The 71,849-nt window shown below is 38.9% G+C and overlaps 3 protein-coding genes and 2 long non-coding RNA genes across 7 annotated transcripts in view; 3 read left to right on the top strand and 2 right to left on the bottom strand.

Annotated features, from left to right (window-relative positions):
- Positions 1-1,715: 1,715 nt before the first annotated feature.
- Positions 1,716-9,915, top strand: LOC103476606 (protein NLRC3-like). The gene is made up of 9 exons (XM_008429079.3): positions 1,716-1,963; positions 2,618-2,713; positions 3,668-3,746; positions 3,897-4,119; positions 4,204-5,995; positions 6,241-6,414; positions 6,638-6,811; positions 8,753-8,799; positions 8,948-9,915. The coding sequence occupies exons 1-9, from the start codon at positions 1,884-1,886 to the stop codon at positions 9,460-9,462; spliced, it is 3,180 nt and encodes a 1,059-aa protein (XP_008427301.2). The 5' UTR covers positions 1,716-1,883; the 3' UTR covers positions 9,463-9,915.
- Positions 9,916-13,676: 3,761 nt separating this feature from the next.
- lnpk (lunapark, ER junction formation factor) lies at positions 13,677-26,884 on the top strand. Of its 3 annotated transcripts, none has more exons than XM_008429078.3 (15): positions 13,677-13,810; positions 14,882-14,959; positions 15,595-15,636; positions 15,816-15,866; positions 15,943-16,079; positions 16,303-16,361; positions 17,640-17,680; positions 17,876-17,959; positions 18,048-18,099; positions 19,252-19,350; positions 19,725-19,817; positions 20,047-20,152; positions 20,707-20,777; positions 20,864-21,034; positions 25,873-26,884. In XM_008429078.3, the coding sequence occupies exons 2-15, from the start codon at positions 14,933-14,935 to the stop codon at positions 26,022-26,024; spliced, it is 1,185 nt and encodes a 394-aa protein (XP_008427300.2). In that variant the 5' UTR covers positions 13,677-13,810; positions 14,882-14,932; the 3' UTR covers positions 26,025-26,884. The 3 variants fall into 3 exon arrangements, with proteins under 3 accessions (XP_008427300.2, XP_017164662.2, XP_008427299.2); XM_017309173.2 differs by having other exon boundaries at positions 19,249-19,350; XM_008429077.3 differs by lacking the exon at positions 13,677-13,810 and adding an exon at positions 13,819-13,949 and having other exon boundaries at positions 19,249-19,350.
- A 1,278-nt stretch (positions 26,885-28,162) lies between these two features.
- chrna1 (cholinergic receptor, nicotinic, alpha 1 (muscle)) lies at positions 28,163-44,544 on the bottom strand. Its single transcript, XM_008429076.3, has 10 exons — positions 44,306-44,544; positions 38,253-38,395; positions 36,811-36,855; positions 35,846-35,955; positions 35,537-35,732; positions 33,952-34,189; positions 32,229-32,452; positions 32,019-32,133; positions 29,802-29,926; positions 28,163-28,639 (listed from the first exon to the last, which is right to left on the bottom strand). Exons 1-10 carry the CDS (start codon positions 44,424-44,426, stop codon positions 28,511-28,513), a joined length of 1,446 nt encoding a protein of 481 aa, XP_008427298.1. The 5' UTR covers positions 44,427-44,544; the 3' UTR covers positions 28,163-28,510.
- A 2,073-nt stretch (positions 44,545-46,617) lies between these two features.
- Positions 46,618-49,573, top strand: LOC145555214 (uncharacterized). The gene is made up of 2 exons (XR_014091308.1): positions 46,618-47,842; positions 47,972-49,573. It is a non-coding gene; the product is annotated as an uncharacterized LOC145555214 (long non-coding RNA).
- Positions 49,574-71,226: 21,653 nt separating this feature from the next.
- LOC103476602 (uncharacterized) overlaps positions 71,227-71,849 on the bottom strand; it is a 1,967-nt gene continuing 1,344 nt past the window's right edge. The window contains exon 2 of the long non-coding RNA XR_535504.3: positions 71,227-71,373. This is a non-coding gene — a long non-coding RNA (uncharacterized LOC103476602). The remainder of the gene's footprint in view (positions 71,374-71,849) is intronic.

The raw sequence follows: 71,849 nt of genomic DNA, 5'->3' as shown, positions 1-71,849 counted from the left end.
TGAACGCTAGTCATATTCTATGCAGCACACTCAGCACATACAAATCAAGAGGTAGTGCCCTGGAACACACCGCATACACCATACACCAACCATAAAAGATAGTCCCTGGTGCTCAAGGTGGTTCCTGATCTCGAGTGAGAGTGCATACCCTTTGAGGTACCTAAATGCGGGCAGGGAACCAATCATGGTGGGCCCGCAGCCTCAAAGAGTGAACCCACAAAACCTAACTGAAGCATGTGATTGCCTGTGAATAAGATGTCAGGTTCACCACAAGAGTAAACGGTTCAGGGCCAAGGATGTTCCAGGTAGGGGGAGGAGGGGGAAGCAAAACAGTGCCTTCTTCAGACATAACAACCAGGGGAGGATAGCTGGTCAGCCAAGGCCAGCCCGGAGAGCCAGATTCTGATAGCAATAATTTGTTTAGGTCAGGCTGACATCAGTTTTCTTTCCTACCTTGAAAGTCTCGCTGGTGCTTCTCAGTGGCAAATCCAAACAGCCGAATTTAGGGTCTTCTGCCTGATCCGAGTGAACAACGTTCTCCAAGGTCACACCATATCGGGCCACGGTCCTGTTCCAGGATCGCACCCAGTCTGCGGCTCAGCTCCCGTATCATCTCAGTCTGAGTGTTAATCGCTCTGCAGATTCCATCAACCGTACCCAGCAGCCTCGAAGTTGCCAAAACTGCTGCCGGTATGTTCTGAAATTTCCGATAAGCCAGGTAGCCGCCAACTCCAATAAGCAGAAAACCTATTATCATGAATCCAATCATGTACACATCTTCAACATCCTCAACTGACAGAATCATCAGACACACGGTCTTTCACGTCCATGTAGAATCCATCGTATATCCAGCGAAGAATGTCCTGTCAGGACTCAAGGGTTCCCCTTTCCTTGGTTTCCCAGTGGAGAAAGTTGTATCAATTGCGTCGAGAGACCAGCTGACCAGATCCATAATTTGCAACTTCGGAAGTTATTCAAAAGGAAGACTCTGAAAACACAGGACACAGACACCGAGCAGGGAAGATAGGGAGGGCAGGGAGACAGAGAAAGTGCGTCCTCCTCCTTCAAAAGAAAGAGCAGAACGGGGTGCTGTGGTGGGACAGAGGCAAAGCACAACCCACATATTGAGACCTTGGTCCTCATGGCGGTGGTCGCAGGCTCGATTCCCGGCCTGGTGACATTTGCCGCATGTCTTCTCCCTCTCTCATTGCCCTCTTTCCTGTCAAACTACTTTCAAATAAAGGCCACTAGAGCCAACAAAACCTTTAAAAAAATAGAGCAGAACAAGGAACAAATACATTTTCATCAATTTAGATGAATTATTAACTTAAAAAAGGTGTAGGAGGATGAGGAAAGATAGATGTTCAAATGGAAGGAAAGAAGACCAGAAACAAGGACACAAGGAAGGAAAGAAAGAAAAACACTGTTTGTGTTTCTTTTAAAAGAAACAAATGTTTTTTTTCGACAATTCCCCAGATCAAAAATAAACTGAAATCAAATTAGCTCTTTTCGAGATTTCCAGGCTAAGGAGGAACTCTGTGTTCATGAAAGTTTGTGGATGTTGAGGAAATCTAGTAATCACATGTTAGTCTGGAGACATACAGGAACCCAGAGGACAGTGGAACTGCTGGGTTTTAGAAATTTTGAAAGAAAAGCAGAAAAAAACTGATCCAGATCAACATCCAGAGGATCACAGCCAGAGGTGATGAGGGTCTTTTCAAAGTCATTGACAGGAAAATGAGGCTTCAGGAGCAGCTGATCTTTTTCCTGCACTAATGATGTAAAGGATGATCAGAGTTGATGTGCAGATGAATTATTTGTGTTTCATCTACAGGTGAAAGTTGAAAGTGTGTGTGAGCTGATGTGGATGTGAATTCAGCAACATGAATGAGTATGAGCACAGAGACCCTCCCTCTAAAACCATTCTGTGTGGGGAAGATGAGAGCCAGAGCAAAGGTCAAAGGTGAGATCACCATCTCTAACTGTCCAGAACCCTTTTCACACACATTCACAATATATCAAACCAAAACAGTCATGATGATGAAGCTGCTGCTGTTCCTCTTTGGTGCTTCATCCAGACTGAACAGAGCAGCTCAGAATGGTATTGGTGTGTTTTTCCAAACATCAAGTCAGCAATGCAGAAGCAGCTGAGTGACACCAGGCTGTTGGTGAGAGCTCTATGTTCTAGCAGGACACATCTGGAAAAACTCACCAACTTCCAACATATATCCTGGATCTTGATGACCAACAACTTTGAACATTTTTCATCAGTGAAAGAATGATGAATGATCAGACATTTATGGAATATTTAAATTGATTTTCTGACTGAATACAACTCACTCTATGTAGGTACTCATAGGATCTTGTGAAAATCAATTAAATGTAGCAGAATCTCTGTTACCTATGTAGATCCCAGCTTTTACCCAGAGCTATCCTTCATCAAATCTGAAGAGGCAATTAACATGAAATCATTATTTAACTTGGAGACAATTTGTCCCATTGTTCAACCAGGTTCCTACTCTTATGGGTCTATAATGTAAATATTGGCTAGTATGTGGGCAGAACCTGGTGTGTTTTAATCCTAGTTTTTGATATTTTTTGTAATGATCTATCATAGCCTCAAACCAGAACCCAGCTGTGTGTCCTTCCAGAGTGATGGGTCAAAGGATGACTTCATTAACTTTAAATCTCCTGGAACTCCACCATCAGAGAGGTGAGCTGAATCTAACTGCTGTAACTCTGTGAACTCAGTAGGTCTGAAATGTTTCATTCTAACATGTGTTTAACCTGAGCTCAGCTCTTTTTTTCCACATTTCTGTGTGGAGAGTCCTGGAGGGTGCAAGGGAGTTTGCACAATCACTGCTTTGAGGACTTGGAGAAGGTGGTTGATCTTGTCCCTTGGGGACCCTGATGGTACTCTGGGAGTATGGGGTACCAGGCCCTTTGATATGGACTGTTAGGTCTCTGTGTAACCAGTGTAAGAGCTTGGTCCGCATTGCCGACAGTAAATCAGGCTAGTTTCCAGTGAGAGTTGAATTCTGCTAAAGTTGCCCTTTGTAACTGGGAGTAATTTCTGGGAGTTGCCAAGGTGTTGAGGTAACTCAACACCTTGGCAACGCTTCCTTTTGGGACTTTCACTGCATACCAATCAGAGACTCCTACAAGGTCTGCTGAAACAGACAGGATGCAGCCTTAGATTGCATCTTTGGTTTTTGCAAATGATGTGGTCCTATTGACTTCATCAGGTTCTTAAATTACTTAAGTAGCATTCAGAAATCCAGGATAATAAATAAAGCCAAACTTGCAATGGTGTTATCAGTTCATACTGGCTTTATTAGTTTCACAGAGACTAGACTATGGTCAGGAACCAAGAACAGAAATCCAGCTTCCTCCCAGTTAGCACTGAGATACTCACAATTATATTGTGAACATCAAAAATATATTGTGAATATCACCCAACAGATGTTTTTAAAACATCTGTTGGGGGATTCTGGTGAATCTGGTTTTCATCATTTCATTTCATCTTCTACTTCTTAACTTACTTGTAATGTGTTCATTTGATGCTCTTTTTTAATGAGTTTTACTGTGATGCTCTAGGAGATTTCATCTGTGAAAACGGTCAGATAAATATTTACGGACTTCCTAATTGTTCGTGATTCCTCCACAGAGTGGACCTGCAGAACTCAGAAGTTCCCAGTGGTCCATTTAGCCAGCAGCACCAAACACAGTTGGACTCCATATTTATGGTCTGCACATGTACAACTGCTGCTTTTCCATGGATTCTGTTCACAGTCATCTCCATGCTGCAACTTGTAGATAAATCTGTCTAACATGGATTTGATGTTTTGTTCCATGATTTCATTCTGATGTGTCCTTCATATGTTATTTTCTTTCAGCTGCTGGAGGACAATATTGTCATGTTTGTGAAGAAGGAGCTGAAGAAGATCAAGAATGTTTTGAGTCAAGATGACCCAGAATGCTCAGAAAGTCAGGGAAATGAGGAGGTGGAAGGTGAGGATGATGAGCAGAGGAAGAACAGCAGAGAAGCAGTGATGGGGATCACAGTGAACTTCCTGAGGATGATGAAGCAGGAGGTGCTGGCTGACTGTCTGCAAAGAAGTAAGAGGATTTCTGCAAAGATTGGACCTGATGGAAAAATCATTCTAAACTAAAATATATTAAAATGATTTATTCTTCATTCAGAAACAATTCCTGCATCTTGTCAACATGAACATAAATCTAGTCTGCAGAAGAAGTTCCAGTGTGTGTTTGAGGGGAATGCTAAAGCAGGAAGTCCAACCCTTCTGAACCAGATCTACACAGAGCTCTACATCACAGAGGGAGGAACTGGAGGGGTCAATGATGAACATGAGATCAGACAGATTGAAACAGCATCCAGGAAACCACACAGACTAGAAACAACAATCAGACAAGAAGACATCTTTAAAGTCCCACCTGGAAGAGATCAACCAATCAGAACAGTGATGACAAAGGGAGTGGCTGGCATTGGGAAAACAGTCTTAACACAGAAGTTCATTCTGGACTGGGCTGAAGACAAAGCCCACCAGAACATCCAGTTCATATTTCCATTCACCTTCAGAGAGCTGAATGTGCTGAAAGAGAAAAAGTTCAGCTTGGTGGAACTGGTTCATCACTTCTTTACTGAAACCAAAGAAATCTGCAGCTTTGGAAACTTCCAGATTCTGTTCATCTTTGATGGTCTGGATGAGAGTCGACTTCCTCTGGACTTCCACAACAAGGAGATCCTGACTGATGCTACAGAGTCCAGCTCAGTGGATGTTCTGCTGACAAACCTCATCAGGGGGAAACTGCTTCCCTCTGCTCTCCTCTGGATAACCACACGATCTGCAGCAGCCAGTCAGATCTCTTCTGAGTATGTTGGCATGGTGACAGAGATCCGAGGGTTCAGTGACTCACAGAAGGAGGAGTACTTCAGGAATAGATTCAGAAATAAGGAGCAGGCCAGCAGGATCATTTCCCACATAAAGACATCACGTAGCCTCCACATCATGTGCCACATCCCAGTCTTCTGCTGGATCACTGCTACAGTTCTGGAGGATGTGTTGGAGACCAAAGAGAGAAGAGAGCTGCCCAGCACCCTGACTGAGATGTACATCCACTTCCTGGTGGTTCAGACCAAAGTGAAGAAGGTGAAGTATGAGGGAGGAGCTGAAACAGATCCACACTGGAGTCCAGAGAGCAGGAAGATGATTGAGTCTCTGGGAAAACTGGCTTTTGATCAGCTGCAGAAAGGCAACCTGATCTTCTATGAATCAGACCTGACAGAGTGTGGCATTGATATCAGAGCAGCCTCAGTGTACTCAGGAGTGTTCACACAGATCTTTAGAGAGGAGAGAGGGCTGTACCAGGACAAGGTCTTCTGCTTCGTCCATCTGAGTGTTCAGGAGTTTCTGGCTGCTCTTCATGTTCATCTGACCTTCATCAACTCTGGTGTCAACCTGATGGAAGAAACACAAACATCTACAATGTCTTTGAAATTTAAGATTTCAGAAACAAAATATCTCCATCAGAGAGCTGTTGATCAGGCCTTGCAAAATCCAAATGGACACCTGGACTTATTCCTACGCTTCCTTTTGGGACTTTCACTGCATACCAATCAGAGACTCCTACAAGGTCTGCTGAAACAGACAGGAAGTAGCGCACAGACCAATGAGGAAACAGTTCAGTACATCAAGGAGAAGATCAGTGAGAATGTGTCTGCAGAGAAAAACATCAATCTGTTCCACTGTCTGAATGAACTGAATGATCGTTCCCTCGTGGAGGAGATACAACAGTCTCTGAGTTCAGGAAGTCTCTCCACAGATGAACTGTCTCCTGCTCAGTGGTCAGCTCTGGGTTTCATCTTAGTGTCATCAATAGAAGATCCGGATGTATTTGATCTGAAGAAATACTCTGCTTCGGATGAGGTTCTTCTTAGGCTGCTGCCAGTGGTTAAAGCCTCCAACAAAGCTTTGTAAGAATACAAATTGTTACTGTATTTGTTTTTGATAGTGAGAAATCTGCTAATGGAGTGGCAAATATTGATTTTTGTGGTTTCAATTCTTTTATAATTAACCAGTTCACAACAAAAGGCAACATAAAGATGTGTAAAATAAGGCAGTTCAATCAATCTTTCCAAAGATAACATTGGTGGCTGAAAGAAACAAACACATTTTTGATTAATTGTTTAATAACAGATTTTTCTCTATATCTCCTCAGACTGAGTGTCTGTAACCTCACAGAGAGAAGCTGTGAAGCTCTGTCCTCAATTCTCAGCTCCCAGTCCTCCAGTCTCAGAGAACTAGATCTGAGTAATAACAACCTGAAGGATTCAGGAGTGAAGCTTCTATCTGCTGGACTGAAGAGTCCAAACTGCAAACTGGAAACTCTCAGGTACAGTGTTCTCAGTTTCTGTCCATTATCAGCTATTGAGGATGATATCAATGTTATTTCCAATAGGAAAAATAAAATTTCCTATGAAAATACAGTGTGAATGTTTTAGCTGAATGTTTTCTCTGATATTTGCTAAAGTATTTTAAGTCAACAGCAGAAAACTTACAGACATATAATAAGCACAAGCAGCAAAAAATAGATACAAAACCTTTTGTTTCTGCAGCTTGTCAGGCTGCCTGATCTCAAATGAAGGCTGTGCTTCTCTGGACTCTGCTCTGACATCTAACCCCTCCCATCTGAAAGAGTTGGACCTGAGCTACAATCATCCAGGAGATTCAGGAGGGAAGCTGCTATCAGCTGGACTTAAGGATCCACTCTGGAAACTGGAAGCTCTCAGGTATGGAGGAACCTGTTGAAAGTCCCTCTGGTAGAGGAGGAAGAATTAATTTATAACTTTAAAGTGAATTTGATAATAACTAAACATGTTAAAAATAACTAACGAGATCACCATATCGTATCTCATTACTGTAGGGAGTTGGTTTAAACAGAAGACTGTGGTTAAATTTAGAGTTTAATCTGATTTAAAACCAGATGCAAGATTTCACAAAGTTATGGCCAGAAAGTGACGGCAAAGTAAAACAGAGCTAAATCTTCTGGACCCTCAACCTCAACAGTAAGAGCTTGCCTGTTGTGTAGGTCTAGCTAATTCAGCAGTTTAGAGTCTTAAATGCTTTAACCGTTCAATCACATATGTGAACCAGCCTAGACCTTGGTTCAGCTAAAAGCAAATATTGCTAGATCTAAAGAGATTTGGAAGTCAGATAAGGCTGCTGGGAGGTCAAAGATATACCCAGCAGTCTGTTCACGACTTTGAGATTATGTCAGAAGACAAACTGCAACATTCTGGATCACCTGCAATCAATCAAGGCATACCTGACTAACACCAACACAGAGAGTTACAATAATACTTTTGGGATGTAGTAAAAGCACCTGTTGCAAGCATTTAAAAGATAAGCATAATTCACCTCAGACAGAAACTTGAGTCTAAAAAAGGATCACCGAGCAACTGAACAAATCTGATTTAGTATGCCAAGCTGTGAATGCTCAGACTCAAATGCTAATGTGAGCTGAACCACAAACTGGAATTTGATTCTTGCTGAGAGTTGCAGGCCAGTTGTGGTTTCGGAAACTTGTTAGCAGGAAGGAACCCATCTTGGAAAACCACAAAGATCACAAATTTGGCTCTTTGAGAGTCGCCATATATATGGCGACTCTCATCCTCAGACCTGTGAGACTCTGAGGATGATGGAAAACTAACGGAGTTGGACTGTCCCAATATTGTCAATTGTTTAACTGACAACAAAAGATGCCTAGGATTACATGGGAAACGTGTAATTTTGCATGTCGGTTTCAAGATAAAAGTGTAATGAGCCGTGCTTCTTCATGGCTGTTTGTCTGTAATTTGATCAAGCATCAGAGCATCTGAGGAGAGTATTTGTCATCAGCAGTGGCCGAAATAAAAGACAAATTGACCAACACATTCGATGTGTATTGATAATTTTGATGATGGCAATCATCAAAATGTAATGTTTATTACTGATTTTCTCACTTGTTGATTATTGTGTTTTTTAATGACTATATTTTTGTGATTTTGTGAAGTAAAGCACTTTTAGCTGCGTTACTGTTGAAATATGCTACACAAATAAGCTTGATCGATTGCAAGAGGAACATTTTTGAAATCTGCAAATATTTTGAGTTGACCGCTCACAATAAGATTCTTCTTAAATAAAAATAATTAACCCTTTCACCTCCCAATTTCTCATCTCATGGAAATTTCCACTATTATTTATAGTTTAATCAGCAAAGATACACCAATCTTGCACAGCCAAAACACACTTAAAGTTGTTGGAAGAGTAAACTTCTGCACGTAGCTAAATATAAGGGATCACAGCCAATTAGAAATCCAAGAAAAGAGTACTTAGCAAAGCAAGTCAAAACACAAAGAATTCTGCCTGCCCCCACAAGCACTACATCCTAAGACACTAGGATGTAGGGGGGGAGGGGGGCGCCGATGTATGTGTTCGTATCCACCTGAATAATATGTAGTTGCGACCCTGTGTGTTTCCACAGGTTGTTACTGAGAGATTTCCTTTCTCCTCTCTATTGGAATTTTCCCTGTATTTGGATAAATAATTTGTGCTACAGTACAACTGTCCTTTCTACATCCAATGCAGTTTGAAATGTGGAGGTAGTAGGGCAATGTGTGTGTGAGAGACATGTAATGTCTATGTCTACATACTGAAAGAGACTGATTGTCTGATCTCCCTCTTCCTTTCAGGGTGGAGCCTGCTGGAGTCGAATGGTTGACACCAGGTCTGAGGAAGTGTAAGTGTTTGTTTCATTTGATTCATGACAACAAAGCAGCTCAAATTGAACCATCTTCAAACATCACATCACTCATTCTGGAGTCATTCTCAAAATGTCAATAAATGATCAATAATTGCAGCTGGATTGTGTTTGTTCTCTCCATCAGATTCCTGTGAACTCGCCATTGACACAAACACAGTGAACAGAAGCCTTAAACTGTCTGAAGACAACAGGGAGGTGACACGTATTAAGGAGCTTCAGTCATATCCTGATCATCCAGACAGATTTGATCCTGCTCAACTGCTGTGTAGAACTGATTTGACTGGTCGCTGTTACTGGGAGGTTGAGTGGAAAGGAAATGTTGACATATCGGTGAGTTACAGAGGAATAAAGAGGAAAGGAGACTGTTGGTTTGGATGGAATGATCAGTCTTGGTGTCTTAGATGCTTTAAAGGTGGTTATACTGCCTGTCACAATAACAAGGCAACAAACATTCCCTCCTCCTTGTCCTCTGTCTCTAACAGAGTAGCAGTGTATGTGGACTGTCCTGCTGGCATTCTGTCCTTCTACAGAGTTTTCTCTGACTCACTGATCCACCTCCACACCTTCAAAACCACATTCACTGAACCTCTGCTTCCTGGATTTTGGTTCAGTGTCTATTCCTCAGTGTTTCTGTGCTGAGTTGAGCCTAAAGAGTCAACTCCTGTCAGAGGAGTGTTGTCACTCTTGAACAAATAGTTCAGTCTCTATATTTCTCTTTCACTCAGAAACACATTTTTAAGATTCATGGTTTTAAACTCTTCTAATTCCTTGGAAACTTCTTCCTCTTCCAGTTGTTTAAAGATGGAAGCAAGGATTTTTCCAGGATTCACATGTTGTTATTCTGTTTCCAGTCAAAGCTTCACACTGAATGTCAGGATGTTGTGTTTCTCTCTTGGTGTTTTCCTTTCATTCATTGATCAGATTTAATTTAAATGTCGGACAGTTTTTCTCAATCGCTAGACAATGCCAGTTTCTGTTTTCATGTGTTGCAGAAATCAGCTTCAACTTTGACATAAAATGATTTCTTTGTAATTATTTCTGTCAAAGATGGTTATTTGTTGATCATATTAGATTTGTAAAAGAAATAAAAAATAAAATATCCAAGGCGGCTGTGAATGAATATATATATATATATATATATATATATATATATATATATATATATATATATATATATATATATATATATATATATATTAGAGAGGAATTCAATCATTTGAATTCCTCTCTCAGACCGCAACCCAACTTCCTCCATTATTATTATTGTTATTATTATTATAGTCACAGTTCTGATTACAGACGCTCTCAGTGAGTTCCAGCTGGAGACGTCCTCGAAGGAAGCGGAAAACCACTGGACCAACCCATATATATATATATATATATATATATATATATATATATATATATATATATATATATATATATATATATATATATATATATATATATATATATATATATATATAATGCAAACCGCCTCCAAACCCAGGCTTGATGTCTTGTGGTTTGTCTGATCACCACAGAACGCAGAAATCCACCGGTCACATTTGCATGCATAAAATTGTACCATGAGTGAGTTCTATGTTGATTTTCATGATCTCCCTGTTCTGCCGGAAGGGTAAGCAAAATTTACTAGCAAAAAAACTTGTTGTTAAAAGAAGTCTTCTTAATAATAAGTAAAATTAATGGAAACTTTTTCAAAGTGAAATTTATGAGGTGTATATGTACAGTATATATATATATATATATATATATATATATATATATATATATATATATATATATATATACTGCTCATAAAAATAAAGGGAACACTTAAGTGTTCACTTAAGTGTTTAAGTGTTCCCTTATATATATATATATATATATATATATATATATATATATATATATATATATATATATATATATATATATATATATATATATATATATATATAGATCCGTGCAATAAACACCGGAATAATTAGCTGGCCAATGGAAGAGATGAAGGCCACGGATGTTAAGACTAGGAAGCTACTAACCATGCATGGAGGATTCCACCCCAAATCCAGCACCCTGAGACTGTATACAAGCCGTAAGGAAGGAGGCAGAGGACTAGTGAGTGTGAGAGCCACTGTCCAGGATGAAACATCCAAGATCCATAAATACATCAAGGACAAAGCCTCAACGGACGATGTGCTCAGCGAATGTCTCAGGCAATGGGGAACAGAAGACAAGGTGCTGGAGGTACCATCATGGGAGGACAAGCCCCTACATGGGATGTACCACCGACAAATAACTGAAGTGGCTGATGTCAGGAAAACCTACCAATGGCTGGAGAAAGCTGGACTCAAGAACAACACAGAGGCTCTCATCCTGGCCGCCCAGGAACAGGCCCTAAACACCAGAGCAATAGAGGCTCAGATCTACCACACCAGACAAGACCCAAGGTGTAGGTTGTGCAAGGAGGCCCCTGAGACAGTCCAGCACATAATAGCAGGGTGCAAGATGCTGGCAGGGAAAGCGTACATGGAACGACATAACCAAGTGGCAGGCATAGTGTACAGGAACATCTGTGCAGAATATGGACTGGAAGCCCCGAGATCAAAGTGGGGAAAAACCCCCAAAAGTGGTGGAGAATGACCGAGCTAAGATCCTGTGGGACTTCCAGATCCAAACAGACAAGATGGTGATGGAGAACCAACCGGACATTGTGGTGGTGGATAAAGAACAGAAGAAAGCCGTTGTGGTGGATGTAGCAATACCAAGTGATTACAACATCAGGAAAAAGGAGAAATTGGAGAAATACCAGGGCCTCAGGGAGGAACTGGAAAAGACCTGGAAGGTGAAGACCACAGTGGTGCCTGTGGTCATCGGGGCCCTCGGGGCAGTCACCCCCAAACTGGAGCAGTGGCTCAAACAGATCCCAGGAACAACATCAGACATCTCAGTCCAGAAATGTGCAGTTCTAGGCACAGCCAAGATACTGCGCAGAACCCTCAAGCTCCCAGGCCTCTGGTAGAGGACCCGAGCTCAGAGGATGAAACAGACCACCCGCGGAGGGTGAGAAGGGAATTTTTATATATATATATATATATATATATATATATATATATATATATATATATATATATATATAGCAAGCAAACCAGTTTTGAGTTTAGATGGCAAAAAACGACCCTTTTTCTGGGCCGCAAAGACATAAAATTACTTTGCGGCCCATCAGATCTGATGGTTTTGTTTTCCCAGTTAATACTAGAGGAATAAAATGTTAAACTTCTTTGCTCGTTGTTTTTCCTCTTGTCTCCCGAATCCAAGGTTCCGCATGTACACAGTGGAAACCACACAGAGAACAACCAGTCGCCATTCAACTTCAGACATATCTAGTTTCATTCAGACAATTAAATGCATAGAAAAAAACAAATCAGCATCACACCCAAACATCAAGAAGTCCAAACCATAAAACAGACATTAATTACCTGAGAAAAGTAGAAAAATTAACAAAATGCAAAAATAGGAGAAAAGTAAAGGCAGGAGAAAAACAAAGGTGCCTTTGGAATTGCTCATGAAGCCGCAAAACGAAGCAATTCGGCTTGCTACTGTGAAGTGGAGACTTTTATTAATAGGTGTAGTCCTAATTTTAATATATGCATTGAAGGTGTGTCCTCTCCTTCTAAACCTCCAAGCAGTTTCAATTACTTAAATAGGGTGGTCTTACCTTCTTTAAGACCTATTCAAAACCAAAGAGAAAGAGAAAGAGAGAGCAAAGGTCAGGGAGCTGAGAGAGCAAAAAATATTTAATGTATATAACAAAGAATTTAGTTCAACAGTATTGTGGCCTTTGAGACCTACATGGACATGGAAATATATTAATGTAGACAGAACACTAACAAATATTAAGAAAAGAAATATAACAGATATTTGCCAAGAATTTTATAATCAAATACAGAATAAATATAATGACTACTTGCTAATTTATACTGATGGTTCGAAAGACCCAAAAATGAAGCAACCAGTATAGCAGTAGTGATTCCTAAACTAAAGATTAGTATTTCAAAAAGAACATCTGAGTATATATGCAGTAGAATTATGTGCTATATTATTAGCTTTAGAATGGGTGGAGAATACTAATATAAATAAAATAATAGTTTGTAGTGATTTATTATCTGCATTGTTGAGTATTGAAAAGAGAAGTACAAATAATCATCAAGATATATTATATGAGGTTATGGCTGTTCATCATAGAATATGTGAACAAAATAAAAATGTAATATTATTCTGGACTCGTGTTCATGTAGGTATTTTGGGTAATGAAAGAGCAGATAGGTTGGCTAAGGAGGCAATTAAAAAAGAAGATAATGACATGCCAGTAAAGTTATCTAAATCTGAAGGCAAAAGTATAGTTTGGAGAGAAAGCAAAAAGATATGGAAAATTAGGTGGGATAATGAAATAAATGGAAGACATTTATATAGGATACAAAATGCAGTTGATGTAGAAAGGATCAGAGGAATAAACAGGAGGGAGGATATAATTATAAACAGAATAAGAACCAGGCATAGTTTCCTAAATGGAACACTTTTTAAGATGGGAAACATCTTACTGGTTTATGTAGTTGGTGTGATGATGTAGAAACAGTGGAACATGTTTTTATTAGTTGTAGGAAATATGTAAATCAAAGAAGATGACTAAAAACGGAATTAGGTATTACTAGGGAATTGAAATTTCAGAATGTGGTTGATCAGTTAAATAGTATTGAGGGGGGAAAGAAGATTTGTCGTTTTTAAAAAAATAATGGGCTCATCATAAGAATTTGAGGTATAGATATTAGGATCCAACAGATGGCAGTAGTGCAACAATTATGGATGCAAGCTCCCGTTAAAATCTGAAGAAGAAGAAGAAGAAGAAGAAGAAGAAGAAGAAGAAGAAGAAGAAGAAGAAGAAGAAGAAGAAGAATGTTATATCGCGATATTTCGCCTGTTTGAGAACACTTCCACAAGGCTGAAGGTAAGTATGGCTCAGAAAGACCAGATAAAATGGCTAAGTGTTGTGTTGTGGCGGCGTTAGCATTCTGTTGGTTTAGCTAACCTACATCACCAGTCACCATTAATTCTTCTGTTATGATTTTGTTTCTCTGCTGCTGCAGGTGAAGTACCAATCACCAATATCCCTGCGAAAAGGGTTCCGTTACCATTATTACATTGTATTTTATGCGTAAAATGAAGAAACTACTGCTGCATTATGAATATCACGTTTATTTCCCTTTGGAAGTCAGAGAATATTGATACAAAGAGAGCAAATTAGTACAAGACACGGTTAGGTCACGAGGGAATATGTTTGGCTTATTAGAAAACATCTGTGGTTGTGTAGTAAACACTTTGTGGTTCTGATCCTGATGAAGCACATTATGTAGAACTTTTCCCTCAAGACTGATGAAAATAATAATTTTAGAATCGCTTAAACCTCAGTATGTCTGATATTCTAGATGGAGTTTAAAATTGGCAAAGGCTGCAATGAGATTCTCACAGTAAAACATAAAATATCTACGTAACACATAGATGATCAAAGATGGAACAATTTTAGCCATTTACTTAATATTTTAATTTCAATACGAAGGTGGAAAACATGGAATAAATACTCACTGAATTTACTTGTAGTTTCCCAGTACTGATTTGGGAATATTACATAGTTATGTGTCATAACAAACTGATATTTTCTGGTTAATTATTGAGGCTATTTTCACCTGTAGACCCTGCAGTTGGCACCTTGGCCGTTCTGCAATTTGAAATCATGTAACGACCTTTGTAAACACTTCCAGACGTCCAAATTTGTCTTTATGATAGCTCCCATACCCTGCTGTATGTTTGTCCAGGCCGTGTGTGTTGTATTTTCAAAACCTTGTAAAAGTAACTTTAGATAGTAGTTAAATACAGGAAGTCCTAAGGGAGGCTTTCTTAATCTTTTCGTCATGGAAGCTTACATGTGCAGTTTACCATTAGTTACATAAAATGCTACCATTGTAAAGATTGTGTTTTTTCCCTTTCAGAGCATAAAACCTGAAACCTTTCTGTTTTTCAGTGAACCTGAAACGTTGGTGAATCAGAGGAGGCCTCTGTCTCTGTCACAGTTATGGGGGCATTAATATCTCGATGGAAGGTATGTAAGCCTTTAAAACATTTTAGTCTAACTTGGAAGATTTTATTTCTCTGAACATAAACATCTTGTACCACTAAGAAGATGACAGCTGTGTCTCAGCAATATCATTATAAAACTGACAGTTATGATGATGATATAACTGTATCATCATATATCATGTATCATCATTGCCACATTGGATTGTTTATTGTAATGGATCCTGTATTTACCTTTGAATGTTAAGTTTTATACTTGAATTTTTTGGCAATGTTGAGAGGTTTTATTTTGACTTTTTACATTATTTAGCCTCTTCAGAGCCTCCATATGTTATCAGTTTGTTGAAGATAGTATTATTGATAGCAGTACAATTAGCACAATACCCGTTTTGTTTTTTTTCTTGGAAAAAGTTATTAAAAACAAGTTTTTGTCTAAATTAAGGTGAATTCATGGTTCCTTTTTCCACATAATGTAACTGGTAGTGCTTATGATTAAATAAAGAATTATTATGTGATCGGTATCGGTGATCGGCCCTCATGGGTGATCGGAATCGGCAGGAAAAAACCTGATCGGCACATCTCTAATTTGCTTTCTTTAAATGTTACTGAAAGACTCATAAACAAATGAATTAATGAAGCTGGCATTTATTCTCGTTCCAGACCAAACAAACCACAGTTGAGGAGCTGGAGAACCTGGAGAAGGTACCGATGAAATAGTTCTATTGGACTCAGTAAAAGTTGCATTTGTGATGAATTCTGGATTGTCTAGAACTTCACGCTTCAGATTCTACTCAGCATTCAATTTGGCTAACAATCTCTAGAAAATTAATCTTGTATTATTTTCCACCAAATTAAGTTTCTAATATAATTTTTTTCTATAGGAGATTAAGAAGTTGGAGGAGTTCAGAGGCAAAAATCAGCGATTACAAAAAGTAAAGTCAGAAAACCATCAAACATGAGTAACCCTTTGTTCTTTGACCTGAATGATGTGCTTCTATCTGTCTGCAGCTCTGGGTCGGTCGCTTGCTTCTTTACTCGTCTGTCCTTTACCTGTTCACTTCTTTCACCGTTTACTGTCTCTACCTACCTGATGAATGGCTACAGAGACTAGCCATGGCCCTGCCTTTCTTTATATACCCCATACTGTGAGTCTTGTTTTTCTTTACCAATCCAAACAGTCTTTTAAATAATACTGTGTCCAGTTGGTATTTTAGATTTCTCCTATACTGTGTTTTCTGAATTGATTTGATTGTGGTTTATGAATTTAGCAAGGCAATAAAAACTGAGGCAAGAGCCCCAACAGACGAGTTTGAAAATGTTGAGTGAAACACCAACCTCTGTCTTAATGCCTTTTTCCATCTTTTCCAGTGTGTGGTTCATCAGGAAGCTGCTGCTTTTCCTGTTTTCCAAACTTACTGAGAGAAATAGTAAGTTCTCAAGTCAGTTTTCTGAGGTTCTTTTCCTTCATAGTTTTTTTTGTATAAATCAGTAGCTGCATTTCCATTGACAATATAAATTGCGTAATTTCAAATTTTGAAAATAAATTTGCTTAATAAAAACACATCAATTAAAAAAACAACTTGTTTGATGAAAAGTTTTGGTAATAGGATGAGATGTTTTTTGGGCTGTATTGAAATTGGTTTATTTAGTAAAACAGCAATAGAAACCCTTTTTTCGCATCACACGAGTCACATGATCAATAACTTGACATTGCCACTAGGGGTGCGCCAATTTCTCGGCCAGCCGATTTCCTGCATTTTGGCCCACCAGGTCATGTCTGCATGTTTACAGTTAACAATAGTTACCCACTGTTGCCAACTCGGCAGCTTGAGCAATATTTCAGATGGAAAAAATTGGTATCAGCCAAAATCGGAATCGGCAGGTCAGGTTTTTTAAAGGATCGGTAATTGATGATTACAACAGGAAGTTGTTTAACGATGGTGACACGGTAAGTTTTTAAGTATTCAAGTGTTTTTTTTAAGTAAATATGTAATGGAAACACTGCAATTGTTTTTTCAATAGTTTCAAATGTAGACAAAGTTTTGTGCACATTTTTAATGAAAACGCAGCTAGTGAAGTAATATATTGTTTGCCTTGTTTTGTGTACAGTAGGGGAAAATAAGTATTCGATACGTTGCTAGTGTTTCATGTTTCCTCACTTCCAAAGAATGGAGAGTTCTGTTGTTTTCATTGTAGGTACACCTCAACTGTGAGAGAGATTTAAAAATAATCCAGAGAATGTCATCATCTGATTTTTAAGTAATTTGCATTTTATTGCATGACATCTGTATTTCACACAATGTGATTTTCTGGATTTTTTTAAGCTACTGTGTAAGTTGACAAAAATTCTAAACCTCTCCATTCTATGTAGTTGGAGAAAGTATTGCTTATTTTCTCCACTTCATATTGATGTAATTATTAATAGTATAATCATCGATTCATTTGTGACTTAGATGTACTATGATTAGTCAGTTTCATATTAAAGAGTGAAAAGAGCTTCTGGGAATAAATATTTTTAGACACAGACTTGGTAGTTTTATTTTTATTTTCATTAATGAGGCTGATCTGGATTTAACTTAATTCTGATTCTGTCCATGCATTGTGTGTAAACGTCAGTGGGACATTCACAGCCATTTCATTAAACATGGCAGATGTTCAGTCAGTGTTACAAACTTAACTGAAATTACTCTTGTTCTTTTTTTTAGATGATAAACTTGAAGATCTGAAAGCTTGCAGGAAAAAAATTGTAAGTTGTGTACGCTTCATGTTGATTAATGACATGATATTTTAATCATTGTTTTCAGTGAAAGTTGCCACGCCAATAGCTCTGACACTTGGTTGGTTTCATTTATTAAACCTTTTGGTTATTGAATGCTTTTATTCTGAATGTAATTTGTTTTCTGACCTACAACCAAAGTTTCCTCTGGTTTTCTGTGTTCAGCTGGAGGAAGTGATGGAAACAGAGACATACAAGACTGCGAAACTCATCCTCGAACGCTTTGATCCTGAAGCTAAAAACAGACATGTAAGTGAAGCGATCTTGGACTTTTTCACATTATCTATTTACCTTCTGCCATGTTTTTGTTTGTATTTGAATTGTGTTTGTGTTGCAGGGACTGGAGTTGACACCAGTGGGTCCTCAGCTAACTCCCAGACCTGGTCAAGGTACGCTAGTCAGCGCTACGCTGTTGGCTGTTTGTGGAAGAATGAGCTAGTTAATTATGCTAATTTATTATAGGTAGAACTGGATGGTTCTAGCTAGCTATAGCTAGAGCTAGCTAGAACTAGTTCCAACCTGTTCTAGCTATAATAAATTAGCATAATAACGTAGAATATCATTAAAGACAATTATAAAAGTGAAACTAATATATTCCATAGATGCATTTCACACAGGATTTTGTGTTTTAAACATTATATCTATTACTTTTGATGATTTTGGCTTATCGCTAATAGCGAGGGGAATTTTGTGTCTTTTCAGATCCCAAACGGTTCTTAATTTATTAGTACCTGCAGACTCGCATATTAACATTACTTGGCAAATAGAAATGTTTTATATGTTACAACATTCACTGTTTTCTTTTGCATTCAGTGTTTCCTATATGAGAAGCCTTATACTTACTTAAATGTATGTATTTGTTACGTTACAAGAAATTATTTCTTTTCTATAATATTTTAGTCAAACTTTTAATTTTTAACAAAAACAAACAAATAAAACACTTTTGTTTTATGGATCAAGAACTAAACTAAGCATCAGTTTTTCCAGAGTCAGAGTTGGTCTGGACTGGTGGAGAAAAAAAATCTTGTGACGCTGTCTGTTGTTCGGGAGAAACTTAACTAGGGGAATGGGACTTTTTTGGCTCCTGACCTGGATTCGTCTTCTTGAAGCACTGAGTCTTGCTGCAGTGCTCACCTTGTGGATCTTCTGGGATAGAATACTCTGAACACACACCTTCTTTAGTATTGAACTTTTCTTCTTGTGCAGGATGTCAAGTCAGAACTCTTCCACATAGTTTTGCTGGTCATTTCAAGGCGGCCATAATTTTTCTGGAACCAAAATCTTTTGTTGGTTTTGTGTGACGTTTGCATTATTTAACTGAATTTTTTACACTCTACATCAGTTGTAAGTCACAATTGTGAAATTAACAGAAATATTTGCTTGAAAAGCATCACTCTGTGTTATAGATCTACATACTGAGAATTGCTCTTTGAAATGTGGATTAAAGTTTATTTCAGTGACATAATTATTCAGATAACCTGGATTCCTGAATTGTGTGATTCGTTCAGCAAAGAAAGTGTAAAGTTGTGTCTTTTCAGCAGAAATTCGTCAAAGGGGTGCAGGTATGAGACCGATGGGCTCCTCGGATGTCATGGGAACACCTCTCTCTCCAGGAACACGGCCTCAGATGGGACCAGTGGGTAAGGTGACATTTTCCTATGTTTGCATATAAACCATCACACCACATTACCATAGCATTCATCTAGTGTACACTATAGCTCAGTAGGACGATCCACATATTGCTGCAGCATGGCCAGGTGCCTCACCTAGGCCTGGAAGATCAGAATTGTGGACGAGTCTGCTGAAATTCTTGATGCTGCTACCTTAGCTACTAATCATGTCAGCTGACCAACACCACACCCTGAAAGTTCTAGGAATTACAGATCGCATAAGAAAAGTTAAGTCAAGGGGTACTAGATATGAACAAGTTTAGCTTCTTGTAACTGAGTTCTTCTACATTTTGAGTGTCTTTTGTCAGCTTTTACTTTTCCATCAGATCTTGTTTCTCTGTCAGCTCCAGGAGGACCTCCAGAGAAATCCACCCCCAGCACTTCTATGCTCCAGGGAGGTGTGGAGAGGACACCCTGTACCCCGATTAGAGGTGTAGGTAGGTTTCAGTGAGCTGAAGAATATTGTATCTGCAATATTCTTCACTTCAGAAAGTGAAGTCATTTAGCTTCACTTTCTGAAGCTAAATGACCAAAAATGTAGATCATTCTGGGTTTTTCTTTTTCTTTTTTGGCTGTATGTGTTCTGTATCATTAATTTACATATAAAAGTTGTATGTTTGGATTTTTCTGTAATTATTTCCATGCATTTGGTCTGTTTGGTTGCAGGTATGTACTCCCCTGGTCCTCCATTACCAAGACCTATTCTACCCAGAGAAAGAGGAACAGTTGACCGAGTCATCGAGTATCTGGTGGGAGACGGACCAGAGAAAAGGTAGAAGATCTATTTTAGAAGTTTGTACTTGTACTCACCAACATAAACTACTTATTAAGCTCCACAATTTCTGTCTTAATCAAATTCAAACTGGAAAGTCACATAGAAATCCTACAAAAAAACAAGCTATGTTTTCTTGTGAAAACAGGAGATAGGAGACTGTTTTAAAATCTCAGAGCTTATTTGAAATGGTTGCAGTCCTAGGCTACATTCACACAGCAGGTGCTAATTCTCAATTCCCACTATTTTGCTGAAATCCAATTTTTATTTTATTTTTCATGGTTGCCCATTCTACGGCCGCAGCCTGACTTCTACGTGAACGGTTGACAACCCCAAAGCAACCTTAATGCACAGAAGAAAAACGTTGACTGTTTATGGAAGTAACAATGGATTAAGCCATCTATGGATTGATTTTAAAGCTTATTCACTAATGAGAGCCAACAGTACTGTCACAAAATCATAACGAGACAAAAGAAGCTAACAAAACGAAAGCCTAGCCTTTAGCTATGACTTTCTGTGGAGTATTGACTAAATCATCTGGGACATTGTTGCAGATATGCCTTGATCTGCCAGCAGTGTTTCTCTCATAACGGCATGGCTTTGAAAGAAGAATTTGAATATCTTGGTAAGATCAAAATCACCCACTGAATTGGTCACGTCTCATTTGCGGTTGTTAAATCTCTCTTGCCGTTTTCCGACGTCTCCCATCAGCATTCCGCTGCGCATACTGCTACTTCCTGAACCCGGCCAGGAAGACTCGACCTCAGGCTCCTAGACTCCCTGAGTTCAGCTATGAAAGGAGGCTGAGAGTGGATCCGTGCTCTCCTGGACCGTCGCTTTGCTTAGAGACGGACACGGAGGAGACCGCTGCCCCCAGTGGAGGTACCAAGAATAACAGACATTTGAACACAAACAGGAGAAGGCAAAGGGGCGACCCGAAGTATGAAAGATGAAAGTTTATGACCCAAACATGGGTCGGATGAATTGAAGACAGCTGTAGGTTTTACCTGAACCCATTCAAGCTTTAGTCCTATGTTTGTTTTAATCCTTTTTTACTTTCCTTTTGGGTTTAAAAGACACTTTGCATCTATTTAAATTGCTTTTTTTTTACACTGGTCACTATACCATTACTTAAAGCTTCAGCTTTTTACAAGACTGTGTCCTTTCTTTCCTTCCTTATTTTTCTTTGTTCCTTTCCTGTGTCCTTCTTGCTTTTTCTCACACTTTCCCATCTTCCTTTCTTCCTAATGTTCTTTCTTCTTTGTCATTCTCTTCTTTCCTTAAGTTTTTTCTACTTACTTTCTTAGGTAGAATAAAGTAATTTGTCCATATTTTGTGTCCCACCTAATTTCCTTCCATTCTTGCTTCCTCACTTTATCCTGTTTTTTTCTGTCACCCTTTTTCTTTCCTTGTTTCCTTCCTTACTTAATAATTCATTCTTTCTTTTCCTTCCTTTTGGCGTTTTACCTTCCTCCTTTTGTTATTGTTTCTGTAATCCTACTTTACATTTGTGTACTAACCATTGTTCTTTATTCTGTTCTCTTTACACCTTAAGTGCACAACAATACCAGTTTAGACTTTGAGCAACTTGGTAAAACTGTATTGTGTAACATTACAACATACCTGGCTGCAACTGTATCGATGACAGCTCTTCTATTTAGGCCCGAGCAGCGAAGCGTTGGCGAAGGTCTATTGTAATCGCAAGATTTCTTGATTTTTTGTTTTTTTTTGTTTTGTTTTTTCTCTCCCGTCACTTCGCACGGCTGCTTGGGGCCTTTAACATATTCAAAAACTCTCTAAACATGACCCAAAATTGTCACCCAACCAAATTTTTTGGGATTCCGATGGAATTGCAAGTGGTCGTGGCCAAACTACTCCACAGCGCCCCCTAACGTGAGTTGGGGAGGAAACCATAGGTCATAGAGATCTGAAACTCGGTACGGAGGTAGATCCCCCGATTCAAGAAAAAAAGTCTCTTGGAGGTACCCTCTAAAATGCACAGGAAGGCGGCCATTTTGGGTCAAAGGTCAAATTTTGGCCATTTTTCACTTTTACTCATGTCGAACTTTAACAAACTCCTCCTTGAGTTTTTGACCGATCGGCTTCATTCTTGGTCAGAATGCAGTAAAGGCATGGGGCTTTAAAAGTTATCAATAAAATTTACTTTTTGTATATGTTCAGGGGGCATGGCAGAGTGGCGAACTTGGTGTACTCGCCAAAACAAAGGAAACGCTATAACTTTCTCATAAAATGTTCAATTGGCACCAAACTTGGCATGAGGGATCCTGGTTGGATGCCTGACGATCCTATGTCATCATCGTCTGACCTCACCTAAGCCCCGCCCCCTCAGAACAGGAAGTGTCTTTTTTTACTTGGAAAGATCCAACTCTGGCTCTCTTGACCTAATCAAGATGATCTTGTGTCAGATGACTGATAACAAGTTGGTCTCACTTGCTTTAAAGTGCCAAGAGTTTTCAGTGGACGGTGTGGCCATGGCGGCGTGGCCATGGCGGCGTGGCCATGGCGGCGTGGCCATGGCAGCGCGGCGAAGTCAGAGGTCACGCCGCCGCCATACATTTTGCCCTAGATTCCACATGTTTCAGCCCAGCTTCACCAAACTCAGTGAGCTCGATTCTTGTCCACCCCCCGACAGGAATCCAGTGGAATCGTTGGTGGGTGTGGTCTAATTCCTCCACAGCGCCCCCTAGAATATTTTAAAAAATCAGCCCTAAGCCATGCTTTATCCCAGAATCCTGACAAGATACACATGTGTATCTTGTCAGGACCTACAGGATGTAGGTGTGTGTCGCCTGGCGGACGGGTGCAGAAACTGCGCAAGAGCGTCGGCAGTGGTGAGAGCATGGCGGTGCTGGAACCTCCGTGGTCGCCAATAGGCCTTCGGCGCGCTTCGCTGCGAGGGCCTCCAACACCGCTTGCGGCTTTAATCAGTGTTTGTAGCTTCTTGGTGCAGCTCCTCTCCTGCTACTGGTAGCTTCACCGCGTCAGTTCAGCGTTACATCGGCTGATGACGTTGCTGTGATTCACTTTGTCTGGTATTTTTGTACATATGTTTTAGCAGATCTGTGATCATGTCAAAGCAGCAACTTATATTAAAAGGTGTTTTATTTCCGTTTAAAAGCTGCCCACTTCCATGGAAGGACAACAGAAAATCGCTCTTATAATCATGTAATTACTAAAATCATGATACCCTCACTTTGTATCCCTCTGAAAAATGAACCCATTTAAATAAAGAAATCCCTCCATGGGTGATACCTCGATAGAGAGCGTTTATTTTATAGTGTTAACACGGTGCTGTAAGTGGTCCGGTATGAAACGGGGTGATAGAACAACACAGCAATTTTAAATTTCAATAATCAGAATGCAGAAATTGTTTCTGTTGTTTTAAAAGGTTTATGTCAGTCTGCCTTTTCCCCATCGATTCGCTTCCCGACCGCCCTGCACCTTAGGGGGTAAAAAAAAAAAAAAAAAACGACACACACATTGCGCAAAACTCTGAAACGGGAGAAGCGGGACATAAAACGGAGCGACGAACTAGATGTGAATTATGGCATAAAAACAGAGAATCCGACGCTGAACAGTGAAAAATCAACACATGATGTGAAACACATGACGATTAGGCGGCGCAGCAGGTGATGAGTGAAGATTACTGATGGTCAATAAATGATAAAATAAATGTAGCAACAGGAAAGAAACTAAAGTGGACATAGCAATAAACCAAGAGAGGATAAAACTAATCAAAGGAAACTAAATGGAAATGAATGAAGAACAAAATGCAAGAATAAACTAAGAAACTAAAGTAAATACAGAGGAATAAACTGGTATGGCAAGACCTTTCGAGCAATAATTAATACAGAGACTGTATGGCAAGAATAAACAGACACTATTTCCATATAAAAGGTAAAATAATATTGTTTTAGTGCCATGGGTTTGTTGAGACCACATCTAGTACTGAGAATAAATATATCTTACAGACCATAACAGTAAAGAACTGATCACTTATTTATGTTTTTAATTAGATTTGATATATTTATTTCTTCAATATTATTTTTCATGTCAGTGTTAATGTCATGAGGCTGATGACTCCATGACACTTTCAATTTGGCTCATTAGGATTTGATTAAGAACCAGATTTGTTCTTTGTCATTTCTGTCCAGTAAAACTATTTATCTATAATCAATAGACAGGTCTATATAAAGATATAATCCATGTTTCTGTCTCATATTTGTATGGCATTAAAAGGACCTGGAACTTTTGTTTTTCCACTGAAAAACAAATGGGGGGCGGTGGATATAAACCTGGATATAAAGGCTAGGGCAATGGTCCCCAAACTACAGCCCGCAGGCCGGATCCGGCCCGCCTCCACATTTGGTCCGGCCCCCTGAACAATACCAGAGAGCATTCAGATTGTTTTTCATTTACCGTATTTTCTGGACTATAAGTGGATTTTTCCAATGATTCACTTTACCAGGAAGTGAATCATTGGAAGTCAAAATTGGAAATAAAAGTAGAAAGCGCCCATTAAAATGGAATTAGGTTTTAATAGGGAATTGAAATTTGAGAATGTTGTTGATCAGTTAAATAGCATTGAAGGGAAATGCTATTTAACAGTTTTTTAAATAATACTGGGATCATTATGAGAATTTGAGGTATAGATATTAGGATCAAATAGATGGCAGTAGTGCAACAATAATGGATGCAAGCTGCCGTTGAAATCTAAAGAAGAAGAAGAAGCAGCAGCAGAAGAAGAAGAAGGCGCCCATTTTTATTTAGCACATGCTAGTAGCAACACGAAGGATCAGCACTTTTACTGTTACAGCTACCGTTCAGAAACTACCGTAATCAGTTTAGTTAAATCTAAACTTGGCAACTTTTCTTTTTCAACGTAATAAATGTGATATTCAATTGACCTGTTATGACTCAGATGTTGGGTCTCCGCCCCTCTGCTGCTGCTGCATCGCTGTGGAAAACCTGGAGCGGAAGAGATATCTGAGGCTTATATATGTATGTTTACTGGTTAAAAAAAATAAAATAAAAAAAACTTTGGGGTTGTGGTTTATAGTCCGGTTCGGCTCATAGTTAGGAAAATACGGACTATAATCCTTCCTGGATTTTTTCTGTGAAGAACCCAGAGAGGGTTATTTGATTGTGCTTTCTGGAAAACAGTAAATTTTTACATTTAGGCTCTCCTACAATCGTCTCACTTTTTCTGTTACAAACTGACTCCGGCCCCCAGCAGAGAAGGGAAAAGTTATGTGGCCCTCACAGGAAAAGGTTTGGGGACCCCTGGGCTAGGGGGTCGCTGGCCTGAAAAAGGTTGAGAAACACTGTTCTAATAGAGTTTTGCAAACCAAACCCCATCGCTTTTTTACTTTTTTCAGTACCAACAACATTTTGGTGTTTGATTTGTGAATCTTATTTTATGAAAATATTAATTATAGAACAATTCCTATGTCTTCATTTATCAAATGTGTAAAAGTAATGAAACGTTTCTGCTGTGCTGTGGCTGTGATACTTTTTTCTTTGCATTTTATTTAATCATTTTGGACAGAGAGCAGCTGGTTTGGATTGAGGGTGGTTTGGGTACGCTCTTCATCACTTCCTGTTCACCTTTTGCCAACAGGAAACAAAAAAAACATTCTCATAATTACTAAGGAAAACAATTAGTTTGTTTCATCTTACTCAGTACATCTTCTCCACAGCTGAGGAAGACGTGGGTCTGGATGACAGGGACTCTGAGGAAGAGAAGAAGAACGTACCGGAGGGGAATCGGCAGGAGAAGGATGATAAAGCAATTAAAGAAGAGGAGAAGGAGCTAGACCAGAGGCAGAATGAAGAACATCCGGCAACCTAAAGAGCGTCGAGATAAACCAGATGAAGAGCAGCCATGACAGATGGCTTCCATGGCAACACAACGCTGAAGAGCACTTTTTCTTCCAACAGGATTGGCTAAAATAACATGGGTTTGGTGGTAATGTGATTTTAGGTTTACTACATGGGTGAAAGGTGAAGATTCAGGCTCATTATTGATCCTGTCAGTGATGCTTTCTGGGAAATCAAACCTTCGTCTTTCATTTAGGATATTTGAAGATTTCCACAATAAAATCATTTTAGGTTTAAATTTGTAGAATACTGAAGAGTTGCTGATACAACTGATTCTGACCATTCAGTTTTAACGATCCACATAGGATTTGATCTCAAACCTGTTATGATGCAGTTATCATAACTCATTTAGTCTATTTAATGAAACTTTTATATTTAGTGAACTGCAGTGACTCCATGTGGAAAGTTAAGGCCATTAACATTAATACATCCACTATTTGGGATTATGTTTAAGACAAATGCATGCCTTTGATTTAATTCTGCTGAAATAACTTATTTTCTACATTATTTCATAATAAAATGAGCTATAGAATATTTTTTAAATGTTTCTCGACTTGGTTTAGGAGGGAACTTTTAGGGTCCTCTTACTTCACCGTGAGGGTCAAATGAATTTTTTTTATTGTTTTCGAGTCGACCTAAACATAATTTGGTATTTTATAGATGTATCTCAGAAAATTAGAACATTGTCAGGAAACTGGACGTTCATTTCAGAGACTTAAATTCTTATGGATTCATTAAACGTGGAGATACATTTTTTATGATAAAAACTCTTAAGTGCAGTGTCTCAAAGAGTTAGAATATCACATAAGATCAATTAAAAAAATATTTAAACAGGAATATCCGGATTCTGAAAAGTTCCCTTAAGGTCCCACCAGCTTTTCGATCTTGACTTTGACTGGACTGTTGGACCACATTGCTTCTCTTCTGTTTCATACTGCTGTGTTTTGTCGTGTTGACCCAGTTCAGGCCCTGTTCAGACTGGTTGTCTCACGTCTGAGTCCAAAACCCTTTGATATGAAGATGAGCTCCAAAATGAATCTAATACAGCTATTTCCTCTTAACAATTCTAAGGTAATTGCTGATTTGTCTCCTCATTGGCCTTGACACAAAGAAGAGAAAACACTCAAAATCCATATTCTTAAAGCAATTCTCCCGTTAATAATCAGTTAATCAATTAGGACGTCATGGCTAATTGACGTCCTTTGTCTCTGGCACCTTGTGGAAGCAGCAGGGTTTGTAGTCGAGCTTTTATTTGTCATACAGGTTTGTTTTTTTTTCCGGTTTGGCTTCGATATTCATTTCACTCTTCAATTCTGTGTTGATGTTTTTTGTCTTTTTTAACACATTTCTGCAGGTGTTTAGAAATTTTAGAAACTTGTAAACATTATTTTATGACGTTTTAATACACAAAACTGGAAGTGAAAGAATGTACTGTGATTGTACATATTTAGAGAAAGTTGTTGGATTTTAGTTCAGAAACTCAGTAAAGGTGGCGTTTTATGAGCTGTGGTAATGAAATCGAACCTCTTTGTGCTTGAAGAACTTTCATTCATATTTATGCTCATTCAGAGGACAATTTGCCAAATGTTTGTTTTTTCTGTATTGTGTTAATTTATTTGTGTTATATTTTTGTTTATATTTCCAGTCTGCGTTTCCTGTGCTGGTCCTAACCGTTTCAAAGAGCAGCTTGCCATTGTGACTGTTTACTGCTGTTTTTAAACCCAAACCTCTCTTTTACCATTTGTTACAGTTTACAGTTTAACTTCATCATTTGAATGTTTCTAAGAGAGTACTTCATGAATTTTAGCTTTGCTATTTGCAGAAAGTCATTGTTACTTCATTGATTTAAAAAAAAAAACCTGAATAGGGATTTCTGAAAACTTAGCAATATTCCTTCATTTTACGTACCCTCGCTGATCGATGAGTCATTCCCTGAATGCTGCCATTAGGAAAGAGCTTTTTTAGTAAAATGCACGTTAGCAGGAGAAGCTTTAAATTAAAGGCTGTTACTGAGTAAATTATAACTTTAATCAAGCTCTTTACTGTATATTTCAGTTACTTTTGCTTGGTTAATTTATTGGTACATTTTTTGATTGCAAATCCAAAACATTTTCAACAGAAGAGAAAAACAAACTTTATTTTGTCTCAATACATCCAGTGTTTTTCATCTGTTTTGATTTAGCTAAATGAAACAATTTGCTACATTTTGAATAAATGTGTGGTTAAAACAAAAGAAAAGTGTCAGTGTTACTATTGGCACTACAAAACACAAAATATTAAGTTTGACATTTATTTCCACATCTACACAATAATATATGATTCAGAGTACCCTGTTTCAGTGGTTCCTTTGCCTGAGAAAACATCACAACCTCAAAAGGGTCCACAAATTAACCATCCTGATCCCTCTCAAAGCACGGCTTCTAATTTTATCGTACATGTCCTTTGTGGGCTAGGTTTTCATAGCATGTTGAGCTCTATTAGTCTCCCAGCGAAGACGGCAAGCGTTCCGATGATACACACGGCCATGAAGACACACAGCAGGATATGATCCAAAACCATCGCCACGAACTTCCATTCTTCTGCTGCCTACAATGAAATGAGAAGGCGTCTGTCTTTGGGTTTGGGTGTCTTCAAACTTGGCAACATTAAGAAGGAGTGATTGTCTTTTAGATGGCAGAAACTGCAATGGAAAACTGGTTTGCAAATGATTAAAACTATTTCACAATAATAAATGTATTAAGTTTTTATTTTAGAGCTATGCTACTCTACAGACCTGGGGTTAATTAGCAGCGTTCACCCTTTCTCTCATTAAGGTTTAACAACAATGTATCTTACTCAGAAGACTACATTCCTAAAAGAACTTGATGTTTGATTCTATAATATTCAATTCATATTCTAAAGATTTTATTGATCAAGAAGTGTTATGTTTTTTGTAACTCATGTTTCTTCAATGTATCACTGTAGATGGTGATAGCTATAAGACAGATTCTCTGATTTTGCCAAGCATCCTTCCTTACACATTCATTTTCAGAGGCTCAAGAGCAATCCCCAGAAAACAACAGCTTTCTTTATTAGTCTGGCTCTGATGCTGCTACCCTAACAGACGATAGCCAAAGAGATCATACTTTCTATGGCAGACTGTGAGAAGGTCTGCAGCATTTTCAGTAGTCCTTAGCACTGAAGGACCTAAGCTTCAAAAAAAGTTTAGGTCTGCTCTTTTCTCTCTTGTATGCTGTATGTCTTCACTGTTGCATCTCCTATTCATTCTGTTGTCCAGGTGAAGACCCGGGTATTTCTATTCTTCCAAAACCTCAATTTTTTCTCCCATGACAGCAATAGGCCCGTCTCCCCTGAAATCTACCATAATCCAGTCACTGGCAATCCAGAATGTTTTTTAGAGGAAGCATCTCACTGTTCTGGTGGGAATGGTTTTGCTCACATACGTTATATAGGACAGAGATAAAAAATAAAAAAAAACATCTGGTGTTCATTTTCTTAGGTATGGTATGCTTAGGTTGAACTAATTTGATCCCCCTTTCACTTAATTTGTCATGGCACCAATTCAAGTCTTAGTCTGTATTTTTGTTTAAAAGTAATTTAGTAGATATACCTAATAAAGTGGATAATGAGTGTTGGTGTGTTTAAGTCAATAATACACTAAAATGGAAATGCTCATTGACTTTTGTAAACATTTGTATAGATTGTTCTTTGCCTAAATCCAAAATGTTACCATCAGACGCCGTCTTACATTGTTCGATTCCTCATCTGATTTCATGGTTTCGGCAATGTACTTCACTCCTTCTATGGCACTGCGAACATCAGGGTTCTTCATGATGGGAGATTTATAGGTTACACTGGCTGGAGTGGGGTTACCTGTAGAGGAGAGAGGGCAGCTAGTTAGTCTACTGTTTTGGTATAGGTTATAAGAACAGCGTGGATGGAAAGACTCCTGAACTAGAAAGATGAATCAGCCCTTTATTAATAGCAACAAACAAACTTCTTTAGGTTAAGCCATGAAAAATCAGAATAAGACATGAGAAATTACATTTTTATCCAATAAAAGATTGACCCATCTCTCAGGTTCTGTCATGTCTTTGCAGTGTTTTTCATCTACATTTCCCTCCATCTTAACCCTATACCACCTGCCTACTCTCAGCCCCCCCATATGACCAAACTTCTCACCCTATCTATGAAGACCCCGAAATACTTCATGCGAAGTTCTGAAATCGGTTATTGTTGACGTAGACACAGGCCCGGTGGCATGGGAGGGCATTGTGGGGCATTGCCCGCCCACGTAGTCAGCCCCCCCTGGACTGTAAGCTATTTGTTGTTTTTACCTTAAAGTGGCCAACTCTCTGTTATTCCTATATCAATTTGATACAGTAGGGGCTTCCACACTTCCCATATCTGTGCCTTCTGTCACTTTTTTCAGCAGTTAAAACTGTTTAATCTGCTCTTAAGTTGTAACGTGTTTTTCCGAGCCGCCTTGCAACATGAGTGCTAAGACGCTCGCGCTGGGTTACACCTGTGCGGCAGCAAAGGAGACCTGCTGCTGCTGTGCAGAGCTACTCAGGTGTGTTAGAATCATGGCAGCAAAACACAAAGAATTTTGCACAGTTTTTCCCCCAAACTAACTGACGAAAAAGATGACTAGCTAATACCAGTACAGCACCATACGCTTGTTAATAAGTAGCCTATAAGGTACTGATGTTGTTGTTTATGGTTAAAAGTCTGTAGTACATGTTACATTGAGTAACTTTTTTGGAAAAAAGGTCCTTATTTGAGTTGTTTTACTGCACTGAACCATTTTCTTTTACTTGAGTAATATTATTAGTGCTATATTCATTTTGCTCCCCCCAAAATAAGCCAATGTCCCCCCTGTTAAACTCGTCTGGAGCCGGGGCTGCATAGACACATAATGAAAACTGTTCTCAGACACCTGTTCACCTGTTGAACTTGACACCAGACCCTTGTTGAACTATTTCGATAGAAATCTCTGCAAAGTGTTGTGTGATTGGTCAGACGTTTGTTGCTGTGCTTTGTGCGGAAATGCACTCGGAGAGCAATGTTGATATTTCTCTTTGACTACTTCGCTTCCACTATTCGGCAAGAGACATTGATATTTTTGAGGAACATTTATCTGATGAGGTGAGGAATGATGCGCGTATGATTCTTCACTAAATAACTCCTACATAAATACCACAGGCAAATGTTTAATAACACCTGGATGGAAATTGTAACATCTTTGCTCACAGAAGAGGATGTCTACAGAAAAGTGTGGTGCTCTTGCAGTGTCTTCTGTCAGTCTCGTCTTGATGTGGGTGTGATGATGTTGCAGGAATAAGACTCTACATGCTAGACTTTGGTTGAACAGCAAATATTTATTACAAAGTGTAGCCCAAGTCAGCACAACCGAATCGCAAGGAAATCTTAGCCCAATTATAACAAAATCCTCCCGATTGTTGGACACCACCCTGTTTATAAGGCTTCTGGCCAACACCCTCTCTTCCCAAAGTTTACATTATCGCATGCCTTTCTTCTTGATATAGGCAGGTTCAAGTCACGGTGGTGGTGTGTCTGCTAATGCATTTGGAGTCCATATATGAAACCTGTTTTTAAATTCAATGTCTCTTTTCTCAGCTGGTCCTGTAGATTGCCAAAAAAAGTCCTCGTGTGATCAGAGACTACACCCTATCTGTGACAACTTTGTCAAATCAAAGCTACAGGGAGGTGAGGGGGGAACCCCCTTGAGTAGTGGCATGAATTATAATGACTTGGGAGGAGTGTCCCTCCGGTGGTCTGCACTGTTGTATGAAAGGTGTGTACAAATATGAACAGTCGAAAACCACCAAACTGTGTGTCAACTGTTTGGCTCTGGGTGAAGTATGTCAGGGCCTTATGGGTGTACTTTCTTTTTACTATTACTATTACTTGGTTTTGTGCTACAGTGTTTAGGGTGTCTTGCCTGAAATATCTGATATGTCCATGTCAGTAGGGAACAGTCTCTTCTGGCTGATCTCCTGACTGGGTCGCTTCATTGTTGAGAAAAACATCATGTTTGGAATGGTTTCAATGAAGACCTGACAGGACACAGAAAGAAAACTGATCAAGTTCTGCCACTTACAGAACAGATGCATCATTTCTCACTTTCTACCACAGAGCAAACAGCATGAACCTTGCGGATCCATGCTGGCATTGTGTGTGTGCTGGGTGAGCGGTGGTGTGTGTTGATGACGATGACCGTGATGATGATGGAGGCGATCACAAAAACCATAGTGAAGAGCATGTATTTCCCTATGAGAGGGACAGCGCTGGAAGTGGAGGGAATCAGCTCGACGATAACCAGCAGGAAGACAGTCAAAGACAACAGGACAGAGATGGACAGAGTCATCTTCTCGCCTTGAGTCAGGGAGAAAAAAAAACATTGTGTCTGAAAACACAATACAGGTAACAGCAAAACACCTTTACACAATGCCACACTACTTTCATCATGTTGAAGGTATGGTGTAAAGTACCTATGTTTTATAAAGTAATTAAATTAACAAAAAAGGTTGTTTTTTTTGCCCGGTCATTAGGAAGAGTTTGTCTGTTTGGTAGTATCCTGTTTCCCCCTCTCAAAACCTTTACCATAAAACAAACTACAGTGGTAGTAGCAGGAATTAGAAACATCAGCTGACTGCAATCCACAAATACTTGAGACCCCCTCTAAAAATGCTTATATTATATCTGCCTATTTTGATAGTTCTAACACTAAGTATACCGAAATATGCTTTAATACACACAGTGGAAATCCTCTTAGCACTGTAGATGTTACTGTAGAAGCTAACAGTAATCTTTACAACCAGTCAGTTCCAGGGAAAACAGATGGCGCTCCTGAATTGGTTACTTTGCAAACACCAGCCAGTAGCATGCCATGTAGCATTGGACCTTGGTAATTCAGCTCAAAAAGTAATCAGTGAATAGGAAGGTTTTCCATAAATAATTAAGAGTTACGCTCCATAGAAGAATCTGCAAAAAATTAATCACGAAAAGGTAGGGCTTCATTGTAGCAGCATAATATCTGCTTGAATAGATCAGTAATGTTTTGATTTGTAGTTATTCATGTTTTTTGAGGCACTTGAGGTGTTTCAAGCTGTTTAGTTAAAAGTTCACTAAACTCTAAAGCATGTCATCTTAAATTAATAATCACAATGAAACATAAGGGACCATAATGGATAATTGACAGGTCAGGCTAAAGGGACAAGTTGATTCAGTTTCAATGCATTTATGATGAGTAAAACTATTTTTTGTGCTGCTTTGACTGCAATAATTGATGTAATTTCACCAAGTTGCTCCTCCCACCCTTATCTGACTATTTGTTTTAATGCTTCAGTTCACCAATTTTCTTTTTTTTCTGCATTGATTGTGAATAATAATAATAATAATAATAATAATAATAATAATCTGCCCATCTGACATTTTTTGTTTACCATGAGACACAAATCACCACTACGATAAATACATATATGTGTTTTACTTTTCCCCTTATTCATAAGATTAATCTTGAAAGTATCAATGCAGTATTAAATTTATAAATATAAATTCACATTTTTGTGAAACAATACTATAAACTCAAAATGTCAAAAAAAATCATTAGTTTTTTCTACAATTGGTTCTGTCATGTCATTTCATAGGTAAACTTTTCTGTGCTTTCTTTCTTTTAAATATTTTCTTTCCAGATTTCCACATTTTATGGTTGTTCAGTTCTCATGTTTTGCACTTTGAACCTCAGCAAACACTCCCTTTAAAAATAACATCAATATATGCTTCTGCATATTCATTGTGTTGTGAGAACTTTAAAAATGAACTATTCCCTTAAATTGTAAAAGAAAAAGGGTTCTGTTTCTACATTTACATACCTGAATCAGTAGGGAGGTAGAAGACTAGTCCAGTGAGAAAGGAGAACAGCATGCAGGGAATTATGACATTGACAATGAAATACAGGGGAAGCCGCAGCATCAGGAAATGGTAGGTGATGTCCAGATAGGGCGTGTCAGGGCAGCATGTGTAGTAAACCCAGTGTTTCCAGCTCCTGTAGTCCTTCAACACCCATTCACCTGACTCCATGAAGTTACTGAGGTCCGGTCGGTCACTGTCCTAAAGCCAGAAAGCAAACTTAAGATATGCAAACACACATTGAACTTCACGTTTCATCACATTACACCAAGCATCAATGTATTTTATTGGGATTTCATATGTGAGCCCAACACAAAGTAGTGCATAATTATGACTTAGGAGGAAAATTGTGGTTTGCAAAACATGGCTTGCTTTTGTTATCTGTCATCTTTACTCTGATCCTGCTGAACAAAACTTACAAGCAGTTGGTTGACAGAAGTCACACAGTCAGTAAAAGGAATCCACCAGAGTGTAATTTAATCTCAGTATAAATCCAGCTCTTGTGTGTATTTATCTTAGCTGTTGTGAAGTTCCTGTTTGTGAACCAACAGAACAAGTCAAGTCAAGGAAGAACGGTTTTGAGGAGGCTGAGTGTCTCTTAAGGGCACTGTGTAACCCATCTTCTGAAACTGGAACCTAGATGTGGACGTCCACCTAAGATGGCAAGTCGTCTCCACGGAGACCTGCAGAGACCCATAGCTCAGGTAGAAGACAGGACAGCTATTATGATGATTTATGTTGTACATATCATGAACCTGGACTTTATGAAAGACTGGCAAGAAGAACGCAATCAGGATTTCCATTGAAGGTTACCCCCAAGCCACAAAAAGGGCTGATCAGTTGAGACAATAACTTTTTCACATGTTGAGGAAAGCTGACATTTTGCACCTTGAACACACCTACAGTGGCAGATGGTATGGGGATTTTTTTTCTTCCTTTATCATGAACAGTAAAACTGGTTCATCGTGGTGTAGTTACTGGATCTAGGTGCAGGGCAATCCTGAAAGAAAACCTGTCAGAGGTTGCAAAGGTTTTGGAACTAGGGTGGAGGTTCACCTTCCAGGCAGCCTGGCCATTGCCTTTTTACTTAATTGCCCTCAATTTTCATTTCCATTTAATGCTCTCTCTGGAATTTCTCCCAATGAGCTAAATTTCTCCAATTGAATTATAATGGGTCCAATTGACAGAAGGAAAACTTGTGAATGATGAGTTTCTGCAATATTTTAGAATTGTAGTCTGCCTGTGGTTGTATATAGTCAATGGCAGCAGATGAAGTGAACAAAACCATCCAGTACGTCCTCAATATGCTTATAAATATTGAGCAATTAAGGTCTGGTAAACTTCATCGAGCCGGCGCATTGCATACGTCACAGCCAAACGTTTGCAATTGGGTTAAATTATATCCACAAAATGCACTTTTCTTTCTACATCACAACTCTGCACTAACTTGTGATGCTCTATCAAATAAATTCTCAAATACAGAGACATTTCTTATTGTTAAGCAATGCATTTTGAACAAAAACAACATAGTAAAAGCTTCACTCTTACTGGGTTGATGATGACCAGAGTGCCATCATATGTCCAGGTTCCCAGTTTCATGCTGCAGTTCTGGAGGTCAAATGGGAAATGAAGGACAATGATCTCACAGTAACTCTTGTAGATTGCTGGTGGGTTCCATGTTATCATGCCCGTGTGCTCCAGCAGGACTTTGGTCTCATGAATGATGGCAAAATCACCATCAGCACTGGAACAAGGAACAGGAAGGAAGCAGAAGGCAGACAAGAGTGTGACCACATATTCAGTTAGCTAAAGCTAAGAGTAGATGTCTGTATAAACCGGAGCAGCAGTTCTGCTTACTTGTTGTACAGAACTAAGTCGGGCTTCCATATGTCTGTTGAAGGAATTCGGATCTTTCTGATGCCTCCATAAGCATCTGGGTCCCACTGCAGGTTCACATCTTTCCATTGCTAGGGTGAAAAATGGGAAGACATCCCTCCAAATAATTAATCTGTTTATTTGTTCTTCCCTCAGGTGATTGATCTTGTTAAGCAAATGTAATTTGATATAGATCAGGCTGATCTATTGATGATGAATGATCTTTTAATATAAATATTCTGGATTGGATGTGTATGGGGGGCCAAAAGGGACTAAATTAAATAAATAAATAAACAAAAACTTAATTAAAATAATTAAATCATTAATTTAATTCCAAATTAAATTAATGTGATTAAATAATTTATATGAGAAACAATTTATTTATTAAATATGTCAATAAATAATTCAAATGCAGATGCATTTGCAGATGCAGATAATTAATTAAATATGTATTTATTTATTTCATGGTTCCTGTTCCTGCAGTGTCACCATATTGTATACCGTCAAACTTATCAGAGGGGCGGGGCTGTGGGCGGGTCTAACACTGATCTGTTCATTTCCTCAACTTTAGCCTGAGTCTTTGAAAATCATGGCGGCCTTGCAATGGAGGGTTTTCAGGCACTTTCCCATCAGCTCTTTAGAGAGATTTCACAATTAACAGACAATGTAGAAACAGATTGTCATACAGACCACATGGTGAATAAACTTGACTGCAAAACTAGTGGAGGTCACCAGATCAATATTGATCTTAATAATTTATTGATGTATTTATTCTTTTAAAATAAATACAGAAATAATGGCCGTGTTGGCCCTCCATACAGTGTATCAAATTAATGTTTTAAAACCTTCCTTGTTGCGGTCTCACAGTCCTTGAAATGAAATCATAAAATGTTCTGAATTAAATACATTATAGCTACACACAGGAAGACAACACACAAAACAGCTACCTGTCGGAGACGGACATTGCTGGTCACAATCTGGTTGACTTCATCCTGAGAAAAATAAAGGAACAACATCAGAGATAGAAATTAACTCGTTGACCTAGCACTCGAGATCTACTGTCCTGCAGCTTTTAGATGCATCCCTGCTTCAATACAGTTGAATCAAATGACTGAACTGCCTCTTCAGCATACCATCAAGATCAAGTTTGACAAATGCCTGGGTTCCTTTGTGAATCATTACTAGCAAACTGATCTTTACAAAGCCTGACCTGCCTATTCCAATTTGGTCAATACCAATTTTTTTGTCTGAAAAATGTCTAAACATAGTAACAAAATCGTTAAGATGGCAACAGTGGGGAGACTATTGTCAACCAAGCACATGGAGATTAGATAGGGTGGGCAGGTCTGTCGGTCAGCTCTCTCCAAGGGCGGAGAAAAGTTAACAATGGCTGATTTTCAGACTTGTGCGGAGGTAGATAACATTGATTTCACAAGTAAGTATTGAGCGATCACCAATCACCCAAAATTTGGGAAATTGTGGCTGATTTATCAATGGGCTCCTGTAAGGACATAATAGAATTTATCAAAGTTGCATCCAGTATTACGCAGCAAATTTTTCTACAAACATTAAGACATAAAATGTTACAACGATATGGTGTCTCAATGTCAGTAAAAAAATATTGTAAAAACATTTTACATTCACATAAACTGACATCACTGGGACTTTTAGAGACATATTTTGTTAGCAGCTAAAAATAAATCCCAATCATATTGGTGTATTTAAAAAGCAGTTGACTTGTAACTTGACTTTAGAATCAGTGATGAAAAGTAGAGTAACTGTTCATGTTTCACGTCTAAAAATTTATACAAATGATAGTGATATTATGTTTATTTACTACAGTTTAAAACATGGTACACGATTTTATTGATACTGTTGACCAACTACTCTTCATGAATTCAAAAGTCCTGAGGTTTTCCTCATCAGGACTTATTAAAATTATCACCTTAAAAAAAGTCCCTTTAAGTCCTTCTACAGAGCATGTAAAATGCTACAAATGATAGAAGGTGTACATTCATTTTTCCAGGACTAAAAGTAGTGTGTAAAGAGTTAAAATTACCTGCCTTCAACTAATTAAATTATCAACTCTCCCCACCCCACACAGACACACACTTTTGTCTCTGTTTCGTCTGAAGTATTCAGTCTTTGTGTTTTTTGAAGTATGGGGTCCTGTCTGATGATCTGGTTGTGTTTGTGTGGATGCAGGGGTTGATAATGGGGGATCACATTGTGTCAGTAACTGGTTTCTAATCAAACCATAGCCTTCTGAATCCTAATCTAATCATGAAAAGCCAACAAATCTCCACCCCTAAATGCTGGTTGTAAATTTCCAAAACTTTTCCAAACTGTTTCCACTCTTGGAAATACACAGAGGAACTGTTACCCTTACCACACTAATAAGTTGGATAAGCTGCAGGCCCACGGTGACCACTACAGCATCGCTGAAGTGGTTAACTGGACGAACCACTTTGTTATAACCGTTAAACAGGGTTTTCACCAGTTTCGTCTCATCTTCTGAGCAGGATCCCAACCCTGAAAAGAGATGGACACAATTTCAATTAGGGCTTGTCTAACTTAAGGTTCAAGTTTAGTAAAGTACACTCTGAGGTGATGCCACCCTCTCATGTCCTTCAGAAATATTTTCACAAAGAGAGCTTAAGTAAGGAAATTCTCTTTACTTGGTTCCTGCTCTGAACTTTTCCTCAATTTACAACCAGGATCTGAAACCCTTAATTTCAGAAACACGAGGACAGAAAACAGGTGCAGAGGAAAAGCAGGATGAGAGGCAGGCAAGGACAAACAGAGCAGAGAGCTTCACGCCAACTCTGGACAAGTGACTGACATTCCATGTTGGTGAAAAGCCTCTCCACTGGCTGTCGCTCAATCAAATCTGTCTCCAAAGGTTGTTTGTGGATCTAATCTCAGCACTCAGCAGGTGTTTGGAGCAGCCAGCTCTGGCCAGAAAATTGTCATTAAATGAGTTTCAGCTTGATATGAGTACACATAAAACATATTTAACATCTCTCCATACTCACAATGCTTTAAGTAAACAGACTTAGATGTTTTCATCCCTACTAAATGTCCTGCCATAAACTATATGATGCCAAATGTCAGACATATGAAAACAGATTAAACAGAATTGAGTAATACAGTATCATTTAAATCAGTGTTTCTCAAACTTTTTGGGCCAGCGCCCCCCCAGCCTTTATCCAGGTCCCTCACCGCCCCCACCAAAGATTTGTAGGCTACTTTGCACTGACCATTATTTTATTATTAATATTACTATCACTATTGTAGATGTTTTGATTTTTATGCTTGTTTCTGTATTTATCATCAAAAATAATTTCCCAGAGAACAAAAAAGTCATGGAAGCAGCATTCAGTTTCTACGCACCACAGATTTGGAACAAACTTCCAGAAAATTGTAAAACAGCTGAAACACTGGGTGCTTTTAAATCTCAACTTAAAACCCACCTGTTTAGAGTTGCTTATGGCTAAATTAGGGTTAGAGTGCGGGTTTTCATGTCTTCCATGTTTTTATGTCTTTAATTTTTTTTATTTCTTTTTATTTCTTTTCGACGTTTTAATGATGTAATGTTTTTTTATCTCTTTCTCTTTCTCACTGTTTATTTCTGTTTTTATTTTAATTATGTAAAACGCTTTGAAATGCCTTGCTGCTGAAATGTGCTATACAAATAAAATTTGATTGATTGATTGATGGGAATAGAAATTATTTTCACAGGCGTCTATGAAAAATGTAACGAACATTCAAGTTAAAATCAGTAGGCCTAACAGCAGCCAATCAGAGTGGAAAATATATTTTTGTTCTTTGCCATTTTCTAGTTGTTAAATATTCCACAAAATGACCAGATAAAAGATGTTCAACATGCCAGTTTAAACTTTGAACTATTTGCTAAACGACTGAGCTCTGCAACATTAAAACATGGATAGAACTGTAACTACATTAATCATAACTCTTCTTCTCTTCAGTGTTTGTCAGTTTCTGGTGGTGCAGCTCTGTGCTGCCTTCAGGAGAATGGGACATCAGAGTATCATCCATAAAACTTCACCCTCATGGCATTTATTGTGCAAACCAGAGCTTTCAGTGGAAAAACAAAAGTTCCAGGTCCTTTTAATGCCATACAAATATGAGACAGAAACATGGATTATATCTTTATATAGACCTGTCTATTGATTATAGATTAATAGTTTCACTGGACAGAAATTACAAAGAACAAATCTGGTTCTTAATCAAATCCTAATGAGTGAAATTCAAAGTGTCATGGAGTCATCAGCCTCATGACATTAACACTGACATGAACAATAATATTGAAGAAATAAATATATCAAATCTAATTAAAAACATAAATAAGTGATCAGTTCTTTACTGTTATGGTCTGTAAGATATATTTATTCTCAGTATTAGATGTGGTCTCAACAAACCCATGGCACTTCAACAATATTATTTTACCTTTTATCTGGAAATAGTGTCTGTTTATTCTTGCCATACAGTCTCTGTATTAATTATTGCTCGAAAGGTCTTGCCATACCAGTTTATTCCTCTGTATTTACTTTAGTTTCTTAGTTTATTCTTGCATTTTGTTCTTCATTCATTTCCATTTAGTTTCCTTTGATTAGTTTTATCCTCTCTTGGTTTATTGCTATGTCCACTTTAGTTTCTTTCCTGTTGCTACATTTATTTTATCATTTATTGACCATCAGTAATCTTCACTCATCACCTGCTGCGCCGCCTAATCGTCATGTGTTTCACATCATGTGTTGATTTTTCACTGTTCAGCGTCGGATTCTCTGTTTTTATGCCATAATTCACATCTAGTTCGTCGCTCCGTTTTTTGTCCCGCTTCTCCTGTTTCAGAGTTTTTCGCAATGTGCTCGTCGTTTTTTTGTTTTGTTTTGTTTTGTTTTTTTGACCCCCTAAGGTGCAGGGCGGTCGGGAAGCGAATCGATGGGGAAAAGGCAGACTGACATAAACCTTTTAAAACAATGGAAACAATTTCTGCATTCTGATATTGAAATTTAAAAGTGCTGTGTTGTTCTATCACCCCGTTTCATACCGGACCACTTGCAGCTCCGTGTTAACGCTATAAAATGAACGCTCTCTATCGAGGTATCACCCATGGAGGGATTTCTTGATTTCTTTATTTAAATGGGTTCATTTTTCAGAGGGATACACAGTGAGGGTATCTGATTTTAGTAATTACATGTTTATAAAAGCGATTTTCTGTTGTCCTTATATGGAAGCGGGCAGCCTTTAAACGGAAATTAAACACGTTTTAAAATAAGTTGCTGCTTAGATATGATCACATGCGAAAACATATAAATACCAGACAAAGTGAATCACAGCAACGTCATCAGCCGGTGTAACGCTGAACTGATGCGGTGAAGCTAGTAGCAGCTTCAGAACGGAGCTGCGCCAAGAAGCTAACAGAAGCTACAAACACTGAATAGAAGAAGAGCTGCCATCGATACAGTTGCAGCCAAGCATGATTTAATGTTACACAATACAGTTTTACCAAGTTGCTCAAAGTCTAAACTGGTATTGTTGTGCATTTAAAGTGTAAAGTTTACCTTTGACTAAACGCCCCCCAAAGGCATCCCAGCGCCCCCCTTTTGTAAAAATGTCCGCCAGCGCCCCCTGCTGTCCTCTGAACGTCCCCTGGGGGGGCGGTACCGCCCACGTTGAGAACCGCTAATTTAAGTAGTCATACCCCTTAAGCTTCTTCACATTTTGCCATGTTGCAACCTCAGACAAACACCAGTCTTGTTATTTGGGGGACAATGTACAGTGGACCTATTTGTGGACATTTCTGTGGACTGTAGCTTGAAATTATTTGTGGAAAATTTAACCATTCGCAGATTTCTTTGTATAGCATGTGTACAATGTTCGACAGAAAATTCAGGTCGGAAAGCAATGCTGCTACTATTGGCTGCATTTGCAAAGCCGCCAATTCAGAAGGACCAATTAACTTTTGCGGTAGTGCCAAAGTGGTTTCTGTTGTGTGTATTAATGCATATTAAGGTATTTTTTTGATCTGTGAACTACTAAAATAGGAAGTTTTAAGAGTTTTTAGAGAGCTCTCAAATATTTGTAGATTTTAGCTATTTGAGGGTTGCTGTGGTACCTAATCTCTGCAATCCCTGGGTATCTACTGTGGTGCATAATTGTGAAATGGAAGGAAAAATACACCTTTACTTAAATTCTTTACACCAATCTGAAAAGAGTGGTGTACAGTATGACTGTCCACTTAAATTCATAGACCTGGCAAAAAGAAATCTGTAGTCACTCCAATGTCTAACTGGGAATCTGAGGTGAGAATTGAATCTGACTAAGCTGAAACCATTTTGCAAAGACTGGGCAACCCTTTCAGTTTGTGCTGAACTTATATAGCGTCTTTTGACTTGTATCTACCACTCAGAAGAGCTTTTACATATTAAGCCTCATTTCCGCAAATGTATTTCTCCTGCTTACAGAAATTTGAGCATCTAGATGTGATATGCTGGCAAGACGTATTCCTCAAGAGCATTGCAGTATTGTTTAAAAAATTAAAGACTTGTAGCCCTTTCCTTCCACTTCACCATTGGACGCTACGTTGTGTTGGCATATCACATAAAATCCCAAAGAAATACATTGAAATTTGTAGTTCTTTCATATTTACAGTAAGTGGGATGGTCAGTGCCTTTGCTGTGATAGTAAACATGTCAGACAGATCAGTACACTTGACCCAACAGACAGCAGTGGGAGCCAAGTGGCATCCTTTGTATGCTATCCCGGGAATGTACTGGCAAGTTTCCCCCAGCCTGAACTGGACAAGCTGGGATCAAGTTACATTAAGCCAGCAACAGAGGGCATGCACATGTACCCTCACACATGAAGGTTCAGTTTTCTTCTATATGTTCTATTTCAAGTTTTCGTCAAAGATCAGAAGGTCAGGGTTGGTGTAGTATTTCGTACATTTCTTGTATTTGTCATTATCTTTCCCTGTTAATGTCTGCTTACATCCTTTTTGTTGTCAAGACCGTGTTATTTTATCCAAGAACAGAAATAGAAGGGAAGAAGAAACACCTGGAGCTGTCAGTCACTGACCACTCTAAGTTGCTATTTGCTGGTGTTCTACTGCGCCAGCAATGGGGTGACAAAACGGTGGAGGGGGCTTTAAATGTCTCTCTGTTCCAACACCGCTGATTGAAATGGTCCAATTACTTCCTCTGCATGTCAAAGTTTGGCAGATTCTGTTAATGAGCCATCATTTTGTTCAGGTGTGCTAAACCAGAGAAAGATCTGAAACATCCGCAATGCTGTATGTTGAGAACCGACTTAGGACAGCACTACTCCAGACAGTATGGTATTTGTTGCCTCCTGCCTCCACCATTTTAAAATTGTTTACATGGCAGTAATTTGGCTTGTCTTAGAAAGAAATTGTGTCAGGAAATATGCAAATCATTTGTAAGACTTTGAGAATACCGCAACTGCTGAACTGTAAAATGCAGATCTCTGCGTCTGATTCTTAGTCTTCTACCTAATGTCTATTTCATCTTCTGTGGTTAACATAAACTACATATACTGATCAAATCTGAACTAATACAACGAATGAAACTCTGACATTATTAGTTAAAACACATAAGGGACAATATAGAGTGTTTTTTTGTACCAATATTTTTGACAAACCTGAACTAAATTATTATATGCTGATTACAATATTTTTTTATCCAATTCCGATGGTTGGAGGAAGCAGAGTGTACCTATATGTGAGACTAAAAGGTCACTGTGACAAATATGTGACCTTAGCTATGTCTTTAAGGGGACATCACTTATAGTAAATTTCATATACATTTTAAGCAAACAATGTTAAAATCCTTAGATTTATATGACTTATATTTTCCCATACAAACATCTGCATACCATACATACATTGTTATAGTGATAGTACTTGCTGAAAATTATGAAAAATGATTATATGTGTTTGGATTTTTATCACTTTCTGCCCACATTTTCATTGCAATGTTTTTCAACTTATATTTAAAAAAAATATCCTTTTAATTTTGTAAAACAGTAGTATCAGAAACATTTTGGACTAAGACTGTTTTTCATAAAGAGTCACATTCTACTTGCTAGCTACCATTTTGTACAGTTGGGTTATAGGGTAACTTTCCACTGTGTCTAACTTGCTATCACTGCATATCTACATATGTGACATGTATTTTTAACATATAAATTAGATTCTTAGGTCACACGTACAATGCCAGTTTTAAAAATGAATTCCTATAAAATCAGATCAGAGACCTCACATGATTTCAAATTCTAGGATTAGAAGAGTTATGTCATAAATGCAGTTATAAATAAGACCCTTCAGAATCTGTTTTCAGAACCAATTGCCAAATTCCTTAACACCAAATTACTCAGAAATATAAAAAAAATTCTTACCAGAATATGCACAAAGAATCCATGTGATAAAAATCAGGACCTTATGAAGGTGCATATCTGTGCCGTAATAATCCTTAATCCCACAGGAAACCGTTGAAGTGAAGATCTCAGTGTGACACATATACTAAGTATGCATTGAAATAAATACACTGAAGCTGTAGCGTTCAACGAAGCGCTGCAGAGTATATGTGGTAAGGTGGATCAGTCCAGGTTGTGAACTCTGAGCTCTTGCTTTTAATAGAAAACACTATGCTGCTTCCCCAACCCACCAACTTCTCAACCACTCACCAAATGTCCAGGGAGGAAGACAGCTGGGAGGGCTTGTCTTTGATGTTTGTTGTTGTGACTTAAAATGGAATGTTAGAGTTTGGTTCCTTCAGTTGGTGACAGATTTTGTTTATGGTGTTCATGTTGGCTTTCTGTTAAGCAAAAGAAAGAAATATTTTGTGTGTATTTGTTTAAGAAATACTGTTAAGGTAAAAATGAGCAACAGTTCTTTGGTTTTCTGTCTGAGGACATTTCAAGAAAACCCACTTTATCAGTTTATAGATATCTCAATGTTTTGGAAATGCCCACTTAACCTCTACCAGATTGATGGAAAGCATTTATCGCTTCTCTTGGTTATTATTGATGTCTTTCTTTATTGGCATTATGTTAACACATATGTATGCTGTAGGATAGCAAAGTTATGAAACCTTTGCTTCTACAGAGGAGATATAGGAGAGATCAATAAATGGTTGCTTTAGGACCCTTTTAAGCCAGGATACTCACACAGAGACAGACAGACAGCTGAGCCCTGCCACTGATGAAATGAGAAGCATGTCAGGGCACATGCTGCTATTTGAGTGACATGGACACATAATACACACACTCACACCTACTTATCAGCTCACATGGCATGAAAAAATTCATTGGGTTACAGTCAGACTGAACAAGCAACCAACTGAAATGAATCACGGACAAAAATGAGCATGTGTCTTTTACTGCAGTGTTTCCCAACCCTGGTCCTCAAGGCTCACTGCCCTGCATGTTTTAGGCATTTCCTTCCTTCAGCCCAGCTGATTTCAATCGATGACTGATTAACAGACGTTTGTTGAACTGCAGTCAGCTGAATCAGGCACATTAAAGCAGGGAAACCTCTAAAATATTTAGGACAGTTTGCCTTGAGGACCAGGGTTGGGAAACACTGTTTTACTGTATTCTCAGCTTTCAGTAATCAGTATATAATAAAGGCAAGCACTATAGTCTGTGAAATACTGAATCAAGTGCTGAAAAAAATGAGGGAATGTATGCTGATCAATGTGTGATGCATTCACTGACCAAATTAGTATGGGAATAAATGTGTAGTTATTTATCATTTCAAGTGCAGTTATTGAACACTTCTAAATTCATGTCCTTGTATGTATAAAACATATGGCACAGAATTCCTCACAATATATTGCTGACCTGTTGTTAGTAAATTACCTTAATGTTACTATCAAATTACTCATACCCCAGGCAATAAGTGATGAGAAAATCCTATTCCTTTTCAAGTTGCCTATTTGCAGACAGCAAAGACTCAGACTCTGAGTAGTGGACGGATGCTGAAGAGTTTAAGGTGTGGCAGTGGCAGTTTCCAAATTCCTTGGGTGCCCTATATGAGAAACACATCCATATTTAAGCAGTCACACCATGGAAACACTTTCTGAAGTTATAAAGACACATTTTCTGATGGCTGTTGATGCCAATTGTAGGTTTGATGACAAACTGAAAATACTCACTCAATAATCAAAATAAGACTCAGACTGTGGAATCACAGGAAGACATGGAAAGAGTGTTCTGTTGTGTTCTTTCTACTGACCCTTACATCCATCCATTTTCTTTCACCCTTGTCCCTCAGTGGGGTCAGGAGGTGCTGGTGCCCATCTCCAGCTAACGTTCCGGGCGAGAGGCGGGGTCACCCTGGACAGGTCGCCAGTCTGTCGCAGGGCAACACAGAGACACACAGGACACACAACCATGCACACACACACTCACACCTAGGGACAATTTAGAGAGGCCAATTTACCTGACAGTCATGTTTTTGGACTGTGGGAGGAAACCGGAGTACCTGGAGAAAACCCACGCATGCACAGGGAGAACATGGAGACTCCATGCAGAAAGACCCCAGGCCGGGAATCGAACCCAGAACCTTCTTGCTGCAAGGCAACAGCTCTACCAACTGCGCCACTGTGCAGCCCCTGACCCTTACATGTGTGCTGAATTCCTTTGGCCCTTTCAGTGTAGGTGCCTGTATTGGCACTCAGTGGTGAGCTGCAAATAGAGGTCTCTTGTACATTCTGATTTTTACAAAATCATTGCCAAAATCTGTTGTGGCATCTGTCATGTTTGTGGGAGATGACACCTTTCCACTTCTCACTGAGGTAATAAAGTCGTACTCTCAGACAACTGGACACGCAGCAAAGAGTCTTCTATTACCAACTGTCAAGGACATGCAGGCTTGTGTAGAATGCCTTTGACATCCTACCCAACAGATGGTAGGTCTTTTGCACAACCATCATCCTTGACTGAGATAAGATCACCAAAATGACTATGGCTGCTGTCTGTCTCCACGATTCCCTGAGAGACTGCAAGTCAGAGGCATACACACCACGAGACTGACAGACAGGGAAGAAGCTGGTCACAGGTTTGTAAAGGGAGAGTAGAGGGGAAAAGGACTGGGACTATTACAGTTTTTGCACGGACTATGAGGCATCTACACCAATCAAGCCAAATTGCAATGTGACAACCTTAAATATGTTTTGTTTCGTTTCCCCTGACGGCCTTGGCAGTATAAAGACAATCAGGACTTCACAGACCAGGATTTCATCAAAGTCTTGTTTTTGAGGAAGTAAAGAGGGGCCCATGATTTGATTGGGATATACTGTTGGGACTTACACCAGCAGTATTTGGGCAAGAAGAGGCTGAGTACACCCTGGACAGGTGGAAATACTGACAGCTTGCCTCACCATTGGATGTGGATAACTAGATTGTTTTGGTGCACAAAGAAGACATCCCATAGGACCAAATGGTTTCACTGTAGAGATACAACATGGTATTTCCTGGTCAATGGTAATCTCTGTTAACAGTCTGACTGTTTCTCAGGAAAGCCATAAATATGTGTAGTGGGCCATGGGTAGCCGAGGAGAGATTCTACAATTCTTGGACCGAATCATTTGCATTTATTGCCAATGCAGAAGGATTACCTGAATGTTTGCTCTGTAGTGAGAAGTTGTCAAATAACAAACCTTACTTTCCTGACTATAGAGCGCACCTTACTGTAAGTCCCACCTACAAATAAAAAAAACTAAAAAAAGACCTGGAAACGTATATAAATAAGCCACATCGGGCTATAAGCCACATGGTTCAAAGTGTGGGGAAAAAGTAGTGGTCCGAAAATAGAAAGACATTTCCAAGGAAGGCGCTACATTAGCTGCTGCAAGTTACAAGTTACATCTTTCATGGCCGATGTTGAGAAGCTGCCCAGTGATGTCCGTAAACAGAAGTCACATTAAACGAGTAAGAACACAATCCTGCCATAGGCACATATATTTAGTAACAAAGTTGTTTTTATAAATTGATTAGTGATTTTTGCCAGTATATATTTAGAATGACACTTAGCGATATTATTGTGTTTAACATCCTCAGGTCCAGGATGGCTGCGTTGGTTGTGTGTCAAAAGAGAAGAGGATGCTACAATGTTTTACCCTTGCACTGAATTAAAAGCAAAAAGGTCCTTTTAGCCCTTAAGAAGGAAGGTGTAGATATAGCGCTGCTGCAGGAGACACATTTAAATGAGTCTGAACATTTAAAATAGCAGCAATGCGGTTTTGAACATGTTTTTTCTCCTCTTTCACTAACAAAAGTAGAGGAGTTGCAATTCTTATTTAAAAAATCTGTGCCCTTTAAAGTTATATTAAAGACGCAAATGGGAGGTACGTACTTGTTAGAGGAATGATAAATGGGGAAAAATTTGCCATATTGAATGTTTATTTTCCACCAGGTCACCCTATTAACTTCTTGTAAAAAAAAGCCTTCGCAGTCTAAGTTGGGGGAGCTCAATGCCATCCGGTGCTCGCTGAACACATTACTGACGCAGAACGCTACAGACAAAGTCAAATTTGCTAAATAAAGATTGTTTGAATATGGTGATAAACCAGGTAGATAACCTTTCCTATCTTACAAAAACACGGAAGTCCTCCCAGACAATTGCTTCAATTTCTGATCGGAAGGGTCCATGCTCTACAGACCCAGAGAAAATAAATGCAGCTTTCTTTGAATTTTACAAAAATCTGTACCAATCTGAACAATGTGACAACTCTCAATCTTTAATGGAAACATTTTTCTCAAAAATTAAGCTACCCAATTTGCCAGAGGACAAAAAGAAGGATCTAAATGCAGAAATTTCAGAGGCAGAGGTAAAAAGAGCCATCAGATCCCTCCAGGGAGGGAAAGCACCGGGCCCGGATGGGCTCACCTCGGAATTCTACAAAATATTTATGGATCTGCTGTCAAAGTCCTATTTATCCATGCTGAATGACTCGTTTGGTACCAGTGTCCTCCCCACTTCCCTCCGGGAAGGAAATATATACTTAATCCTTAAGAAATCAAAACCTCCAGAAAATTGTGGGTCTTACAGACCCATCTCATCACTTAATGTAGATTGTCCAAAATTCTAGCAACATGCTTGGAAAACATGCTACCTCTCTTGATAGGGCTAGACCAAACGGGTTTTATGAAGGGTCGTAATTCCTGCAATAACCTCAGACGTCTTTTGAATGTGATTCAGCTGTGTCAGCAGCAGGCGATGGATGGTCTTGTGGTCTCCTTACACGCAGAGAAGGCGTTCGACCGCGTGGAATGGTCATATCTTTTTCATACTCTGCATCAGTTTGGACTGGGTCCCAACTTCATCAGCTGGATTAAAGTCCTCTGCAGCTGTCCTTTAGCTGCAGTTATTACAAACAGGCTTAGGTCTAGAAATGTTGAGGTGGGAAGGGGAAACAGGCAAGGTTGCCCCCTTTCGCCTCTTTTATTCACTCTTGCTATCGAACCGCTGGCTGAAGCAATTCGTATTGACCCCTCTGTATTCGGTGTCAACACTGATTGGCAGATCCATAAAATTTCTTTATATGCCGACGATGTTCTGTTATTTCTCTCCAGACCTACCACTTAAGTCGAAAGAGTCATTGCAATTATTAATCAGTTTGGCTCATTCTCGGGATACAAAATAAACTTCTCCAAATCCGAGGCTTTGCCCTTGTGTAGACAATTTTATATCCCTAATTCTCCTTTTACGTGGTTCCCTGCAGGATTTAAATACCTCTGCATATTTATCACACCTGTCTTTGATCAGATGTTCAAAGCAAACTTTGTCCCATTATTTGAAAAAATTAAGTTAGACCTTGAATGCTGGAATTGTCTTTCCTTATCTTGGGTGGGTAGAATTTCGCTTCTTAAGATGAACGTTCTCCCTCGCTTGTTATACCCAATTAGGATGATTCCGGTTTTGTTTACTCAGAGGTGGATCCAAAAATTAAAGAGTCGGCTTGGTTCTTTTATTTGGGCCAAAAGAAGGGCATTCATAAAACTGTCAACACTACAACTACCAAGAGACATGGGAGGATTAGATTTTCCAGACCTTAAAAAATATCAATTGAGTTCTCTTATATTATATGCCCGAGAGTGGATATCTGGAAATTCATCCACAGTATGGCTGGATACAGAAGCCTCATTATGACTGCCCTCTTAAAAGCCTACTTTTTCTTAGAAATATGAAAACGATAAATACATGCTGTAACAATCCAATCACTGTGAATACAGTCAAGGCCTGGAGGGCGGTTCAACATATTGAGGGAAAATCTGGGAAAACATCCCCATTTACACCCTTTGTCCAGAGCCCTGACGTTCTTCCAGGTATGTTAGATGCGGGTTTTGGGGAATGGGTGGCTAAGGGTATTTCCTCTTTGGGCTCTTTTTAAGGAGGGGACCCTCATGACTTTTAATCAAGTTGTGGAAGCCTTTGGAGTAGTGAAAAATAACCTCTTCCATTTCTTCCAGCTAAGAGACTTTGTTAAAAAAAGAAACATCTCTACTTAGGGACACTGAGGTTTCGGGCATTGAAAATCTGATTTTCGGAACTCGTGAAGTGTCACTTAGTATGTGCTACAAAACATTGAAATGTCATAAGTGTCACTTATCCACTCTGGCTCAGGCCTGGGGAGAAGAGCTGAATATCGAGATCATTGATGAAATGTGGAGCAGTATCTGGAACTCTGCCAGAAAAACTTCCATTTGTAATCGTTCCTGGGCGTTGCAACTTAAATTACTACATAGAGCTCTCTTGGCCCCAAACCGGGTGTCTAAGTTTAAACCAGGATCCTCTTCACTGTGCCCTATATGTGAAGTACATGAAGGCAGCCTCACACACTGTCTTTGGTCATGCCCCAAGATCCAGATATACTGGGAATCTATTCTGGCTGAGACTAGGAAAATTATCAAAACTAATATTGATCTCGATCCAGTGTCTCTTCTCCTTGGTCTACCAAACAAACATATCCAAAATCCAAAATAAAAAATATCACTTAGTAATTATATATTACGGGAAAACATTGCCAGTGAAACACTACTTAAACCCACAACTAGTCTTAAAAACAAAAAATCATAATATACAATTAAAATAAATTTCAATTATTTGCACTTTTGTTTAATCCAAATTAAGTCAGGAGCTCCATCAGGCCCTCCAGGGCTTCAGGGGCCATAAATGCTAATATTTTAACACAGACCACAGATACAGGTGAATGTAACATTTGTTTATTGAGATGATCAATGCTGCTAAATTTGATTCAATTTCAGCATACATAAATTAAAAGATTTTAAATTGTTTAACATTTAAATGTAAGATTTTAAGGAGCTGGCAAGTTTACTTTGTAAAAGTTCAAAGAACAATATCCATAGTTAGATTGTTTTGTTACCATAGCTACAATCTGATGCTGTGAGTTTAATCTTTAAGTTTGAGCTCTGTTTCTTCACAAATACAACTTGTGTGTGATTGGTCCGGCTTTAAATGCATAAACTATAAACCTATCTTCTACAAACATATCTTTTAGGAATAAATCTGCTCCGCCAGTGAAGCACTCAGAGCAACAGAGACGCTTGCTTAGAAAAAATAAAAGCTTTGTTTTTTTTTTATTGTTTTTTTTTTTTCCTAAAAACATAAACAAGAAAGGCTTAGCCTGGTGGTGACAATAGTAAAGGATGGTGGGCCGCCAGGCCTATAATACATTGGGGGAAACCCTGGACTTGCTTGGCATTTGCACAGAAATCAAAATTAAACTGTATTAATTTAATTTTATATACGTTACCTTTTTCAAACGCTGCTGTTTTATTTTATAACTGCAGGTTGCCCAGATAAGGGGTACGTTAAACACGTTCCATTTAAAATATAAATCTATAATTGAAAAAATGAAGGGCACTTTAAAACGTTTTGACCGTTTTTTGGGTGGTGATTTGAGGTAGGCTAGCAGAAAAGGGTAAAGGGTACTCTGCGGTAGTTGAATTTCCTCTGCATAGCGAGTACTATAGAGATAAATGTTGGGTGATGTGTCAGACAACTCGAGCTTGGCTTAAACTCATGGAAACAAATAAAACAATCCAAAAAAGGATATGCTAAACTCCTCCACAGCAATGTCAAATAGGACACAATTGCTTCAAACTGCTAAAGATGCTCCTACAAGCTACTGCTTCACGAGGTTCAGTTGGTGCTAGTTTTCCACTCACAGCTTTTCCATTTTGGCTTTGTTTTTGTATATTTCCTGTGTGCAGTGTTTTTGTACCATTGAGGTTGGATTTATGCACTAAGCCACTTTTAGTAAATCTATCATAAGCATGTGTTGCATATATGTTCCAACAGGTGTCAACACAATGTGTTGGCAAGAAAACAGCAATTCTCTGTTTTACTGCAGCATGCCTCCTGCCACCGCCCTCCCAGCTGGGAGAGAAGACAAACTCACATTGTGAGGCACATGGCTGATGCATCAGTTTAACTGCAGCCACATCCAGTCTGCAGTGTATGCCACTGTCAAAATACAACCATGAATCAGCATGAGCAGTGCTACCATGCTGGTGACTGTAAAAGAATGTCATTTCAGTTTTTGCTGCTCGACACAGAAACTCAATCAGCTTCTCTGACACATTCATTTATCAGAACGACGATTTCCAAAGCCTCCAACTGTTCGACAAGCATGAGAGATACCAGATCGGTGCCGCAAAGAGAGGGGGGGAAAAACATGGTTTTTTAAGAAATGCTGTTTTGTAGCAGATTTGTTGGCTTTATGTGAGCATAAGCTTTTCTTTGAATGGGATTAGTACTGTTAGATGGCCTCTCTGTTGTCTCAGGCTTAGAGTGATCGGTCCCCTGGCAAGATTTTATTCATTTGCTTATGTTGGAAGTCGTCCATTTATGCCTAATTAGATGGTTTCTCTAAGTGGCTGATGCTAGAATTCCCATTGGCAGAAAAATCCCTACATACAGTTGAAATCAAAAGTTTACATACACTCAATAAAAAGACATATTCACCTTTTTTCTCACTGACTGAAATTAAATTGGACAAGTCTTATTTCAGGTCAATTAAAATGACCAAAATTATTTCTATTACTAAATATGTCAGTAATAAGAGAAGGAACAAATCTTCAATATCTTCAAAATCAGAAGTTTACATACTCAGTTGAAGATTTCATGGTTTTGGAGACCTCTGATAGGTTAACTGACACATTTGAGCTAATTGGAGTCTCACCTGTAGATGTATTTTTATGCCACTACTGAAACACATTGCTTTCAGGTTTGACACACACAATAAGAAAGTTAAATTAAGATATCAGGAAGAGGAGCATGAGGCTGCTGAAGTCTGGTTCATTCTTGTGAACAATTTCCAGATGGTTGAAGGTGCTACATTTATCTGTTCAAACAATAACACACAAATATAGACCATCAGACCGCTTAGGCAGGAGATTGGTTCTGTGTCTCAAATGTGCAGATTGACCCCAGGCTAAAGCCAAAAGACCTTGTGAAAATGCTGTCTGGAGCCAGAAGTCATTATCTACAGTGAAACATATCCTGCACCACCATGTCCTGAAAGGCCACTCAGTGAAGAGTGAGTGGCCATTACTTCAAAATTAACATAAAAAGCCAGATTGCAGTTTGCAAATACACACAGGGATTTCTGGAGACATGTCTTGTGACCTGATGAAATTAAAGTGAAACTGTTTGGTCATAATGACCATTGTTATATGTAAAGGATCAAACGGGAAGCTTGTAAGCAAACTTTAGCGAGAAGCTTGTGGAAGGAAACCTAAAACATCTGACCCAAAAACTACAAAGGCAACGCTACCAAATACTGAGTAAATGTATGTAAAGTTCTGATTTTGAATAAATCTCTGACATATTCTTTGTCATTATTGTGACATTTAGAAAACAGAAATCATTTTGGAAAGTCTAACTGACCTGAAACAAGAGAAATTTGAGTTGACTTCAGCCAGTGGGGAAAAAAGGTGGATGTTTCTTATTATTCCTTGTGACAGACTGGCGACCTGTCCAGGGTGACCTGTCCAGGGTGACCCCGCCTCTCGCCCGAAACGTTCGCTGGAGAGGCACCAGCACCTCTCCCAACCCCACTAGGGACAAGGGTGTTAGAAAATGGATGGATGGATGGGTTTTTTATTATTCAGTGTATGTCTCTAGTTTCAACTCTAGGTGGGGCGGATAACAGTCAACAGTAGAGCATTTTTTATATAGGATTTAGCATTTGAAGTTGCCGGGTTTTTCACTGTTAAATTACTTGCCAAGTGCCAAACACACTGTAGTTACAGTCTGAGAAAAAAGGGCAAATGCATCGAGGGATAAGTCACTTGACAAAGACAGAAAGGGCATAATATATCTGGAGGCGCTGGAGAATTAGCCCCATACTATTCAGCTGTTGACCTTGGGGACACCAAGGCACTTTAGAGAGTCAGAAACAACTTAAGCATTTACTATTGAGATAAGCCTCTCTTTTGCTCCGACTTGTCTCTCTAATCTGCATAACGTCATGAAAAGTCCTTGTAGATGATTCTTCTGCTCCAATAGAAATAATAACGCTGCTTCTCTTTTGGTGAAAAATACCCACAATTACAACAACCTTGCAGAGGAACAAAAAGGGCAAGCTACTATTCTGACAACTTATGCACCAAGAAGCTCTTGCCTTACAGATGTCACGTTCATGAATTTGCACTCCCTTGATGATTTGTTTCTCCACTAAAACAAGTTAAATGTTTTGCTCCTTTTGTGCTTTAAAGCTGCTATTCAGGTTTTGGCTTGAGAACATTACAAAGTAAGCAAAAAAAAAAAAAAAACTCTTTCACAGACGTTCCTCACAGACGTGTTTGAATGCATTGAAAAAGTAATTCAGTCCAGGTCAGACTCCCAAAGTGGAATAGTCCATTGCAAACCATACCTGCTGACCAATGGTGGGGATTTGAGTGTTATAGTTTGGGAGGAGCTAGCATGTCCAAAACAGGAACCAGAGGGTATAACTGGTGGCATGAGCTTCTTGGAACATCATATCTCCAACAATCAGTAAATGAAGTTCACCAGACACAGAAGATGCCTCATAGAAAGATTGAACAGCAGTACAAACACTTTTCTTTCTTTTCTTCTTCAAGCCTGTCATTTCCTGTAAAGCCTTCTTTCCTCATATCCTTCATTTCTTCCTTTTATTTTATTCATCCTTACCCGTCCTTTCATTTCCCCATCCTTTCCTTCTTTCATTGTACCCATTCTTTCTTTCTGTCTCATGCACATACATGAACATCTGTTTATCACGTGGAGAGAGCTTCAATAAATGTTTGAACTTTTCGCTGTGGTGATTAACATTTTCTCCATGTTGACAGAGCTTCCTTTCACTGGTGTTTCTTTGATTCCCTCCAGCAGCACCAAGCAGACCTGGGTGTGACGAGTAGACAAAACTTTGCATCTTAAGGGTTCAGCGTTCTTTCCTGTCAGGATGGTGTTAAAATATCGGCTCTTATGTTTTGGTATTCTATTGACATAATGAATAGTATCATTGGGTGGGGGACTTGTTTAGAGAAATACTCCCACTGCTGTCTTCCCTCCAGTGAACCCAGATAAAGGATCATCGTCTCTGATTTGGCAGCTTTCATCAGCGATGATGTACTGCTGAAGGAGTCGTCAGATCACAGCTTTAAAAATGCTCCCCTCAGGTTTCAAATCAGCAAAGTTGAAGCTTGTTGTTTCAATTAGGACACAAGTGTAAATGATTCTAAAAATGACAATGAGGCACTGAAAATGATTTCTCAAAAGCCATGAAGCTTTCAGTAAGGGTATTTAGACTGTGTTTGGAAGTAAGTGAAGGAAAAAGGGTATGCTGTTGAAGACTGTTTCCCTCAGAAAAATGTTTGTTTTTGATTCAGCTAGGTGGTTAATGAAACAAAAGATGTGTGATGGCTTAAGAAACTCGTCTCCTCTTTTCATAATGACGTTGACCGGAAGGGAGAATGGGACAGAAATGTTGTTCTGCGTCATAAAACCTCACTGAGTGCTGGAGCAACAATTCTTTTCTAAATAAAGTTTCTTTAATTTTCTACAGAAACCAAAGATTTCATATCTGGAAGATTGTTGAAAAACATTAGGTATGAAAACATAAAGTTAACCATATTAAGTACGCTCCAGTCATTCCAAATCAATTTATTTATTTATTTTTTTTGTTGTATTTTAGAAGTAGTTACCTTTAGTTTTTACAAATATTATACAGCATAAATAAATACTCTACATTGAAACCAAAGAACAAAACCTGTTTTCAGGTCAGCGGATGTGCATCAATCGGGCCTTAATGTGATCCAGTCATGGCATTAAAGCTTCTCCTCCAACCCGCCCCGCCAGAATCACAGCTGGATCTACGGCAGAGCGACGGATCTCATCAAGCGAACCTCCTGTCGGGTTCTGCTGCCTCTGGCCACAGTTTTTTTTTCCAGCTGGCCTTCAAAGTTTCAGTTTCCATCTCCTGAATGGCCAATCTGTATTAAATATGGTAACTTTTTACCAATCATATGGTCAATCAGGACGCAGAACACTGTAAAAAAAAGTGTACAAAAAAATCTGCGAAGCAGCGAAACCGTGAAAAGTGAACCGTGTTACAGAGATGGGTTCACTGTATATGAAAGAATTTATAAAATGCAACTGAGTCATTTATAGAAAGGCTGCATATCTGAGTTTATCTAGGTGAATCTGAGACTTCATTCTCATGCCTCATGATGCCTCAGCATCGAAAAGGTGGATTTATTTAAATAGACAGTTTAGTCAAACATATGCGACACTTAACCTGCAGAACATAATATGAAAGTAAACTAAGAGTCAATTTCAGCTGAATTTGGGTTCAGGTAGATCAAGTAGAAACTTACAAGAACTGGATGAAACAACAAAAATGAAAACAAATTTATTTTCCAATATAAGATCAAAATGGTCCCACAGAGGAAACATTTCCTTTGGAGCTGCTCCATAGTCAACGCTGTTCTGTAAAAGATGAATAATTCGTTTGGCAAATGCATTTGACAGATTGATAGATTTGCTTCCTTATAAACACAGTTTGGCGCGTTAATGTGATTTTGAAACAGTTCCTGTATCGGTCACGTGACTTGCTGAAACCAATATGCGCATCGATACGGGTTTTGGTCTATGGGCTTCACACATGCTCCGACGCATCGGTGTTGCCGGACCCATCACTACAGAATACCTCTTTACAATTACTTACAAAAGGTTGAGAGGTTATTACATTATTTATGTCACTCCAAAAGCAGTTTCTGTCATCCACCAAACAAACGGACACCATAGCACTTCTGTGGTGTCATACCTTTTGTTGTCCACCAGGAGGCAGTGTTTGCATTTGTCTGCCTTTGGTGGTGTTTCGTGCAGGATCTGTGTGGGAATTCCCACAGAAACGCAATTAGCTTTCCTGCTCTGTTAAACACCTGCCTTGTTCAGGCTGAAATCCGCTCCTCCATAAAGATACAGCCATTTGTTGTGGGAGTGTTCAGAAAGTGCAGCAACAAGTTCCTGCACAAGGTCCATCCCACAACTGGTGTTGGACATAGAATCTCTCTCACAGATTGATGCCTCAATCCATCTTGATCCTTCACCGCTCTCTGATCTACCTAAGACCCGATTTTACTGTTTTAGGCTGAGAGTTTTTGTTCTCCCTCTGGGACATCTTGGCTGTTCTCCCTGCCTTTCCACATGCTCCAATCTTCATTCTTGACAAGCCCATGAACAATTTGGGGGTGGTAATTATCCAGGTAATTACCCAGTTCCACGGCAACATCAGTTTTACCACTGATGTAAGGTGTAGCAGAACAAATCATCATGTCAACTTGTCTCCTTTCTATCATCTTCCTCTGTATTATTAAGGTGGGTTTTTCAAGGTATCTATTGGAACCAGTTTGTTGACATCACTATGGGTAGAAATGGCAAAGATAAATTTTTTTCAGTCGTTCTTAGAGTGACATTTAAGACATGTAGATCAGGAGACCAACAAACATGCACATCTTTCACTTCTGTGCTCTAGTCACCTGTTTTTTGCTGCATTTGTTGTTGGGGTTGTGTCACTGATAAAAAAAACTATATGAAAAGATCTTTTGGACGAAGGGATGACAGTCAGTGAATATTCCTGGCACACCTCCATTGTCCTCTTCTGTCGTCCAGGGTTTTCAGTGGGGTGTAGCCCTGCTGCCTGACCCAGTGGAGGCCTGGACCAGATGTGCCACACCATCCCTCCATTCCTCCACCCTGCCACAACCGCATCACAACCCCGCCATCTAGATGACAACTGACTGAACCGCCACATCATTGTCAGATTTCTCTTGGTCTGCCTCAGACTCTGACTGTGACTCCTTCGTCATCAGCACCACTCTGCTCCGCATCACTACTCTGTTCCCCCAGAGGCATTAAGAGTGCCAGTTAAGTCTGATATTACAAATAAATGGGGATAAAACTCAAACCAGAACTTTGTAAATTTTCCTTGAAAACAACTTTATTGAGTAGAAATATTAACCCACTTGAAGAAAACGTGGAACAGAGAACTGCCTGTAGAGATTTCTCCAAATCTTTTGAAAAACATTCAACCCACTGTGTAGTTAATAAGTTCGGAGACAAGTCCTATGATGAATATTAAGTGATAATTGTTCTGCCTTGTTCAAGTTGAAATGAGCTCCTCCATGACATCTTCAGTTATTACAGAAACCCTCAGATTTCACAAAAGTAACCAAGAGGACAGTAAATCTGAAAAAATACTTTACATATTTGGAATATGAAGTTGTATTCTAGGTTGTCACAACAATAAAATACCAAAGCAGACTGAATGCTGCACCAAATGTTCATGTTGTATTATCTTCTTGTACACCAGACTGGAAGGCAACACTGAAAATCAAGCAACCTAGCAAAGTATAATAAACTGATTCAGTTTTGTTTAGTTATATTTATTTTTTTTATATACATGGGGGATTTTTTGTGTTTGAGACATGCTTTTAATGTTTGTATATCCTTAGAATGTTGTTCTGGCAAAGTAGATTGTTATGCAAACTCAGTATTAGAAACATCTCAGTTAAACCATATAGCATATAGCATAGTGTCTGGTCTTTGGACCAGAACTTCTGAAAAAGAAAGACCTAAAATTGGCATTAAATTAGCCTCCAACAGTAAAGAATCTTTTGTTATTATTGACTAGGATATGTTATTTAAATCCTATGTTAAATAGGTTTCTCTAATCTCCTTTTTTCATCTCTAGAAAAATTAGAAATATCCTGTTCAGGAGTGACGCTGAAAAACTATTCCATGCATCAGAGCTCTGATTGTTCCATATGTTGCTAACAGAGATCTTCGTGGTTAGACTCTTCCATGACGTCTGCTCCAGGCTTATTTCTGGTTCCTAGAATTTCAAAAAGTAGAATGGGAGGCAGAGTTTTAGTCCATGACACAGACACCCTGTCTATTTTTAATACTAGGCTTTAAACTTTTCTTTTTGTTAAAGTTTCTAGTTAGACTGGTTTAAGTTATCCAGAGCTATCTCTGCTGTTAGGTTGACAAACTGACCACTTTCCACTCTATTTGTCACTCTATTTTTTCCTACTACTCTCCACTTATGCAATATCTGCAGTCAGTTCTGACATTAACTTTGTTTTTTTACTGTCCATAGTAGCTGCAATCAAACTATATATGTACTAGAGTTTGAATTTGTGTGTCTGATTTGACCAAATAGATTTTTTTTGTAAAATGTCACGTTGTGAATTGCTGCTATTTAAATAAACTGAAAAGAATTTAATTTCTTTTTCAGTCTACCGCCAAAAAGCAAGTCTCTATGAATAATATTACTGTTGAACATCTGAAATGTTGAACAGAAATGTGTTCTGATTGTCCAAATATCTGCCTATCTCCATGTCCAGGTTGTTATTACACTGCAGGCCCACTGCGTTAAGCATGAGAGTGATTTCGCGTTTAGCAGATTACAAGTTGACCCCATTTGCCTTTGCATTGCCTGAAGGGGGGCCGGCTATTCGCTGGGGCAAAAGGGGGCAGTGCCCCCTCAAACAAACGTCTTGCCCCCTCAAATGAAACTTGCCACAAATAACGGAACATCTCCGTTATCCAAGGTTCTGCTGCGCACCACGCTGAGCAGGCTGCGGTCTTATGGAGTGAAAATAGTCTCAAAATATCTGTGCGTGTGTAAAATGTTTTGTGCGTGTGTAACAGGATTTGTGCGTGTAAAAAGATGTGTGCGTGTGTAAAAAGATTTGTGTGTATAAAAATATCTATGTGTGTGTAATACTTGATTTGTAAAACTTAAAAATAAAATAAACCTTCTCCTACGCCTATACATGTTGATAAAGTACACACAAATCACCTGGTACACACACAAAACTGCATTTACACACAAATCTGGTTACGAGTGCACAACTATTTTTGAGACTCATTTCACGCTACAGGGTAGCTCCAAGATTTGTGTGTAGATGGTGCGTTTACATGCTAGTAAAAGCTGGGACATCTGAGTTTTGCTCGGAGTCTAGTGTTTTTATCCTCTGAACGTTTCTCACTGTGCCGAAGTGGCAAATACGTTAGTTCGCTGGAAAATGGTATATCTCAGCACTTCCTTATAATATCAATATCAACACGGAGCGTCCCGGTGGTCAGTCCTCTGAAGTAAGTAGGAGCTAAACCTGCAGGCTTTGCGCTCCGATGGACCTTACCAAGCTCCGCCCAGAAACGCCCCTCGAGAGTCCCACGTAACTTCATGTCTCACATTAACCTCCTCACAGAGCTTAGCTTCTATGGGATTTTTCGTTTCGACTGACTCTGCAGAGTATTTCTGTCATCTTTTTTAGACGACATCAAGATGTTTGAGCCACGCGATGCCTCCAACATTGTGCGCGTCACAGCTAAATGCTACCAGTCAATGAGGAAAACAGCAGATCCTCAGACCCTCAGCATAAATATAGCCGTGGACAAGATCACTGACGCCTATTGTTCTTGCAAGGATGGGTAAGTCGGGCATTCATGGCTTTGAGCAGGGGTCCCCAAACTTTTTCCTGTGAGGGCCACATAACCTTTCTCTTCTCTGCTGGGGGCCGGAGTCAGTTTGTAACAGAATAAGTGTGACGATTGTAGGAGAGCCTAAATGTAAAAATATATTGTTTTCCAGAAAGCACAATCAAATAACCCTCTCTGGGTTCTTCACAGAAAAAATCCAGGAAGGATCATAGTCCGTATTTTCCCAACTATGAGCCGAACCGGACTATAAGCCACAACCCCAAAGTTTTTTGTTTTTTTTTTAACCAGTAAACATACATATATAAGCCTCAGATATCTCTGCCGCTCCAGGTTTTCCACAGCGATGCAGCAGCAGCAGAGGGGGGCGGACACCCAAAATCTGAGTCATAACAGGTCAATTGAATATCACATTTATTACGTTGAAAAAGAAAAGTTGCCAAGTTTAGATTTAACTGAACTGATTACGGTAGTTTCCGAACGGTAACTGTAACAGTAAAAGTGCTGATCCTTCGTGTTGCTACTAGCATGTGCTAAATGAAAATGGGCGCCTTCTTCTTCTTCTTTAGATTTCAACAGCAGCTTGCATCCACTATTGTTGCACTACTGCCATCTACTGGATCCTAATATCTATACCTCAAATTCTCATAATGATCCCAGTATTATTTAAAAAACTGTTAAATAGCATTTCCCTTCAATGCTATTTAACTGATCAACAACATTCTCATATTTAACATATTAAAACCTAATTCCATTTTAATGGGCACTTTCTTTTATTTTCAATGATTCACTTTGTAATGGTCTCACTATGGTGTCTTGTACCAAAACTAACCATCAGCCAAACTCCTTTCACACGAGTCAGGATTAATTAGTTCTTCCTTTATTTCCATGTAGAATGGAGTGAAACTGTCAAAACACAAACAACTCAGGATGAGCTCAGAGCAGCTTACAGAAGTGTTTTACATTCAGTTACATACATTATAAGTACAACTGATACAGCAGCTACCTCTGAATGCTATGAGCTGCAATGCTACGTAGCGACCTGAGAAATCTTAGCAGCCTGCTGGTTAGCAATGACGTAGCACATAATCAAATCGCCCGCAGGTATTTCCAAAACTAATTCAATAAACAAGTTACTTCTTTTATCATATGTTAACATAAAGGCTTGTTTTGAAGTATAAGCTGCTACTTACAGGCTTCGAAGAACCCAACCTGGAATGCGGCGTTCATAACAGACACGTGTTCATCTGCTCTAGTGCTAGCAAACAACTGTACTGATTAAGTAACATAAAAGTCGAGCAGTTCCCCAAATGTCCAACAGATGGCAGCAATGCCATGCAAAACAAAAAACCCACAGTTTACAGGACACACTTCCTGCTAAAGAGCCCCCTGGTGGTTGAAGAAAAATCCACATATAAACCGGAAAATACAATATATGAAGAAAAAAATCTTAACGCTCTCTGGTATTGTTCAGGGGGCCAGACCAAATGTGGAGGCGGGCCGGATCCGGCCCACGGGCCGTAGTTTGGGGACCCCTGGCTTTGAGGGTTCAAATGTGCCTAGGACTTATACACGATACTCGGTGCTAGCGTGGCTAACACGATTACAGTTTAGTAAAAAGCTAGCGTGGCTAACACGATTACAGTTTAGTAAAAGCTAGCGTGGCTAACACGATTACAGTTTAGTAAACGTTAGCGTGGCTAACACGATTACAGTTTAGTAAACGTTAGCGTGGCTAACACGATTACAGTTTAGGAAAAGCTAGCATGGCTAACACGATTACAGTTTAGTAAAAGCTAGCGTGGCTAACACGATTACAGTTTAGTAAAAAGCTAGCATGGCTAACACGATTACAGTTTAGTAAAAAGCCTTTTCAGGTAAAATAAAATCTTTAATGTATGTCAGATACGGTACACATTGCATATTGATCTGTTCAGCTAACGTAAAGCTGTAACTGACAGGCTTCAGGATGTAGAAGTTGTATCGGTACTGCCATTATGCTGTACTTGGCTAAAAGGTTTTCATAATGGATGTGTTTATTATTGACTTTATTTTTTTCATCCACTAAACACAAAGAAAGCAAAGCAATAATACTTACACCAGCAGACACTTTGTTCTTATTGATCCTACGACGGTTGAGCTGCAAATGCGGTCGTGCACAAGCTTTAATCCAAGCAAGACATTCCGTTTCAGATTTTGGAAATCTGTGAATTTTAGTTCCACAAACACAATCAGGATACCTGACATCACCTGTACAGATACCCCACTGACGGAAAACCATTTTTTTTCCGAGTCCTGACGCAAAAACTTTCTGTCGGTCTGGTGGTCCACAATGAACATTAGCATGAGTTTGTGAGCCGGTAACCCACGTGATAGCTGCGCTGTGACGTAAAATGGGCAGTAGCCAATGAAAGGCGGACCCTGTGGTAAGGTCCATAACTGGGTTGTGATGCACAAAAAAAAGCACCGTTGTGTCTTTGGTCAGTGTGATAATTTGACTCCTATATGTGCAGCTGTCCAGCATGGGTGATTCTTTTTATGCGGCAACATTTCGGCTTCAGGATTTTTGAAAAAAAAAGTATTAATGTTTTAAGTTTTAAATATTTTGTTACAACACTGACATGTTTAACAATAATAAATTAATAATGTGCAAGCTCAGAACTGGATAAATTAATAATTACATGTGGGTTTTTTTCATCATTGTCTCTGAATGTGTTCCACCTGTTATGAACATTTATAGACCACAAATAGTTAAACATTTAAATTTTGAAAAATGACTTTCATAAAAAGAGTGTGTCCCTTTTACTACATGTTTTATTCTTGAAATTGTAACTTCATGAAGTTACGAATCATGTATGACTGTAAAGAAAAAACAGTTTTTTTACTCATTATTACTGACAGCATTGAAAATATTGGTAATTTTAAAAACTTATATCAATATTTGCATTTATTGGTCTTCAACTCCCAACATGGCTCAGAAAAATCCACAGTATTTAATGTTTCTGTAACAATATTTAATAAAAACATGTGGAATGGAACATAACAGGGTGGAAAATCAAAGTCTTTGATTCTAAAATCTGACGATTTTCATTTTTAGTTGCAGGATTGGCTCTTTCAAGTCAAAGTATAGGCCTCGGCAATGGAGGTATGGAACATGATCCACTCAGACTCAATGTCCCCCAGTAGAACAAGGGAGTCCCCAGGAGGGGCACTCTCCAGTACCCCCTCTAAGGACTCCAAGAAGGGTGGGTAATCTGAACTGCTGTTCGGCCCGTAAGCACAAACAACAGTCAGAACCCGTCCCCCCACCCGTAGGCGGAGGGAGGCTACCCTCTCGTTCACCGGGGTGAACCCCAACGTACAGGCGCCAAGATGGGGGGCAACAAGAATGCCCACTCCAGCCCGGCGCCTCTCACCGTGGGCAACTCCAGAGTGGAAGTACATCCAGCCCCTCTCAAGGAGACTGGTTCCAGAACCAGAGCCATGCGTCGAGGTGAGGCCCACTATTTCTAGCCGGAACCTCTCAGCCTCACACACTAGCTCCGGTTCCTTCCCCACCAGAGAGGTGACGTTCCACGTCCCAAGAGCTTCTGCAGCCGAGGATCAGACCGCCAGGGTCCCCTCCCTCGGCTGCCGCCCATAACAGCCGAGGGAGGGGCTGCTATGGGCGGCATAGCAGCCCCCAGCAGCTATGCCGCCCATAGCACCCGACCCATTTGGCCCCTCCGACAGGTGGTGATCCCATCGGAAGTTTTTTGTTTACCATGAGACACAAATATCTAACCCTTTTCAATTTAAGGAAGTTGTGTGGCGGACTTAATGTTTAAACTTCAGATAGTTATTTATGGTTCCATTTTCTCTCCTCTCTCTCTCGTGATTCCATTTTCACATGCACCAGTGAAGAAGCACTTTATCATTTTCAGTTGGTCCAAAGCTCTGCAGAAGGTTTCACATGACTACTGTTTCTATTAAAATTCTCACCCATATTTGTTATTTTATTTATTTGCCTGTTTATTGTATAATTCGTTTTGAAGTCCTGACAAACTTTGAAGGCCTTCAATGCCAAGATTCTTCCTGTGTGAATGAATTAGAAGGCCAACATTCCTCAAATCGAGCCCTCAGGTCCTTAAACCAGTATCTGAGGTTTAGTATTAAATCTCACATATAAAACCGGAGGGGATCCACTCATTTCTAGACTGTTGCAACGTAACAGTGGAATTAGATTTTTTTTGTTCTTACATAATCTTGATGAGTCTGAACTCATTTAAAAAGCAGTTAGACATATTTGTCCAAAGGTGTTTTTCCTTCAAATGTTTTTCCTTTAAAATGACTTTTTCAAATTATTTTATATCATTAATTTAACGTTTGTCCCTTTTATGTTTTATTTTAATTATTAATTGTGTTTATTTTTTGTTTAACCCTTGTGTGTGCGAGGACTAAGGCAAACATAGAGGACTATGGCAAATGATACAAGTTTACGTGTGTGGGGTTAGTTAGACCCCATTTCTACATACAGGGGTTAAAAAAGTGCTTTGTAAAGCACTTTTTTTCAGTTGTGAAATATTCTGCTTTGTGACTTGAATCCACGAATGATGGATCAACAACAAGCACTGATTCGATTCAGTTCTGTTTACCGAGTTTCAATGTTTGATTCAACAGGAAAAACTGTTCAATATGATAACATAAATTAGGAAGACTGAAGGAAAAAAGTTACCCATATAAATGTAGCATAATAAATGTCGTCATTGTGTGGTGGCATACACACCTTTGTATTTCAACTCATTTTTAGATTCAACAGCCATATGGTAAGATAAAAATAATTCCCAATAAAAATGACAGTTCCCTTCTTGAGATTGAGCCGCACATCTTTTTTGTGGGAGTGCACATAGCGGTACGAGCCACATTAAAGGTAACGGTATTAAAACAAACAAATATGTAAATAAAGAGACATTCTGTTAGGTGTAGAATAACAGGTGCCTTCCATGCATTGCATAGGAGGCAGCACAGATCAACGCATTGCACTGCTCTCCTATGCATTGCTATGGCAGGCCCCCTCCAATAAAGTACTTTACAGTAACTGCAAAATTTAAACATAAATAAATTAGCTGTCAAATCATTTATTACTTTTAGGGAACACCCCCTCTTTAAAAGAAAAAAAACATTTTCTGGACTTTGTTTGAGGGGCTCTAGACGTTTCCCAGTAGTCAAGATGGCGGTTTTCACCACAGACTGTTGTCTCCTGTTTCCCAACTAATTGTCAGGGACAGCCTGGCAATTTGGCAGGTAATAGCAGAACAGCCTTTCGCTAATGGATTCCTGACCAGAAAATGAGACTTTGGAATCGCAGTGACAAGATGACTGACAGCTAAATCAGTGTGCAGACGGAAGGAGGAAAGGTACGAATGAAACAGAGAACGTGGACACTGATAGCCCACGGTGAGAAGATTAGATGAACAAGAGACCACAGGACATATTTAAAGTGAAGCAGGCGCATCAATTGCCAATGCAAGTGATGTGTTGGTACTAAGTCAAAAGGTATTCTCCATCAGTTTTGCTTCTATATACCAGTTTTACAGCTGCTTACAAATTCCCTTTATTTTATTCCTCAGCAGGTATTCCTGGTTCAGTGTGTTAGTGTTAGTCTCTTCTGAATTTAACTTTGACCTTTTTTAAATTAGACAACGTACAACTAAAAGATAAATATCACCACTTGATGAGCTATACCAGGTTTCAGCTGTTACGTCATTAAAATCTACAATGACATTTTAAGTCACTTAACAACAGTTATGCATTGAGACAAGAATAATCTATAAAATGTACAAATGGAGGAGAAAAGAAAAACTCCCAACAATTTCTGGACAGTTGTGAGTTTTGTTTTGTTTTCTCCAAAAATATACTAGATAATGAAGAAACAACAAAATGCTTAGAGGCTTTGAGGTTTTAAAATGGCAGACTTTGTGTGTGAATTTAACTTGTTTTCAGAGTAAATCTGAGCTGTTCTGGTAGAGGAGGAAACTCACAGCTACCTAACAGCACCACATCACTCTAACCCAAAGTGCTACCCACAGATACTAGATGCAGTGGGTTCCTACTTTTGCCTTGGGACTTTACAATTTTTTTAAAACTTTGAGGTCTGTTTCCTCTCTAATTCCATTCTCAGACATTCAAATGGCCTTTTTTAATCTTTTTTTTAAGTTTATTGCTGTGTTTGACGATCATTAGAAACCTTACCATCCACACTTTCAGAATCTGTAAATATCTCAAATTTTCCTCAGGAAGACTTGTTCCAGTCACAAATACTTTCTTGAATTGATAAGAGTTTTGAAAACTTTACCTTCATGCTTTCCTTTGGAAGAGAACATGCTTTGTTCCTATAGCACTTGAATCCAAAATAATGCATTTAAGGACTTTGAGTTTGTTTTTGCTGTTTTAAACGCAGCACCAGTGCAGTCAGAACTGGCTGTCATCATGACCAGTCAAATACAAACAAATGGAGAAAATCAGTTTGTCCACTCTGTGAATTTCTTTTCTGTATGATTTCAAGATTTTCATGGTAAAAATGGCAGCTTTTATGCATTATGTGTTCAAATAATTGAAATAATAAGATATAAGTGAGGTAGTGATGAGCTTCACCTCACCTCTGGTGGCGCTATGTCACACACACTGACTGATGCAGGCAGTTTATAGTCACATTATTCACAATTATAGTCACAATTTAGTCTTCCTAGTCAGCAAAAACTGTGCAGGGTGAAGCAGAAAGTACCGTGTTGCACAGATGACTAAGCAAAGGATGACTCTACACCTCAGTAATTAAGGCCATTGAAGCAATCAGACTCAAAAATTAAGGTAAGCAAGGACAATTTTTACAATGATGGAAATATTTGAGGAAAAGGATGGACTTCACATACAAATAAATTATACACAAGTTTAATAATAATACAAAGAAAGGTCAGCTAAAAGAAAAAAGCATGAATAAAAAAAATAATAACAATTTGACCTTATATGATATTCTCTTATTTTCTTGCTATTGTATTATTTAACCGTGTGGAGTTGATGAAAGCACCTGAATGTTTTCAACAAGGTCAAAATAGAAATATAAGCTTCATTTCATCTGACCACATCACTGCACACAGCATATGAGCAGAAGGACCCACCAAGTCCCATGAGACCCTCTGATTCCACTGGATACAGTCAGAATCGATACACTGAAACGACTCAAACGAAAGTCTGAACTAAGTTAATCAATGTTAGCATTAAAATCCAGTGAAACGGCCAAAAAAATCAAAACAAAAATGTGATATAATGCTGTTTATTACCAATTTAAACCAATTTATTACTAAGTTGCTTTGCTGTTTGCTGTGACATAACATGTTTTCAGTGATTTATTTGCTGTTTAAGGTTGACATACTTCCTAGCCACATCTTTTGACAGAACATGGTGAACCCTAACCCTACAAGGAGGCAGAAATGCTTTAGCAAACCTCAGAGGATGAATGCTGTTGCTGCTGGGCCGTCATTCAGACAGCAGCAGATGGAACACATATTACAATAAGTCTCACTACAAGCATCGACTGGTGTAGGTGTGTTGTAACCATGATTGGGCCCTGATTGCTTTCTTTCGCCCACAGCAAAGGAAATGACAGCTAGAAGCAGCAGAACACTTTACAGAGGAATCAAGCATGTTGCTTCCAGATGACATCCTTGCCCAGAAGGTTATTTTACAGGAATTTAAAGGCACACATGAAAAACCTTCAACTATTATCTTCTGAGTAAACTGGATTTGCTTTGCCAATTTAGCATTCTTCCGCAACACAGAAAATAATCCTGTTTTTTTTTTTTTTTGGTCAATATAAAAAAACATGAATCCTAAATGCTGTATTTGTTTCTAATCATCTCTCTTTTTTGGAACCTTCCTCTTATTTTATCTCATGTTTTTCTGCTGTCTTGTTCCACAGAGAACTGAGACACACAATTGACTGGTTGTTTTCTAACTCATTCAGATCTTGTTCAGACCCAAATCCACAAGCATCTGCTCATACAGATTACATCAAGATTTGTTTTTACATGCAAATGGATTTACTTAAAAAAAGTTTAATAACCAGATTTCAAAACTGCTCTTAGTATAACCATGAACCCTCTATGTGGCTACAAAGCTTTCTTTCATCTAAATATTTACATCAGCATATTTAATTTAGGACTTACAGCTCCAGTTGTCCAGTTCCTGATCATACTGTTCAGGTTCTGTGTCCCAGAGATGATTGTGTTCTGGTCCAAAATGTGCAGATTGATACCAGAACAGAAGTGAAATCTGTTGTGTAGATGTCGGCTGAAGCTGCTCAGTGTGATCGTCCACAGTGAAGCACCGACACACCACAGCCAAGAGGAAGCCATTACTCCAAAAGAAACATTAAAAAGCCAGATTGCAGTTTGCAAAAGCTTTTTTCGTCAATCAATCAAAGATTTTCACAGTTCTTTAATCCAGTCGCAAAAAATAAAAAAATAATAAGCTGGTATAGAGGGATTAAAAAATATTCATTGTTCACAAAGATAAAAAAACAAAAAAAACATTTGGGCGCTGGTTCCATATAGCTTATACCATCTACTTAAACTTAACAGGACACTTACATTTCTTAAAGTTGTGCCATAAAAATATAAATCACTTAGAAATGATGCTGTGGTTCTGTGTTAAGTGATGATTTTTCTGGATTCTAAAAGTGGAAAAGTGGCAGTGCTCTTTTCTTCACCAAGTATTTTAATATTCTGCGTTGTTTTTTTTAATATGGCAGCAAAGATCAGGTAGAATGTTGCATGTAGATTTTCTCTATTTTTAGTTGCAGCGATTATTCTGCCGTTCATTCCTGCCTTTCCTGCACTAAGACTAAAAGATCACTCTAATCTGCCACTTTTTTCTTTTCAATTCTTTGCCACACGCTGTTAATCTGACAGCCTGGGTCAAACGTACTGACCCAATGCGCGTTGCTAATTTGCCCCGAGGGGATCTGTTAAATCACTCCAACTGCAGGAGGCTGAAGATGTACATAACAGTAGTCTCAAACTCTTCAAGGTTACCCACTACTTAGCTCTACGGCTTCCAGCTGTTAACAAAAGACGTTCTGCCAGACTGGCAGACATGGCTAACCATGTGACGTGTGCATGAGGTCAAAGGTTACGGCTACCTGAACCGTGATCCTGGAGTCTCGGAAGAAAATGACGGCTGTTTGCTTGCCAACAACTTTTTAAAAACGTCTTAATTTAAAGGTTGCATAAGAACTCGGTGCAGTTGCTAGCTGACATTTAAAGCTAATCATTTATCTGATATTCTTTTTGTCCCCGAGTGATTTTGTTATTAAAAAATTCTTTTCCCAGAGCTAACAAATTGTTAACAAATCGTCTCAAATCTTAGACCATATCTGAGTACATATTGAAATAGAGTGCCCCTTTTCCACCGGCCAACCCGCCCCGGCCCGGCTCGGCTCTGTTTCGGAGTGACCGCGGTTCCATCGGCCCGGCTCGGCTCTGTAGCAGGGTACAGGAGGGTGTTGGAGGGTCACAGAAGAGCTCCAGCTAATTGACATCCATATATGGCTGGCAAACCTCCTCAGCGGGTCGTTCCATTTGTTTGCCAGGGGACGGGAAATTTGGTTTTCTTTAGTTTAATTTGACCAGTTCTTTAATGTCTCTTCTATTTGGTAGTTTCAGTCTAATGTTTGTTTAATTTAAAGGTTTGGTGTTGTATTGATTAGTATTTGTTTAACTTTTTGTATGTTTAATTACTCTTTGTGTGTCAGCAGTGATCTGATCAGCCACTATTTAAGTTCCCCTCATGTCTTGTTTGTTAGGTCAGTTTTGTGTTTGAGTTCTTTGTGTTACTACCTGAGTTGGAGTTTGTTATGTTGACCTCAGTTTTTGGGCCCAGTTCTTCATTGTTTAATTATTTTTGAACTTTTTTGTAATAAATTAAGATTATTTTTGGATTCATTCAGCATCTCTCTGGCTGGTTTATGCAAGAACCCTCACATGCAGGAAGACAGATAACATAATATATAATAGAATGATTATGTATAAACTAGAAACTAACAAGCATGATTTATATTTTGGGTTCTTGTTAATAGCTGCCCTGATAATAATGTCAAAGTTTGGTTTGCTGAATAATGTATTCAGTTTTGATGCTTCATTGGTATCTACAATGTTAATTAAATATTTATAATGTTATTTCCACTCTGGCTGAAGCTCCTCACATTTTGGGAGGATTGTATTAGGACCTTGTTATAAACTACAGTAAGTACAATAATGTGTGGAGTCAGCAGAAATAAAGAGACTTTGTTCACTGAGACACAACAACTTTTATTTTTCTTTAGTTTGTCTCAACTCTCCTTGTTGCTCTGCCATCAGCTGGTAGCTGCTTCCTGCTGAAGGATCCAGGTGTTCTGATGGTTCTCCATCATGTCGGCCATGTTGCTCTCCTTCTGGTAATCAGATGATATAGATTATAGCACATAAATGTAGATGAATAACAGTGATTAATGTGGACGTTACATATACATAAGGAATTATTTAAAACAGACATGTTGCTATATATATATATATACAAACACCACTTTTTTTTTTTACCATCCAGCCAGAATTAATTAACTGGAATAGTTGTGTAAATTAAAGACAAAATGTAATTACTTGTAAGTTTTAGGCCTATGCAGACAAACAGCCATGGATAAAATACCACTATCGTTTTCTTCAGGTTTATTGTTCATTCTACAATTAATAATTCATAACAATTTGATTAAGAACTGATATCTAGCCATTTTACAATAGGATGTCATATGACATGTTTTATTATCTCACAATGGGGGAAACTCAGATGCAACATGAGAAACAATCTGTAGATTCACACAAAGAAACAAATGACGGTAACATGCTGAACAATATTGAGTTATTTATAACTAAT

The sequence above is a fragment of the Poecilia reticulata genome, chromosome 15 (genome assembly GCF_904066995.2).
Source record: "Poecilia reticulata chromosome 15, P_reticulata-male-v2, whole genome shotgun sequence".
Lineage (NCBI taxonomy): Eukaryota > Metazoa > Chordata > Actinopteri > Cyprinodontiformes > Poeciliidae > Poecilia > Poecilia reticulata.
This window is presented reverse-complemented; position numbering and strand designations above follow the sequence as displayed.

Coding starts and splice junctions, on each gene's coding strand:
- LOC103476606 (XM_008429079.3), top strand. CDS start 1,884: ATGAATGAGTATGAGCACAGAGACCCTCCCTCTAAAACCATTCTGTGT. Junction 4,120..4,203: donor GGCTGACTGTCTGCAAAGAA/GTAAGAGGATTT, acceptor TTCTTCATTCAG/AAACAATTCCTGCATCTTGT. Junction 5,996..6,240: donor AAAGCCTCCAACAAAGCTTT/GTAAGAATACAA, acceptor ATATCTCCTCAG/ACTGAGTGTCTGTAACCTCA.
- lnpk (XM_017309173.2), top strand. CDS start 14,933: ATGGGGGCATTAATATCTCGATGGAAG. Junction 16,362..17,639: donor CAAACTTACTGAGAGAAATA/GTAAGTTCTCAA, acceptor TCTTTTTTTTAG/ATGATAAACTTGAAGATCTG. Junction 20,153..20,706: donor GGAGACGGACCAGAGAAAAG/GTAGAAGATCTA, acceptor ACATTGTTGCAG/ATATGCCTTGATCTGCCAGC.
- chrna1 (XM_008429076.3), bottom strand. CDS start 44,426: ATGTGTCACACTGAGATCTTCACTTCAACGGTTTCCTGTGGGATTAAG. Junction 32,453..33,951: donor CTACCTCCCTACTGATTCAG/GTATGTAAATGT, acceptor CCCTGACTCAAG/GCGAGAAGATGACTCTGTCC. Junction 32,134..32,228: donor TGCCAGCATGGATCCGCAAG/GTTCATGCTGTT, acceptor GTGTCCTGTCAG/GTCTTCATTGAAACCATTCC.